The sequence below is a fragment of the Oryza glaberrima genome, chromosome 5, assembly GCF_000147395.1.
Source record: "Oryza glaberrima chromosome 5, OglaRS2, whole genome shotgun sequence".
NCBI lineage: Eukaryota > Viridiplantae > Streptophyta > Magnoliopsida > Poales > Poaceae > Oryza > Oryza glaberrima.
This window is the reverse complement of record NC_068330.1, coordinates 21,162,641-21,229,842: the sequence shown is the minus strand read 5'-3', so window position 1 is coordinate 21,229,842 and position 67,202 is coordinate 21,162,641. Positions and strand designations below refer to the sequence as shown.

The 67,202-nt window shown below is 41.2% G+C and overlaps 12 protein-coding genes across 27 annotated transcripts in view; all 12 read left to right on the top strand.

The window, feature by feature from the left end:
* Window positions 1–799, top strand: part of LOC127774751 (myb family transcription factor PHL7-like) — a 3,958-nt gene extending 3,159 nt beyond the window's left edge. For all 4 annotated transcript variants that reach the window (XM_052301044.1, XM_052301042.1, XM_052301043.1 and 1 more), the window contains one exon: window positions 146–799. In XM_052301044.1, the coding sequence (XP_052157004.1) occupies window positions 146–463 (318 nt within the window). In that variant the 3' untranslated portion in view covers window positions 464–799. The remainder of the gene's footprint in view (window positions 1–145) is intronic.
* Window positions 800–3,412: 2,613 nt separating this feature from the next.
* LOC127774725 (leucine-rich repeat protein 1-like) lies at window positions 3,413–5,655 on the top strand. The gene is made up of 6 exons (XM_052301008.1): window positions 3,413–3,673; window positions 4,124–4,195; window positions 4,431–4,574; window positions 4,784–4,855; window positions 4,974–5,045; window positions 5,290–5,655. The coding sequence occupies exons 1-6, from the start codon at window positions 3,444–3,446 to the stop codon at window positions 5,348–5,350; spliced, it is 651 nt and encodes a 216-aa protein (XP_052156968.1). The 5' UTR covers window positions 3,413–3,443; the 3' UTR covers window positions 5,351–5,655.
* A 9,343-nt stretch (window positions 5,656–14,998) lies between these two features.
* Window positions 14,999–18,139, top strand: LOC127775147 (SNF1-related protein kinase regulatory subunit beta-1-like). Of its 4 annotated transcripts, none has more exons than XM_052301463.1 (4): window positions 14,999–15,425; window positions 17,108–17,193; window positions 17,291–17,450; window positions 17,576–18,139. In XM_052301463.1, exons 1-4 carry the CDS (start codon window positions 15,252–15,254, stop codon window positions 17,924–17,926), a joined length of 771 nt encoding a protein of 256 aa, XP_052157423.1. In that variant the 5' UTR covers window positions 14,999–15,251; the 3' UTR covers window positions 17,927–18,139. The 4 variants fall into 4 exon arrangements, with proteins under 4 accessions (XP_052157423.1, XP_052157421.1, XP_052157422.1 ...); XM_052301461.1 differs by having other exon boundaries at window positions 15,000–15,425; window positions 17,009–17,193; XM_052301462.1 differs by having other exon boundaries at window positions 15,001–15,425; window positions 17,288–17,450.
* A 2,861-nt stretch (window positions 18,140–21,000) lies between these two features.
* LOC127772733 (calmodulin-2) lies at window positions 21,001–23,302 on the top strand. Its single transcript, XM_052298694.1, has 2 exons — window positions 21,001–21,207; window positions 22,650–23,302. Exons 1-2 carry the CDS (start codon window positions 21,132–21,134, stop codon window positions 23,021–23,023), a joined length of 450 nt encoding a protein of 149 aa, XP_052154654.1. The 5' UTR covers window positions 21,001–21,131; the 3' UTR covers window positions 23,024–23,302.
* Window positions 23,303–24,539: 1,237 nt separating this feature from the next.
* LOC127772732 (probable calcium-binding protein CML9) lies at window positions 24,540–25,756 on the top strand. Of its 4 annotated transcripts, none has more exons than XM_052298693.1 (3): window positions 24,540–24,817; window positions 24,955–25,059; window positions 25,127–25,756. In XM_052298693.1, the coding sequence occupies exons 2-3, from the start codon at window positions 24,984–24,986 to the stop codon at window positions 25,516–25,518; spliced, it is 468 nt and encodes a 155-aa protein (XP_052154653.1). In that variant the 5' UTR covers window positions 24,540–24,817; window positions 24,955–24,983; the 3' UTR covers window positions 25,519–25,756. The 4 variants fall into 4 exon arrangements, with proteins under 4 accessions (XP_052154653.1, XP_052154652.1, XP_052154650.1 ...); XM_052298692.1 differs by having other exon boundaries at window positions 24,541–24,817; window positions 24,904–25,059; XM_052298691.1 differs by having other exon boundaries at window positions 24,543–24,817; window positions 24,948–25,059.
* Window positions 25,757–27,384: 1,628 nt separating this feature from the next.
* Window positions 27,385–28,516, top strand: LOC127772731 (uncharacterized). The gene is made up of 3 exons (XM_052298689.1): window positions 27,385–27,814; window positions 27,894–28,010; window positions 28,103–28,516. The coding sequence occupies exons 1-3, from the start codon at window positions 27,491–27,493 to the stop codon at window positions 28,178–28,180; spliced, it is 519 nt and encodes a 172-aa protein (XP_052154649.1). The 5' UTR covers window positions 27,385–27,490; the 3' UTR covers window positions 28,181–28,516.
* A 693-nt stretch (window positions 28,517–29,209) lies between these two features.
* On the top strand, window positions 29,210–33,420 carry LOC127772730 (proteasome subunit alpha type-3-like). Its single transcript, XM_052298688.1, has 11 exons — window positions 29,210–29,344; window positions 30,146–30,295; window positions 30,383–30,422; window positions 30,515–30,598; window positions 30,883–30,956; window positions 31,028–31,114; window positions 31,192–31,276; window positions 31,508–31,554; window positions 32,372–32,437; window positions 32,934–33,024; window positions 33,119–33,420. The coding sequence occupies exons 2-11, from the start codon at window positions 30,192–30,194 to the stop codon at window positions 33,188–33,190; spliced, it is 750 nt and encodes a 249-aa protein (XP_052154648.1). The 5' UTR covers window positions 29,210–29,344; window positions 30,146–30,191; the 3' UTR covers window positions 33,191–33,420.
* A 999-nt stretch (window positions 33,421–34,419) lies between these two features.
* On the top strand, window positions 34,420–40,529 carry LOC127773541 (histone-lysine N-methyltransferase, H3 lysine-9 specific SUVH1-like). Of its 2 annotated transcripts, none has more exons than XM_052299643.1 (3): window positions 34,420–34,645; window positions 37,151–39,240; window positions 40,048–40,529. In XM_052299643.1, exon 2 carries the CDS (start codon window positions 37,170–37,172, stop codon window positions 39,186–39,188), a length of 2,019 nt encoding a protein of 672 aa, XP_052155603.1. In that variant the 5' UTR covers window positions 34,420–34,645; window positions 37,151–37,169; the 3' UTR covers window positions 39,189–39,240; window positions 40,048–40,529. The 2 variants fall into 2 exon arrangements, with proteins under 2 accessions (XP_052155603.1, XP_052155602.1); XM_052299642.1 differs by having other exon boundaries at window positions 34,421–34,641.
* Window positions 40,530–41,237: 708 nt separating this feature from the next.
* LOC127773922 (transcription factor GAMYB-like) lies at window positions 41,238–45,122 on the top strand. Its single transcript, XM_052300163.1, has 6 exons — window positions 41,238–41,493; window positions 42,744–43,116; window positions 43,840–44,203; window positions 44,304–44,696; window positions 44,772–44,939; window positions 45,030–45,122. The coding sequence occupies exons 2-6, from the start codon at window positions 42,745–42,747 to the stop codon at window positions 45,035–45,037; spliced, it is 1,305 nt and encodes a 434-aa protein (XP_052156123.1). The 5' UTR covers window positions 41,238–41,493; window position 42,744; the 3' UTR covers window positions 45,038–45,122.
* An 807-nt stretch (window positions 45,123–45,929) lies between these two features.
* LOC127773915 (vacuolar protein sorting 38-like) lies at window positions 45,930–49,293 on the top strand. Of its 6 annotated transcripts, none has more exons than XM_052300152.1 (7): window positions 45,930–46,203; window positions 46,316–46,522; window positions 46,620–46,782; window positions 47,421–47,620; window positions 48,006–48,080; window positions 48,199–48,242; window positions 48,367–49,293. In XM_052300152.1, the coding sequence occupies exons 1-7, from the start codon at window positions 46,072–46,074 to the stop codon at window positions 48,392–48,394; spliced, it is 849 nt and encodes a 282-aa protein (XP_052156112.1). In that variant the 5' UTR covers window positions 45,930–46,071; the 3' UTR covers window positions 48,395–49,293. The 6 variants fall into 6 exon arrangements, with proteins under 6 accessions (XP_052156112.1, XP_052156114.1, XP_052156111.1 ...); XM_052300154.1 differs by having other exon boundaries at window positions 48,360–49,293; XM_052300151.1 differs by having other exon boundaries at window positions 48,196–48,242.
* Window positions 49,294–49,746: 453 nt separating this feature from the next.
* On the top strand, window positions 49,747–52,467 carry LOC127773912 (uncharacterized). The gene is made up of 2 exons (XM_052300146.1): window positions 49,747–49,961; window positions 50,308–52,467. The coding sequence occupies exon 2, from the start codon at window positions 50,341–50,343 to the stop codon at window positions 51,880–51,882; it is 1,542 nt and encodes a 513-aa protein (XP_052156106.1). The 5' UTR covers window positions 49,747–49,961; window positions 50,308–50,340; the 3' UTR covers window positions 51,883–52,467.
* Window positions 52,468–64,279: 11,812 nt separating this feature from the next.
* On the top strand, window positions 64,280–66,213 carry LOC127773914 (F-box protein At4g18380-like). Its single transcript, XM_052300148.1, has 2 exons — window positions 64,280–64,660; window positions 64,815–66,213. Exon 2 carries the CDS (start codon window positions 64,989–64,991, stop codon window positions 66,042–66,044), a length of 1,056 nt encoding a protein of 351 aa, XP_052156108.1. The 5' UTR covers window positions 64,280–64,660; window positions 64,815–64,988; the 3' UTR covers window positions 66,045–66,213.
* Window positions 66,214–67,202: the final 989 nt, after the last annotated feature.

Genomic DNA, 67,202 nt, shown 5'->3' with positions numbered 1-67,202 from the left:
TCATTTAACTTGTCGACAAACCAAAATTTCCTCTAGCAAATTGGAGTTACACCTTGAGTATTTTTCCAGTTTGTCTTTTTTTCCCTGTCAAGGTTAAGCCTTAAATCTCTTTCAGTTAATATGAGAACCATTGCAATTTCCTTAGGTGCAAAGGCAGCTGCAGCTGAGAATTGAAGCACAAGGGAAGTACTTGCAGATGATCATAGAGGAGCAGCAAAAGCTCAGTGGATCACTCAAAGCTTGTGAGGAGCAGAAGCTACCGCATTCGCCACCAAGCTTAGATGACTACCCAGATAGCATGCAGCCATCTCCAAAGAAACCCAAGATGGACAACCTGTCACCTGATTCGGTACGGGATGTGACACAGTCAGATTTTGAATCCCATTTGATTGGTCCTTGGGATCAAGAGGCTGCATTCCGAGTGGATGAATTTAAAGCTGACCCTGGTCTGAACAAATCATAAAGCAAAACCTCACTCATCGGAAATTCTTGATCCAAGATGTTAACCTCCACTGCGGGCCGATCGCATGTGAATATATATCCTCTTAACAACAGAGCGAGCCTTGTAAGGATCTTTGGATCCACATCTGATTCCTTCACCACGGCCAGGTGGTGTTGTCACTGTAGTATTCATCATCATCATACAGCTCTTGTAATTATCAGGATGTCCTAAAAGCCCTAGCAAGCAATTTTCCTTCTTTTGAAGGGAAATTGCCCTGAGTTGAATCATGTAGCCAGAAAGAGTACACATTTACACGCAATACATTTGCTGTGAAGAGGGTGTGCCTCCCTGAAGTTATATGTGAATGATTTGTGTTAGATTCATAGTTAGAATTTGGCCTTCTCTCTTCTACTGCTAAGTGCTGCTCAGAATCAAGAAAAAGGAGTAATGATTAAAATGAAGGGTTAGGTTCTAGCTTTTGTTTTGACGTTTGACAAAGTAAGGTCTGGTTTGGTTTACGATCAATGTAAAACCTTACCAAAACATTTGTATGCTAAATCGGGGTACTGACAAAATTTTGGCGAAGTCAGTTATTGGTTTGCTGCCAACATTTTGCTAGGCTGTCTGGGTTATAGTTTGGTTTGAAGACAACTGAAGTTCCAAGTCCCAACCATATGCTCTGCAAAAATTTAGCAATGGATGAGTTGTCACTACTAAAAATTAGTACAGCAAATTAAATGGTAGTCAAGTTTATTGGTGTTACTAAAATTTTAGTGCAGTTGATTTATGCATTGACCCAGGCAAGCCCCAAGAAACCATACTCCCTCCGTTGACACCATGGGATGAAATCGGTAAGAGGTAATCGCGTAATTACAAGGTAGCATGTGTCCATTTTTCAATAATGAAATTAGACGAGTCCCTATCTGGCTAGCTACCTCTGCACCCAAGAGTGTTTAGTGTTAATAACAAGAAGAATTTATGTTCATAGCATTTAAATATTTACAGTATGTGCTACTTACATTAACATATTCTAATTCACACACATTATTTGTGGTTGAAAAATCTATTTTGCTCCGATTTTAATTCTAATCCAACCAAAACACATTTTTGGTCATAATCAGTCGTCATGCATGACGAGCGACTACTGCTACAGCCCGTTTAGTCCCAAGCCCAACTTAGAGCCCCCGCACTCTTAGTTTTAGGACTAAGTGGAGAAAATGTGATAGACTTTACAAACCAAATGTATACTCCCTCCGCCCCTTAAAGTTTTATAGTTTTAGCTAGTGATAGGCATATTAAGCATAAGGTTAAAAAACTACTGTGACACATTAACGCAGAAAGAAGGAGAAGAAAGAGTGAGTACTACTGGTTGGACGACAAAAATGAGAAATAGAAGATTAAGTTGTTCTAAAAAGAGATTTAGTGTATCCCACTATAAAAATATAGTCTTCATGGGATAAAATTTTAGGCTAAAATATAGCTTTTCAGGAACAGGTTGGGTACAAAATGATACCTGAGTGGTGAAGTGATCGTAACTTAACTGTTTAATATTCTTTTGGTGGATCTTGCTCACTCACCATATTCAAGTACTACACTTAGGTTATGTTTTGAAGAGCTTAAGATGCTGAGAAACTACTAATTGGTAGCTAGCTTATGAGAATCTAAAAAGATTGGGTTTCCGAGCTTTTGTATTCTAGCTCATTTCTTAAATTCTCTAACTACATAACTTTCAGAATCCGAGTGAGAATCTGTACTTTTTGGAGCCGGAGATTTTAAGAGAAGTTATAGCTGCTAGAAACTCCCTTAAACAGAGCCTTAATATATGGTCGTATTTATGGCTAATTATTTTTTCAGTAATAGACGATGTACGCATCGACAGTGGGATACCCATGGTAACTTCATAAATGTTAAGATATATTGATTCAGTTTTTCGAATGTCCTCATAAGGATATGGTGTGCGTGTATGTAAGTGAGTGCACGCTCTATGAGTAGATGCGTTTGTATTGTGGTTTTTAAAAAAGAGTACTGCTACACGCCCTAAATTTTTCTTATGAAACTCTTACTAACAAATTTCTCAACCATTTGATTTAACTAGATGGAATTATAGAAATCTATATTTACTCACAGCTTGCCACGTCAAATTTGTAAGCATTTGGTAAAAATTTTGTGTATATACTTTTCCTTAAAAAATGCAATACAAAAGTGCGTGGCCCTTTGTCAGTGACATAGAAAATGAACCATATAACTTTACTCCAGTACGCGTAGCAATTGTGCTTTTAGGGCCCCGTTAGTTGTCTAAGGTTGTGTTCGTTGCTGTGCGTTGGGAACACATTTCCAGCGCACGGAGAATAGAGCGGTTCATTAGCATATGGTTAATTAAGTAGTACTAGCTTTTTTTAAGAAAAAGATTAATATATTCTTTTAAGCAACTTTCGTATATAAACTTTTTTTAAAACCACATCGTTTAGCAGTTTGAAAAGCATACGCACGAAACATGAGAGAGGTGAGTTGGGAAAGTTAAGGAAATACTTCAGCCTAAGGGTGTGTTTAGTTCACGCCAAAATTAAAAGTTTGGTTGAAATTAGAACGATGTGACAGAAAAGTTGGAAGTTTATGTGTGTAGGAAAGTTTTAATGTGATGGGAAAATTGGAAGTTTGAAGAAAAATTTTGGAACTAAACTCGGCCTAAGTTAAGAGAGGTATTTGTTGTGCACGTAAAACGGGGAAACTCATTAGTACATAATTAATTAAATATTATTTATTATAAAATTTTGAAAAATAGATTAACTTAATTTTTTTAAACAATTTCTATATACAAACTTTCTATAAAAAAACTGAAAAGAGTGCTAATGAAAAAGGAGAAAACTAAAGTTTGAAGTAGAGTGGTAACTGAAGCGTCACCCCCACTATAAAACCACCCCTAAAACCTCACGGTTTCAGAGCATGCACTCCACTCCACGTCTCCACCACCACCGCAGCGAAGCAGTTGCCGCCGCAAACCATGGCGCCCACGGCGGCCGGAAACCTAGCCCCCGCCACCGCCATCCTCGTCGTGGTGGTGGCGGAGGTCCTGGCGGCGGCGGCGGCGAGCCAGGACGGCGACGCGCTGACGGAGTTCAGGAAGGGGATGAGCGACCCCGACGGCGCGCTGGCGAGCTGGGACCCCGACCTGGTGAACCCCTGCACCTGGTTCCGCGTCACCTGCAACGCCGACAACCGCGTCATCCGCCTGTGAGCCCTCTATCCTCCTCCCTCCTGTTGCTGCAGAAAGCTCGCCGGTTTCGCATCGTTTCGCGTTGGATTTCGCAGAGAGTTTAGCGGGGATCAAATCCTTTTCCGAGGTAAAGGTGGCCGTCAATGGCGGTGAGCGCGAGGAGTCGCAAGGAGGAAGACGAAAGAGCTTTTTGAGTTTTTTGTTTGACTCGCGTGGTTTTTGGCGTGAATCTCGGAGCAAATCCATCGGTCGGAAAATCGTGGGACACAGGATTGTTTGGGCCTATTCGTTGGCCCGATCCAAACCTCTTGGGCTGGGCCTTCTCGGCCCCAAATGTTGTCACGTTGATTCACGGCTATAAGAAGAACATAATCAATGGGATTTTTTATGATTTTCAAAGGGTGAGATACTCTTCAAATTCATCTGATTCTTTGCCTGATTTTGGTTTCCATTTTTTGCTTTAACAGAGATCTTGAGGAGATGAACCTGTCCGGCCATCTGTCGGCCGATCTTGCGCGACTGGACCAGCTACAATTTATGTAAGCTCTTGTAATCAATCATGCAAATTAAAGTTGTGTTTTTTTTTGTTTGTTATTGTTGTCAAGAAAGAAATGAAAAGGCACATTTAGCAGACTAATGTCAATGTAGTTTAATTTGCTAGTGCTTCTCTTTGTAGAGAGTTGCAAGCCCATCAGTTTTTTTTTTTGAATGCCAAGCCCATCAGTTACATGGAGTTTTTATTGACTCTTTCTGTCTTTTGCTATCTTGGGTTAGGGAAATCGCTTCGAACAATATTGAAGGACCAATTCCGCCAGAGTTTGGTAATCTGGAGAATTTGATTAGCCTAGACTTGTGCAACAACACCATTTCTGGGCCGATGCCTCCGTCGCTTGGGAAACTCAAGTCCTTAAAATTCATGTAAGTTCTCGTTGTCCATTTGTTATCATCCCTCACCTGACCTTTTCCACTCAAGTAATTAATGCCCGGATTATCTGTAATTAATGTAAGTTCATGTGCACAAGTCTTAAAAAAAAACTTATATCTGAAATCAGAAAGTACTGTTCAGCTATGCAAAATGTACTTTGATATTTATGTTTGAGTTTTTGTTTTTTCTTTACTCTTGGCAGGAGAATTGATCACAACCTTTTAACTGGGCCAATCCCAAACGAGCTGGCTGGGCTGTCAAACCTCATGATCCTGTAAGAATTCACAACTCAGCTCGATCCAACTTTTGTTGCCGTAATTTACATTTACAATTATCCTTCACCCTCATGATACTTAAAATTATCCCCTGTCCTTGCTCTTAATTTCATTCAGAAATGTATCCAACAACGATCTCTGTGGGACAATCCCGACGTCCGGGCCGTTCGATCACTTCCCTCCGAGCAGGTATAGTAGCAGGCGTGAATAATTCTACTTGCCTTGTTCTTCTCCATGGCACATTATCAAATCTGCAGTTTAATTTTTATCTGATGAACACTGCAAGAACATGCATGATAAGCAGTTTAATTTTGCTCTGATGGATACTGCAAGAACATGCATGATAGGTTTTTCGCTAATGCTAATGCTGATGCTGATACCGATCAATGTTAAGTTGCGCTAATTTGTTAATTTGTGTCTTATGTATATGAAGCTTTGCCAACAACCCGCGGCTGAGGTACCCCGGGATGGACGACGATGACACCGGCCGCTAGATCATGGCAGCATGAATTAACGAATAAAAAGAAGAGGACGGCGGCGGCGTCAGGTTCTTCACCGGAAGCAAGCCTCGTCGGCGTCGATCGGTGCAGACTCTGTCGACCAGGAGCTTCTTAGCATTAGAGTGGCTTGGCCGTAATGGTAATGCTAATGAGTAATGACAATGATTATTATCTCAGCATTACGTACTTCTGTTTACTGGCATAGCATATGAAATCGATCGTCTTAGCTCAGTTGCTTGGTGTTTTGCCTCCCTAGCTATGTTACTTATCTATGTTATTCGAGAACTAAATTAACCATCGATCGCCTATGCCTATCTGATAATCGGCCCCATTGTTTCACTAAACGGCATATTTTCAAACGAAAAATAATTTATGAATAAAACTTTTACATATGTGTTCTTAGTGATCTAAAAGCAAAAACTGAATTGATGAAAAAAAAATCCCGAAATCAAGTTTAAATTTATAAGATTGGAAATTCAAATTTTGGCTCATAAGCATAAGCATAAGCGAAAAGATGAGACTGAATAATTCGCCCTTCAGCCTAGTTATTTCATTTATACCTATGCTCATCTCTACTATTATAAAAATAGAAAATGTTACCCTCAAAATTTTGGTGAATCTTTAAATTGATTATAACTCGTCTGTATCTAATTCGACGTGAGTCTAAAATAACTATTATATACTCCCCTAGTCCAATCCAACAGGCCTACACAATCTCGCAGCCCCGTCCCGTGCGTTTTCACTATGCGTCGCGCGTACCCCTTCACCCGTCAACGTCTTTTTACCTTTCCTTTTTTGCTTTTCTTTTCTCCGGATCATCCTCTTCTGGTCTTATCTCTTCTCCTTTTCTCTATTCTCTTTCTTCTTCTCTTCCAATTTCTCTCATAGATATTTGCTTTTTAAAATTATCATCGTTTAAGATGTGTATGTGGTAAGTTTGTTACTTTGCAAATGCTCTCTATCTACGTTAAAAATAACTTTCGCTAATTGAATAATCAAAATTTCAATCTTTGATCCATGATGTATAACAAAATACACATGCGTTAACTTATGGAATAGCCACTCGATCGATTTGTGAGGCTATGGAAAGATGTACCAAAGATTCTTCGTGTGATGACGCATGAAACGAGCGTAACCAGGCTCAATGCTATATATGATTTCTAACTTTGTTTTGGCATTGTTTTGTTTTTCTTGTTTCGGTTTGTCATTTAAATTGGCGGAGTTTTTATCAATCGTGAAAATTGTCTTCATTTATTGCAACGCACAGATATTTTTGCTAGTAAATCAAAATTTAAATTTTAAAACTTACTTATAAAATTGGTTTTGTGGTTTTTTTTATCGTGGTTTATTTTATAACATTTGCTTTTGAATCATTAAGGACTTGTATAAAAGTATTACTTACAATTTCTTAGCTAACAAATGATACGGTTAAACTCATAAACATATGTATAAGCTTAATAATAGTGGACATTTTGTCTCCTCGACGAAAATGTGGAGGGAGCAGTGAGAGAATGGAGGATAAGCACGGCACAAACGAGGACCATGAATAGGAGCAGGTGGTGGTCTGTGCCTGTCTGTCACGCTTGACTCCGTCTCTCTCTTGTCGCCGCGCAGGTCTCGCCATCGTCGCCATCGACGAATCAAGTCCACCTTATCCACGCAGATAGAGTGTTCCTTTGCGTCGCAACTGCATATCACATTGTTCTTCGTTACTCGGCTTCGGTATATGCACACAGCTTTATACTATCTCCATCTACTATATATCGTATTGCTAAAATCTCTTGTAGATTGAAGGTAGTACTCAATAAGTTAGAGGTTGTTTACATTATAGTCAAAATAAATCTATTGTCAAAATTTTGGTAAGTTGATAATATTGTGAAAATTTTCACAGGATTTATTATGTATTTATTAAAATTTGGCAAGAAACTAAATATATGCACATCATTAGCAACTTTACCCTAAAATGGTATGGTTTGAAATATCATCGATCGTTGAAAATCGATAATAACAAGTAGGAATACAAGTATTTGGTTTTTGCGGTTATCTGTTATCTCGTGCCGGTTTACACGGGAAAAATGTTTTAAAATTTGAGCTCAAATTCGAAAGTGTTTTTAAATCAAAGCTATTTGAATTTCACTACTGCCACCGTTTAAAAATAAGTTAATCTTCCCTAAAAAATAAGTTAATCTAACATGAGATGTGGCATATCTTAGTACTGCGAATCTAGATATATGCATATTTAGATTCGTATGATATGTCACATCCCATACTGGAATTAACTATATTAAAAAAGGAAAAAATTAACTGCTGCTTAAAGGTCCGATGCTGACGCGGTAGGATAGCGTGTTGTGATATGCACAGTAGTACAATGTGTCAAGAGAAAGCCTCACAACTTACAAGACCATACTCTCCCGTCAAAAAAAAAACCAACCTAAAAGGAATGTGATTTTTTTAGTAGAATAATTGGTTTTCTTTTACGGAAAGAGTATGTTCTTAAGAAAAAACTCACAAGACCATTTGATCATTGATCTCTGCAACGGTGGATCGCGTGGCTCTTTTGCTCTTACCCCAGGGGAAAATGTCGCTTCGGTTGCAAGTTACTACTAATCATACTAAAATCACTGTCTTTTTTCTTGTGGACTTCGTGCGGATCATAATTGTAAAGGAGCTGCAGCTTTTCATCGAGATCTACCGGTTGCATGCTTGAAACAAGTTCTTCTTTTCTTTCTTTTTGTAAGGATTTGTGATGGTCTCTGCTCTGTTCCTTAGCAGGGTTAATCCCTATAGAAGGAATGGGGCTTTTCTTCACTTCAGCACTTCCCCTCGCAGTGGATTCCACTAGGTTCTTAACATCTTCCCAATTCTTAAACTAAAACCAGCGATGTCTAATTCAAGTCGGCACCTAACCAGCTTGTCAGCATCGTAAGTTTGCCTCAACATTCCCCCTAGAAATAGAATAAGAATGTAAATCTACTTTCATTTATTTATTAGGGATGAGACTTTCTTATATATTTTTATAATAAGTATGCTTTGGAGTAAAAAGGTGGAATGTCCGAAGAAATTTTTCATTGCTCCATTCCTGTCTGTGTCTTTCTCGATCTCAAAGTTTTCGCTGTGATCGAAACAAAGCAAGTATAGTCGTTCTTGTATTTTGAATCATACTTAGTTTTCCACTCTGAAGCATACCTTTTTCCTGCGTTTTCTCCTGTGTTTTTCATCCCTCTTCCAAGAGCCTAAGACATCTTACTGGTTATACCTAGAGATGTGGAGAGAATTTGAGGATATCCCCTCATATACCTTTTTCTCTCAAATTCAACATAAATGGTTATGAAAAATTCTTTAAAAAAATTAGCAGTGTAGAGTATACTAACATGTACCACTCCACAAAAAATCATATAAAATCCAATCTACACAGTAAGAAACGAAAAGGATAAATTCATATATGAATAATACCAATACTCTTCATATGTAGAGTTTGTCCTTTTATATTTATTAATGTGTGAGTTGGGTTTTGAATATTTTATATTGTATATTGTATAAATGTGGTCAATATTTTTTTAAAGAATTTTGAACAACTATTTGGATGATGTTTGAACAAACGAGGGAACATCTCCTCAAGAGTCTAAAAAACTTCCCCCCTAGAGCTGTCTCATGAATTTCACTAAAAAAAAAACCTCTTTTAGGATATTGGCAAATTAAATGATTTACCACATTTCCCTTAAAAACACACAATTTCAACTGGTGTTGCTAGTGTTTTTTTTTCCTCTTTTTTCCTTTATCCAAGACTTTGAGCACACATCAATGAGTATTATCATAGGGCTATTTATATTATACAAGGGGGATGTCTGTACAATAGTCATTCCCTCTATTTATGAATAAATCATTCATCTATTTTGTCTTGGTTGCTATGAAGTGACTTGTTGCTTTTAGAATAGATGGTTTGGCCCCTCATCGTACTCCTCGCCACTGATCTTACGTGGCATTCGTTAAGAGAAGGTTGAGTTCGATGGTTGCAACTAAATAAAAACAAGAAAAAAAATATTGAGGCTGGCTAGCTAAACTGATCTCCCAATTTTGATGACACAAGCTGTTGAGGGTTGCTTTCATCACAAGCAATTTTTGTCTTACAAACCAAATTATTTGTAATAAAATAAGCAGCAGCCTAACATACCTTCCAATCAGCCAATCAGACTACCTAGTAAATAAGAAGAAATGTTGAGGTTAGCTTTCTATTTGATATTTAGCCTAAATTCACAACAGAACAGACCAACTAATTTGAGATCGATTTCACAAGTTGTTAGGGATTGCTTTCAAATGTATTTTTGGCTTTCAAACCAGATTGGTTAGAATAAAATAAATCATCACATCTCAAATATATTCCAATGGGGCCATACCTGTGTAAAGTGTAAAGGAGGCAATATTATTGAAGCTAGCTTCATATTTCATTTTCAACCCAGATTAAGGGTGTGTTCGCAGTTGGTTGTTCCCAACCGGGAAAATAGTACTCACAGAAAACGGAGCGGTCCATTAGCACGTGATTAATTAAGTATTAGCTTTTTTTTCAAAATGGATTAATTTGATTTTTTTAAGCAATTTTTGTATAGAAACTTTTTGCAAAAGACACACCGTTTAGCAGTTTGAAAAGCATGCGCGTGGAAAACGAGGAAGAGGGGTTGGAAAAAGGGGCATCTGAACACACCCTTAAAAAAAACAGGCTAGCTAATCTGATCATCTTCATTTTGATGTCACAAGTTGTTGGGAATTGCTTCCAAAAGTAATTTTGGCTTTCAAACGAAATAGGTTACAACAAAATAAGTCACGATCCTAAACTATCTTACAATTAGGCATGTACCTATAAGGCTATAAAGGGAGCAATATTATTGAGGCTAACATTATATTTAGTTTCCAACCAATTTTTTATTTAAAAAACCATGCTAATACTAATTTGACCATCCAGATTCTGAATACAGAAGCTGTTTGTGGGGTTGATTTCACGTGTAATTTTGGCTTTCGAGCCAAATATGTTGGAATAAATGGTCACACATAGCAAATTCTACTCGGCCTATTCCCTAAAATAATACTAGAAAATTTGACAATTTGTGTCTTGTTCTTTTGAACCTCCTACGACCTAGTGGAGTAGTAATAAATTATCGTGGGACGCTGAATTCTTTTTAAGTAGAAGTTCTTCTTTTAAAAATCAAATAAACTTATTATTCAACTTTGTAATAATTAATGCACTGATAAAATGTTTTCTACACTCAATATGACATTTGATTAGTCTTAGGCACTGTCCTGTTAGGCCACTCCCACATTTTGTATGACTGATAAATGATGCATTTCATATTAAAAACTTTCAAATTTCTTTAAAATCTAAATAAATTTATTTTTTGATTTTATAACATTTGATACTTAGTTAATCATGCACTTGTAACCAGGGTTTACCAAACAGTTTGGGGGTGGGTTTACCGATGTAACCATGTGGTTATCATGAAAACTGCACGGCACGGTTACCATATATCATGATTCTGAAAAACTGAAAACGTGATAACTGCGCAGTTTGTAAACCTGGTAACTCGTGTAGTTTTCTGAACCGAACACACAAAAGTCACACTCGCCGAACAGCGCAGAAAATCCACGGTATCCCCAAGCAAAAAGAGATCAGTCAGTGTGTGTAAAGTGGATAAGCACGGCCCTACCTATCCAATCCGTCCTCCTGCTGCCCCCTCCCTCCGGTTATTATCATCATCGTCCTTCGTTACTGCTAATAATGGTCGCCAAACTGCCCCCATTTATTTATCTCTCAGTTGTGTATATTTTGTCCAAAGCACAAGGTTATTTTCCGTTCTTAAATCATACTCCCTCCAGTTTAAAATTAGTTGACGTTTTAGCTCTTAAAACATTGTGTGATATTTCTTGACGTTTTAGCTTTTTTCTTTTTGCATCTTGGACCTGCTTGCCCCTGCATGCATGCAGCCGACCATTACTACTTTCATTATTGAGATACCGATGACATATCTCAAACTTTACAAAATTATAATGGCATGGTTCTAATTTACCCTATTTTAATATGGTGGTAAAACAAACATGCAAAGACCAATAAACCTTGTAAACTTCATGAGCAAGGGAAGTACTACTACCACAAAGGTCCCACAGATTCTTTCAACACAAGGGCAGGCCAATAAATTCCTTACCCTACTGAGGAAGATTTGAAAAATTAATACTCCCTCCAGTTCCTAATTTGTTGATGTTTTATACAGGATTACACATACCAATGAGTGATTAATTAGTGTGCCTACTTCCTATTTTACCCCTAATAAATACGATTTTGAGGCATACCAAATCATAACCTGCTCTTGGTTTGAGTGGCCATCTCATGCAAAAGTGAAGCTACCAGTACTGAGTTCGATTCTTGGTGGCATGCATACACTTTTTTCAGGTGTTCACGCGCGCAGTCACCGGGAAAGATTTTTCACTCGCGCGCTGCTAACAAAATTTTGCCAGGTGCGTTTGCCGCCAATAACTCAAATTTTGGCGCTGGTTTGCAGCAGAATCCCCTTTGCCATCTCCATCTATTTATGTTGTGCAATACTAGCTAGTTTAACGCTCCAACTTCCTACATACTCCATCTGTTTAACATGAACTTGAACATGGAGCCATAACCTGCTCCATGGCGAAAATGGCGAAAGTAGTACAAGGAGGCGAGTAGAAGGCAAAGAGCCAACAAGCAGGCATAGAAGAAGGAAATTACTCAGCACGTGGGAGAGCAATGGTTGAACAGGAAATGAGAAGGCAAAGCATGCATGACGTTGTAAAATATTAACAATACTAAAATTTGGATAAATTTGATAGAGCCAATTTTCTTATAACTTATGTGTGTTATTGGTGTATTTTGGTAGCAAATCAAACACTATAAATGTTAATAATTAATGTGCCAACAATTTGATAAGGCACAATTTAGCTTCAAATCAAAATAGTCCTTAGTACCCCCTCTATCTATTTTTGATAATCATATTTTATCCTGGCACAATGTAATTCTACTTAGGACACCCACAATGGTTATCTATAGGCTATCTACAAGAGATCCATGTCAGTATATTTTTCTACTTGGAAGAGATTAAATGAAGAGAGAGAGCAAAGCTATCTACTAACCTGGAGATAGTCTATAGAGAAAAACGAGGCAATGGATTGGAGAGCTATAGATACCCATGTAGACATACTATTGAGGTGGTTTACTATTAATCTAGTCTATTGCTGAGATGTACATGTTTTATAGAGAGCACTTTACTTTATCATTGTGGGTGCTCTTATCATCTATTTAAACAAGCTACTAGTTATCCCTCGTATACAAGTGATTCATTAATATTTACATTTCTCGATGTCCATGTAGTCAATCTTGTGTGGAAGAATGAAGATCACGCATTAAATCCGAGAAGGTCATTAGTAAGAAGATATGTGGTTGGATTGAAATATGCCTATCAAAAGTAAATTTTTCAGATTTAAAAATATGTCTATCAAAAGCAGATGGAGGGAGTACTAGATTGAGTAGAAACAATGATGATAATTGACACAAACTGTGTTGATTTTTCTGTTATTTTTATAGAATCAAAGTATACCCTTGAATCCTCATTTTCATTGAGCTAAGCGGGTCATAACTAAGTTTCTAGTGGGTTACAAGGTGCACGGTTTTTTCCCTACAGTTAAGCACGCAAGCTTTATTCTTTATACTCCCTCTGTCCCCATGATACAAGGGATAACTGTCATATCCACCCATTATTATTTATATTATGGGACTGAGGGAGTAGTAAATATTATGATCCAAATGTCTCATATTTTTCATTTATACTTATGCTTATAAGCTAAAAATTAAATTTTAAAAGTTAGTTTTGAATTTCAAAAATTTCAACATAATTTATTTTACAATATTTACTTTAAGTCACAAAGGACATGTATATAAAATTTTATTTACAAAAGGTTTTTTATTTGATAACATGTGATTCGGATAAGAATATAAATAAACGAAACAATGACTCAAATGTATAATCCTGGACTGATCTAGGCATGCACGGTCAATCAAGCAGACTTTTGAGTTTAGTAAAGAAAATTACATGAATAATTTACACCGAAATTGAACCAATTATAAGCCTTCCGAGTAGGTCCTTCACAAAATCTCTCCATGATATTTATTACGATATTCTTTCCCGGCTTCATATTTAGAGCATCCATATTTATTTTCGGTCGTGTCATTTATTAAGCATACTAGTTCAACTCTACTAAAGTTTACACCTCCAAGTATTAACAGTGATGGCTTAATGTCCACTTGTAACCTATAGTTGGACGAAAATTAAGAGCATATAAAATAAGAAAACAAATAACATATAATTAATTTAAGTTTCAATTATTACAAACTCAAAAGATACCTTTATTTGATATTTTAGAGAAATTTCTATATAGAAAACTTTTGTACGAAACATATCGTTTAATAATTTAAAACATGCTAACAAAAACCAAAATACAATCTACATCTTAAGACTTAAAATACAATCTAAACAAACTAAGACTTAAGTTGATTAAAAGCTGTTCTTTTTTTTAAAAGAGAAAAAGAAAAATCATTCCATGAATGTCATCATTCACTGTGCTTAGAGCAAGTATAATAGAGGGCTATAAGAAGTCTGAATGCTGAGGTGGATGAGAGAGGAGAGGAGAGAGATGAGAAGCGGGCTGTAAGTTTACAGTCAGCTTAGGCATAGGAATCAAGAAAATCTGTGAGACAGACAGATGTACCATATATTTATAGGGAAAAGTTAACCACTATATGAGTGAGCTGATAAATAGAGTACAAGTAAGCAGTTGGCTTTATTATTATACGGAGTAGTAGACTAGTAGTACATGACCTCTCTCGGAAGGACTGCAACAAATCAGAGAAAAGCAAGCCCTATCCAGAAGTAGTACTGCTGAAATGCGAAATTCCCACATCTATAAGGTAGTACTAGTATTGTTTTCTCGCCGTCTCTATCCAAATCTTTGAAAAATAATATTCTCATCGCAAAGCCAAAAATTTTGACTAAATTGAATAGCTATCCCCGCAAACACACCAACTAAAAGCATCATCCTAATCCAGACTACTAATTACTTCATTCGTAAAAACACTCAATCTAGAAGAAGATGCTAATACTAAGACAACGAATTAAAGGATAGCTCCATTTTTCACCTCTCATGTTAATCTCGAAATAACTTTATTTCTACTCCCCATCCTAAAATACAAGTATTTTGGTAGGAATATAAATATACGAGGAGTGTTAAAGTAGAAAATAATTACAACTACAATTTAATAACGTGAAAGTATTCTAGTTCTTTTGTCGCTTATTGCAACGGGTGGGATACGTGTGAAAAATAAACTTTTTTTTGGAACGGAGCACACCTAGCTGTAGACCACCAGGAGGGCAACCCCGTAATTGTACCCACGACCACCGCATGCACGGGTGACACGTGGACGGCGGACACGGCCCGGGCCCGGCCGATCCAACGGCGGGGGAAATCCGCCGGAAATTAAAGCCGGCGCCGCGAGCGTGCGGGCGTGGCGCGGCGTGCGAGTCACGTGACCCACGTGCCAAACTGCCTCTTATATCACCTCCTCCTCCTCCCCTGCCTCCGGCGAAGCGGCCGGCGGCTGAGGCGAGATTCGCGGCGACCACGCCGGCGAGGAGCGCGAGAGTGGGGGCACTCCTCCTGTCCGCCGTCCGCATTCTCGTCGTGTCTGGTTTGAGCTGCTGGTGGTGGTGGTGGTGGTGGGAGTTGGGCTGCTTGCTTGCTTGGTTTGATTGGTGGAGGTGGGAGGAGTACTGGAGTAGGCGAGTAGCTGTGGGTTGGGGTCGGCGAGGGATCCGGGCGGCGGGGTATGGGGAACGCGAGCGGCAAGGAAGGGGAGGAGAACGGCCACGTGGCGGCGGGGGCCGCCGCCGGAGTGGCTGGCTCGGCGGGGGCAGCGGCCCGGGCTCCGCCGCCGCTTATGCCGCCGGACGCCGTGATGCGGGAGCTGCCTCCCCCGGTGCCCTACGTCTTCACGCCGCAGGTGAGATGTGGTGATTAATTTTTATTAATTTTTACTTCCTTTTGATTTGATGTTCTTGGTGGCTTTTGCGTGGTAAAACCGTAAAAGAGTGTTTCCTCCTCGATTGTGCCTTGCTAAATTAGTCTCGCTCGATGATGTCGAGTTCTTGTTTTTTGTCGAGATTGTTTGATTAGCTTGGCAATTTAGCATTAGCACTGGTTGCGATTTGCGAGCTTGGTTGTGACGCACACACACAAAAGGGGGTGAATTTTCTATGAATCCTCTTCACTTCTTTCACTCATCAGAATTCAGCAAGATCCATCCAGTGTTGATAAACTTGAAATGGCAACTCACTTTGCTTCAAGCCTTCAACTGTAGGGTTAGTGGGTAGCAGAAGCTGAAGCTGAGGGCTAAAGCTTACAGATCTATAACTAATCCGCAACTTGTATCTCTTTCCGATATTCTCAAAGAGTGTGTTCTTGACTCCTTGTTGCTATATAAAAAAAACTTCACCGCAATAAAAGGCTCTGTCAAGAACTGTTGATAGATTTGGTGGCACCTGGATTCTCTGCAAACGGATTGGGTGGCTCTGAATCTTGGATTAGTTCCACACACTGTAGTGGGCAAGTTGGCCCTCTTACCCCTAGAGGGCACATATACCTTTTTTTTAATCATTATATGATAGAAATTGAGCTGTGGCGGCTGTATGTGGAGTACTACTATTCTAGATAATCTTGGTGCTGTTGATTCTTTCATTTCCCTCGTTAATTACAAAAGCATGGAGACCATGATCTAGTTTTGAGGGGTTTTGGTACTGATAAGATATGGTGGTACTGTGTGCTAAGGCTACAAGTTTTTAATGTGTCCATGTAGAGCGCATTGTTTACTCCTGATTCCGAGACAGCCCATGAATTTAGAAGACGTGTCATTGTAATCACTTGGTTCTTGGTTGGCCTTGCCTACAATTCACAAAGGTCAAATGGCTGGTTCTTGGAGTAATACTAGTTCATAATCCTGAAAACTGTGTTGTTCTGCATTTGGGCAATTTCTTTATTTTTAGCGTTGAAAGTTTCCAAGACTCCATGTTCCCTTATTTGCCACTGATATCTCACGTGAGCCCTGGACCAACATGTTAGTGAGATGATGAGTTGCAAGTAAATTAACAGGGAATACTTCAGTTACATATGAGGAATATATTCTAGTATTTTGATCTGTCTAATTACAAATGTTTGTACAACTTCAGTTATTATATATTACTCTTAGAGTCTTTAGTCCCAGTTAAAACTGCTCTCCCTTTTCCCTGTAGAATGAAGTCAGCGTCCAGTCTTCACACACTTTCTCATCAATTTCATTTTGACCTATGGAATGTTACACATCAATACATCATTAACTGTTTCAGTTCCTGTAATATTGGAAGAGATATGTCATGAGCTCATGCTTCAGTTTGCTATAACTGTGCCATAACAAGTTGGCAACTATTACCTTTTGCCATCTTTCATATTAAGAATGTTGCTAATCTGTATTTATTTGGGAGTGAGAATAACTCACATGTTTGAGTATTATTGCTAGTCCTGCTTGAACTGACAGGAAAGTGCACATTGCAGGTTCCAGTAGCCCCACTGCATATACCTACTGAATTTTCTCCTGTTTTCAACAATTCATGGATAAATGAATCGGATGAATCCACCAATAACCATCCCCAGGAGAAGGGAATTCCAACTTTGATCTCATGGAGTCAAGGAGGAAATGAGGTGTTTGTGGAAGGATCATGGGATAACTGGACATCAAGGTACATGCTATTTAACAATGAAATTTCATGTTCAGATTGTTTCCACATTTCAGAAATAAGATGCTAAAATACAAATCCGGCATTTTATTGTCAGGAGGGTGTTAGAGAAGTCTGGGAAAGACCATACCATATTGCTAGTTCTGCCATCAGGGGTATACCATTACAGGATCATCGTCGATGGGGAACCGAAATATGTCCCTGAACTACCTCATGTGGCTGATGAGGGAGGGCAGGTTGCCAACCTCCTTGATGTCCATGTCAGTAAGAATATGCTAATTATTGATTTTAGCAATCAAAATTGAGAGAACCTAAAACCGCAAAGGCAAAAAAAAATGTGCATTTCCCTCTTGGTTTTATCTGAAGACATCTTTGTTTTGAATAGGATTATATCCCAGAAAGCCTGGACAGCGTGGCAGGATTCGACGCTCCTCCGTCGCCTGAACACAGCTATGATCTCCAGCTCCCAGGTGATGAGGAGTTTGCCAAGGAGCCACCTATACTGCCACCTCAGCTTGTAATGTCTGTTCTTGGTGATACTGATAACTCTGAAGAACAAACTCTGAAGCCAAAGCATGTTGTCCTCAACCACCTGTATATCGAGAAAGGATGGGGATCGCAGTCGCTGCTTGCTCTTGGAGTCACTCACCGGTTTCAATCCAAGTATGTAAGCTTCGTGCTGTACAAGCCGCTGCGAAGGTCATCGACGGCGAAGCGAACAAAGAATGGTGGTTAAACTCATGGTAACTGACAATGTACAGAAGTGAAATGCAGGAGGTCTTGTTGTTTGATGCTGATCAAAGCAATCAACTTTTTTTTTAATTTCTTTCTCTTTGTTTCTTTAATAAGCTGTTGTTGTAGCATGATGTTTTAGAAGCCTGAACTCTATGAGAAAATGAGTCAAGAGAGGGCTGAAAAAAAAAGAGAATATCCCTCCATGCTTACCTAATGTCAGTGTGCAAATTTGTGTGGTCTGAGAGTAATGGTGCATGGAAATTTGAAAAAGCCTGTGAATTTATGCAAATATGTGTTCTCATTTTTCCTGTGATGCGGAGAAACTGGAAGAAAGAAGATGCTGAGACCAGCAGCTGCTGAAGAAGTCGTCTATATCATCTGGATAGAGTTGAAGTGTTGATTGGATAACCAAGACAAGAAGAAAAGGGTGATATGCATAGTGCACATGATCACACATCTGATGTGGATGTTGACAGAGGAACACCAGATTTAACTTCTTGCTGTCACAAGCTACCTGCATTTTGTCAAAAGGCTCAACAGTGACACTGAAAGCAATGGTCGGACTATATCTATGCAAGCATGGCGATGAATGATTGATCGGATGGTCCTAAAAAAAAAAAAGATTGATCGGATGAACATCTCTTCTTTTACTTGTCTTTTGGCACAGACAGAAGATCAGCTGGAATTACACGTCGCATGTGTGAGACTTTGACGCTAGTTAACTGAAAACCAAACCAAACCACAAACTCTGTTGTGATTTGCATTCGCAATTTCGCACGTAGTATTTCATTGAAATTTGTGATAGTACAAAAATGAGATACAAATACCCGGTGCCCTGGCTGGTGGTGACCGCGCGTCCTGATCGGATCGCCGCTGAAGCCCAGGTTTATGAGGCGTCACCACGACGTCGACGAAGACCTTCAGCCGCCGCCGCCGCCGGAGACAAATTCTCATGTCACCTTCTTAAGGTGTGTTCGGAACTACAGGTTGTCAATTTCTATTTACTTTGTTAAGCACACGTTTCTCGAACAGTTAATTGCTCGTAAAAATTTTCTATAGTTAATACTTAATTAATTATTATGCGTCAATGAGTAGATCGGAGCCATCGATTCAACTAGATTAGAGCCTGCTAAAGCCCAGCCCAGTCCAGCAGATCAACGAACAGATATCTTGCCGATGCCCAAATTGACACAAGTCACTGAGACGGCAGGATGGATGGCGACTCGAGCTTTCGAACATCTCCTTAATCTCCTTGCCGCCGCGTACGGACACATAGAGCTTTGAACGTGTAAAATAATTTACATGCATAGCTTTAATTTTTATCAATTGCGATTTAAAAGCCGATGTAAAATAAGCAGAATATGACAAAAAAAACTCAAAATTAGCCCTAAATTAAGTTTAAAAATTTACACTCTCTATTTGGTTGTGGTTAATGATAAGCTGTTGCAAGCGAACGATCGATGAGAGGGGTTTCTCTGTCTTAGGCCCACTCTTCTTCCGACGCTGCAACTAAAATATACAAAATAAAGTAATATAAAATATAACAATATAATAACGGTTGTGATACTATAAATATTGACAGAGAGCCTTAATATCGAAGCAGACATGATTAGAATTTTGGGTTTTGTTGGAGACAAAACTTAGACTAGTTGTGTTACTGCCGTGTAAGACAGGTTGGGGTAAAGAATAATTGTTTAAGATCAATTTGCAAAAAGGGCCATATTTCATAGGATCAATCTTGAATAAGTACTGTTGTTTGGGACAACTAGTTTAGCGCGGCTAGGTGTGGTTATTATTTATTAATAATGTTGTGATCGATATAGACGGAGTATATTGAACTAAACGTGCTGTAACCTGGAGTTGGGCTAACAGAGTCACGGTAATTTTAGATATTATATGATGTTTTTATGAAATTCACATAAGGATTACTAGGCCTACCTCGGTCCCTGGGGTGGATAAATGTATGCCAAACAATTAGATATAAAAAAAAGGGGATAGTTTATCGTTTGCACATGGTTGCTGATAAAAAAGAATATATCATAATATGGAGTAAACACTAAGAGTAACGTTCAAAACATATACAGGAAATAAGTTCAATAAACTCTAACATGTATGAGGAAAAAATGGTGTTCTCCAATACATTACCGAGTGACATAGTAAAAAATATAAAAAGGCAAAAGTAAGTAAGATATCGTTTCGTTTTGTATAATGATCACACTCTTAACGACCAAAATTTCTCTTTTTGAATTCTTCTACATGTTTTCCTTCGCGCCAATTTACTTATATCATATGTTGTGATGAAAACCACGTCGCAACCCTATGTCACAATGTTGGATGGGGACATATCCGGTGAAAACCATCAAATAAGTGAAAACCCGTGAAAACCATATCTAAAAGTTTTGTAAATTCATGAAAATGCACTATTCACTCTAAATTTGTCATTTTTGTTTCTCTCAAATGAAGTTTAGTTTGGACTTGAGATTTGGTATGAATGTACTTCATACCTTTACTTATCTCTAGTAATTTTTTCATGAATTTACAAAACTTTTAGATATGGTTTTCACGGGTTTTCACTTATTTGATGGTTTTCACTGGATATTCACCCATGTTGGATACACTAACTATTTCATCGGTTATCACCATCTTGATCTCTAATGTTACTTGACACATGTAACATTAATTTCTTGCTACTTTAGCAACTACCCATCAAATATTCCGCAGCTAGTTTGGTTAGTGAATTTAGCTATCCTCTCCTTGACTTCCCACGAAGATTAATCTATCCTTCAGTATCTTTATATATACCGACAATTATAACATATTGAACAACAAAAGTTACATATACATGTGAAACCCTGATAAAAAAAAAAGAATAAACTATTACCCATCTACACTCAACCTAAAGTTCCAAAAGAGCAAAAATGGAACATGGAATAAAGATTACCAAAAACCAAAGCAATTAAAAAAGAAAAAAAAAAGACAAAAGGTACCAAAAAAAAGAAAAAGAGAAAAAAAGGCAAAGAGAACCGGATACATAACCCCGTCATCTCGGCGATCCTCTCTCGTGGTCGCTGCCTATAAAGGCCCAGCCACAGCCATCTCTTCTCCACCCCCACCTCGCCACTCGTTCCCCTTCCTTCCTCTCCTCCTCTCGCGGAACCTTCTCGAAGCTTCCACACCCCCAACCTCGCCTCCACCACCAAGCCCCCATGGCGGACCAGCTCACCGACGAGCAGATCGCCGAGTTCAAGGAGGCGTTCAGCCTATTCGACAAGGACGGCGACGGTAACGCGCGCCACCCACCACTCCCCCCCCTCTCTCTCTCTCTTCTCCTCCTCTTCCTCCCCCCACGTTGGGGCACGCGCGCGGTCTCTGGGCGGCGCGGCCGGATCGGGCGACGCGGAGCTCGATCCGGGCGAATTGCGGTGTCGCGGTAGGGTTTCGTGTGTCCAGGGGCGCTAGATCCGGTTGATCCTGTGACAGGTTAGGTGTGGATTTGTGGTTCGGCGGTGATTCGGGATGATTTCGCCTCGTTTAGCTGTTTTTGCTGTGCAGCGGCTGTGTTTTCGTGGGGGGCGTGATCTTAGCGGATTTTGTGTGTTTCGATGTATGGTGTGTTTAGGATTTTTGCCGTGCTTTAGAGGAATGGATGATTTGGGATCAGCAACTAGGCCCTTTGAACTAGGGGCTAAGAGCGGCAGAGAGTTGTTTGATTTGGAGAGGAGGATCCGTACATCGAGTTTTGTGAAGCATGCCATTTGTTATTTAGCATGGCGTGAACATTGGTTTACATGATGATCTACCACGAGTGCTTGAGAATCTCTATGTGGAGTTAGGCCAATGATTCTGTGTGGTTTTGAAATTTGGGTGTGGAATATACCAAACTTTATGTAGAATTGAGGTGTGAATCTGGTTTTGCAATAGCAGTATGATGCCTATGGCTAGTTTGTTTAGGGGAAATTCTAGTGCTTCAGTTGATATTTGTCTTTGTACAACAATGTTGAAAGAACTGTGGGTTGTACACCAGTAGTGTTGAAAGAAGTGTTGGGTGATAGTATGTTGGTGTACCATCATTACACGAAGGAAAAATAGAGACATCAATGCAGTTCTTAGACCAACATTTAAGATGTAAAGTGCTCTTTTGTGGCCATAGTTTATTAAAACCTATGTTTTGAATTCTTCGGCGGCCTGTAGTTATTTCTTGCTCTTGCGCAAGAGAAGTTCATTTTTAGCAAGTCTTAGATGCAAGCTGGGCTGGTTTGTGATTTGTGCCACATCTAGTGTACACAATAATTATTGATGTAGGTTTATGAGTTGATCGTATGCTAGTGCGGTGGCGGGAAGCTACCTAAGTGGCTGTTAAACCTAGGCATCACATTCTTATCGTTTCATGATTCTCATCTGGCCTGTAGCATATAGTGGTCTGTGATTTGTATTATATGTTCAATGATTCTATCCAGCACTATCATTCTGTGAAATAGGTTCATAAATTGGCTGAAAGTGATAACGATACTGATGGTGGTTTTGTGATGTGTATGTACTCTGTTGTCAGGACTCAGGACAACTTTGATTTCTTGGTCTTAAAATTGTATTTTGTGGACATAAAACAATATTACAATATTGCAGCACTAAAGGACCATGTTGTGTTAATTTTATAAGCGTTGAACGAGATAATCGCATGTTCCATTTAGTACTCTCTTGTGCTGATCTCTGAATACATTGTGCAGGTTGCATCACTACTAAGGAGCTTGGAACCGTGATGCGGTCCCTTGGTCAGAACCCAACTGAGGCGGAGCTGCAGGACATGATCAACGAGGTTGATGCTGATGGCAATGGGACCATTGACTTCCCAGAGTTCCTGAACCTGATGGCGAAGAAGATGAAGGATACCGACTCTGAGGAGGAGCTCAAGGAGGCCTTCCGTGTGTTTGACAAGGACCAGAACGGTTTCATCTCGGCTGCTGAGCTCCGCCACGTCATGACCAACCTTGGTGAGAAGCTGACCGACGAGGAAGTTGACGAGATGATCCGTGAGGCTGACGTCGATGGCGATGGCCAGATCAACTACGAGGAGTTCGTTAAGGTCATGATGGCCAAGTGAGGAGGGTTCCCATTAAATAAGTTCTGTCTGAAGTGAACTAAAACTGTCAGGGCCTACAACAAAGCTGTACTTTGTGATGTTCCTTTTAAGTACCTATCTTTGCTGGTGGTAATGTTGAGTAGGGATCGGGTTAGGTGGTCTAGTCATGCGAAACAACATCAGATGCCTGGTTTCTTTTGATTGTGATGCTTATCTTGCGCCTGCCGGAGCATAGGATTTGTTGGGGTTTCATCATTTTTCTTGGATCGTTGTGCAGATATGCATTGCCTGGTTCCTTTCTATCATCATCTTTACTTCCCTGTTGCGTGCTGAATTGAATGGTTGCAGCCTTCCCCCGCATCCTGAGGCTACCCATGTGACCATGTTTTGATGATCGGTGATCCTGGTTGAATTTTAGCTGATGTCTGCAAAATTATCGCAACTATATTTTGTGCTCCTATGTTTCGAGGCATTCACAAATTAGTATGCCAAGGTGCATACATGATGCATACGAACTGAATGTGTAGTGTTAGCTTTCCTTTGATCAGGACTAGTCAAGTACTGATAGCCACTGTCAAGCCTTCATGTCTGCTTCTTTTGTCCCATAAAAGCAAATCTGGAATGCTATGTGACAACATTATAGTATTATGAATCTACACGTAATCTGTTCAGAGTTTTTTTTTTGTTTTTTTTTTGAGGGAGGTAGTAGGCTGGAACCAAACGAGGCAACGAAAAGTAGACCCTGACAGCGAATGCTTTTCATTGCTGGAATCTCAGTACATGCTCGCGCACAACCACTCATGGATACAAGTGGTGTACTGGTACGGGTCCAGGCTGTTGAGCTAAGCTGGATCAGGATTCAGGACTACCGGTTTGGTTTGTTGGCTCTTGGCTTTTGCTACCACCAGTGACGGAAACAGAAATTTAATCCAATCCTGTAAGATCAATTATTAGTTAGTTTGTATTGAAGTGTGATTATTTCTCTATATTTTATTAATTTATACATGAAAATCAAGGTTTGTAGGATGCTTTAAAAAAAGCCGCGGAGTCGGCCTACCCTACGAAATATGCCTAGATCCGTCACTAGCTACCACTTCAGGTGATAAGCATAAAATTACGAAATTTTTATGTCTTTTTGAACAGAGGTGGTAGCTCTAGTCTGTGTTCAACATTGTTTCAATGATTTGTCACACCTTTAAATTGACTCTTCTTATTTAGATTCTGTTTCATAGGTACTCCCTCCGTCCCATAATATAAGGGATTTTGAGTTTTTGCTTATAGTGTTTGACCACTCATCTTATTTAAAAAATTTATACAAATATAAAAAACGAAAAGTTATGTTTAAAGTACTTTGAATAATAAAGTAAGTCAAAAAAATAATAATTCTAATTTTTTTTAATAAGACGAGTGTTCAAACAGTGCAAGCAAAAAACTCAAAATCTCTTATATTATGGGACGAAGAGAGTATTATTTTTTATCTTTTAGGTACCGAGTCCTATCTTTTCCTCGTTACCTTTGAAATGAGTGTACCTAACAACATTACAAATGCGGAATCGAAATAAGAAAGGACAACAACTAATAAACGGTGTGACAAATCATCGAGTCCTATCTATCCATCTTTACAGCTAAACTGAATCGAACCAAAGTTGGACGAAACGTCGCTTTATGCCATTGAAGCACTATGATATGACCATGACCACTGTAGATGACCCGTCCTCCTCTTTTCCATCGTTCAACTTGTCCAATTCCCTTGTTTCAATCATACTAGCTCACTGATTTGTTATTTTTCATATGAAGAAAAAGTGAGTTGCAAAGGTAGGAATTTAATCAAATGAATTTGTTTTTAATTCTCTTTTGACCTGTCAAAAAGAAACGCCTTTGCTTCTTTTCAATTCCTCCAGAAATCTTCCATTCCAATTTGCTACCAGCTGACGCTTTGACACAGCAATTAGGCGAAATTCTTGATCTCTCTCTCTCATCCATGGCGGCCAAGCTGACCCAAGAACAGGTGGACGAGTGCCGAGAAATCTTCGACCTGTTCGACAGCGACGAGGACGGTAAGCCGCCACCAAGATTAGTTTCCCCGTCATCCAACCTGCCACTGATCGTCCTCATCATCCGCAGGTCGCATCGCCGCCGGCGAGCTCGTGACGGCGCTGCGGTCGCTGGGCCAGAACGTCGACGAGGCCGAGGCGCGGCGGTTCCTGGCGGACGCCACCGCCAGCGGCGGCGGCGGCGGAGGCGGCGGAGACATCGACTTCGCGGCGTTCCTGTCGGTGGCGGCGCGCAAGATGGGGCGCGGGGCGACGGAGAAGGAGCTCGCGGCGTGCTTGGACGTGTTCGACGACGCGCGGAGCGGGGTGATCCCGGCGGAGCAGCTCCGGCAGGCGATGGTGTCCCACGGCGACCGGCTGACGGAGGAGGAGGCCGACGAGATGGTGCGCAAGGCGGATCCCGCCGGCGAGGGCCGCGTCGAGTACAAGGAGTTCGTCAAGGTGTTGATGAACAACAAATAGCAGTAATACTACTAGCTGTTTTGTTTTGTTTTGTTTTTCTATGCTTAATTTGTTTGCGAAAGATATCCATGTGGTTAATCAACCTTGGTAATGGATGTGAAGAAGTATATGCGATATGATTCAAGCGAATCTTGTTTTGGGTTTGAAATGAGTCCAGAAGAGTGACAGTTTTATGAAACTTTGCGAATTTTGGTGGACTCTGTTTGAAATTTGACATAAACTAGTGATGCACTTTCAACTTATGAATCATGCGCGCGTGGCACAAAAGTGTGACTTTCCTAAAAGTACTTCTACATTACCATTGTTTAATGTTTTATATAGTTGTTCTATATTCCTTATATTTATTAAGTTTGTGATGTACTACCTCCGTACCAAAATGTTGCAATTTTAGGCCCTTTGAATCCATGATTGAAAAAACGGGAGAATAAGAAAAACACAGGATTCTGATAGGAATACAAGTGTAAAACAGATGATTGCAAAACACAAGAATAACTATTTGATTGGACCACAGGAAAAACGCATGAATCAGATGAGAGAGATAGACTCAAGGAAAGTTTTCCAAGAGATTAGAGTGGATGTTAACTTTCCTACGTTTTTCCTCTACAATCGTAGAAATAGGAAAGTTCCCTACGTTTTTCCTTTTCTAGTTCCTACGAATAAAATGTATGAATAGTGTAGGATTTCAATTCCTTTGTTTTCCCTCCATTTTCCCTCCAATTCAAAGGGAGCTAAAGTATGGAATTTGATCCATCCTAAGATTCATTGTCTTGACTCATCTTAGATTGTAACATTTTGCAATGGAGGAAGTATAATAATATTTGATTCATCTCTAACGGAAATAGGGCTTGTTCGGCAGAACTAGCCGCTGCAATTTTTGGCTACAACTACTGCAACAGCCAACCAGTAACTACATGTCTACAGCGGGACAAGCTTATTACAGTGTTGCTACAATGTCCATCTGCCGCAACACTTCAGCTATTCGGCTGTGGCTGTGTTGTACAGCCGAAAAAGTCACAAGTTGGCTTACTACACATGCCCATAGTTTGTAATATATCTAGTCATCCATAAAGAAAATAACCTAAGTGGTTTGTGGGATTTCTGAATTATGGATGACAAAATTTGATGAAAATCACACGATATCCGGATGAAATAGTGAACCTTCTGGGTTGCAAATTGCAATTCGCAAAGTGTTCATTGTTCACGGCAAATGAGAATTCCTGTGGTTATGTATTTTTTAGTTTTGTTCATCGTTCATATCTTGTCTCGACTGTATCTTCCATATATAAATAGTGATTGGCTATGTGTCTTGTGCGTCATTGTTACACATATGGAGATGAAGACAATATTCTTTAGAATAACAGTTCTTTGGCACACGCGCTCTCTCTCCCTCTCTCTACTTCACTGCTGGTCTATCTAGCATTAGTAAAGGGCTTGTAAGAGTTATGGACTTGTGGTTACGTGGGAGCAAACCTAGTTCGAGATCGAGGCATGAACTTACCGATGTCTTTTCAACGGTTCCACGGACTCATCCTTCAGGTCGGATGACTGCTGTGATCTTTAAAAGCCACAGTGCAATGATTCTTCATATTTTGTTCAGATCTCTGCCTATTCTTCTCTTCCACCGGCGACAAGATCGATAGGGATGTGGAAATATATTGGATGTGGTTTTAATTTGGTTTTAATATTCTTTTTAGACATAGTATGTTCTGTACTACCTCTTATTTTACATAATACAAGTCAGATATAAAATGTTCTAGGGTGTTTTTGTCCAAAAAAAAAGAAAATAAAGAAACAAAAACATATGGCCATATGTTATGTGACACACTGACACTGTTGAATTCGGCCCAACCCAAAAAGGTGAGGTGATGGGAAGTGGGGAACCCCGCGCCGCGCGCACGCCACCCGCGTCCTATCCATTCCACGGTTCGTTTCCACCGCGCGCGCCACGGCGAGCTCGCCAACCCAGCCAGCCATGGCGGCGGCCGTGTCCGCGTGCAGCTCGCGGTGCCTCCGCCTGATCCTGGGGCGCCCTCCTCGAGCCCGCCTCGCCTCGGTTGTGGAGGTCGTCGAGAAGAGGAGGAGGGGCGGACTGGTGGCCGTGGCGGCGACGGAGGGGTCGGCGAAGTCGTCGGGGGAGGCGGACGAGCAGGTCCCCTCGTGGGCGCGCCCGGGCTCCGACGAGCCGCCGCCGTGGGCACGCGAGGGCGGCGGCGGCGGGGGCCAGCAGGAGCCCGGCGCCGTCGAGCTCCCCTTCTTCGCCTACCTTCTCGCCTCCGCCATCACCGCCATCGCCGCCGTACGCCTCTCCACCCCTTCAACTCCTCTCCTCCTCCTCCTCCTCCTCTCGAATTCCAAACCCTAACCATGGCGCGCAGATCGGGTCCATCTTCGAGTACGCGAACCAGCGGCCGGTGTTCGGCGTGGTGAGCCCCGACAGCGCCCTGTACGCGCCGCTCCTAGGGTTCTTCGTCTTCACCGGGATACCCACCTCCGTACGCATCCTCTCGTTGCCAATCTCCATTGCGAGGACATGAATCCAAATTTTCCATGGATTTTGATTGCTTGTTTTAAAATTTTTTTGCAGGGATTCTTGTGGTTCAAGGCCGTGCAGACGGCGAACAAGGAGGCGGAGGAGCAGGATCGCCGGGACGGCTTCTCGTGACTGAATCAGCATATGAACATACGCATTTGCAGAGTAATTAAAGTTTGTGAATTACTGCTTGTGATTCGTGGTGTTAATTAAGTTGGTGACGCTGAAGAGGGGAGACGGATCTGCGTATTGACGCAATGAGGAGATGAATTAGCAAGGAAGAAATGGCGATGTTCAATTGTACATCACCGAAGGGAGCTAGCTGTTGAAGTGAAAGTGTAAACTCTGCCTTGTAGTTGAGAAATATTGAGTGTTTCGAGCGAGTATAATTACAGCGAATTATCTGAACACTGAATTATCGCCACGGATTATTTGGTCCATATGCATCTGAGAGAAACTGTTTTCTTAGACCCGCTATTCTAATCTACTTTCTCCATTTCACAATGTAAGTCATTCTAGTATTTCCCACATTCGTATTGATGTTAATGAATCTAGACATATACATCTATCTAGATTCATTACATCTATCTAGATTCATTAACATCAATATGAACGTGGAAAATGCTAGAATAACTTATATTGCGAAACGAAGGAAGTATCTATTAGTACTAAGTTTGTAATTTATACTCCCACCGTCTCAAAATAAATGCAGTTTTGCACTGCTCATGTATAACGTTCGACCGTTCGTCTTATTTAATTTTTTTGTGATTAGTATTTTTATTGTTATTAGATAATAAAATATGAATAATACTTTATGTGTGGCTAATTCTTTTTAACTTGTTCATAAATTTTTCAAATAAGACAGACGGCCAAACATTGGCCACGGATACCCACGAATACACTTATTTTGCAACGGAGGTAGTATACAAGGCAACTGGTTCAAAAAAAAAAAAAAAGTTTGTACAGGCAACACTCTATTCCAAATCCAGCCCAGGAACAAAAAAGCCCAGCCTCACCTCTCCGGCCCAACTGAAGGCCAGCCCACGGCCCGGCCCACCTTCCTGCCTCCGTCGCGTGATCGCGTCGAGTCGAGTCCCGGTTCGAGTCAGACGTGGGCCGCCTCCCTCCTCCCAACTTAAACCGCACCACGACTCGTCTCCTCCTCTCTCTTCTCCCCCAAGCCAAGACGACACACTCCCCCCACCTTCTTGCGCCACAAGCCGAAGCCGCCGGAATCCTCGACGAGACGCCCCGCCGCCGCCGGCGACGCCCCCCCCTCACCCCCCGCAGGCATCGGTAAGCGCCGCCCGCTTCCTCTCCCCCGTGTTAGGCTTGCAGGTCCCCCCGCGTTTCCTCTTCCGTACGTCGAGGGCGCGGCCGGGGGATCTAGGCGGCGGGCGCATTGTCGCCTCGCGCGCGGGCGGCACCGGCACGGCGTTGCGTAGATTGGGGAGCCCGAATACTTGCCGGTATCTTCGTTCCTAGTTAGTTAGCCGAGGCGCGAGGGTTCATGGCGTTGCGGGTGGGATCGAGGCGCTCCGCCGCCGCCTCCGCCTTCTGGTTTGTGGATTGCTGCGCAGCTGTTCCGTACTCATATTGGGTGGATTGCTTGCATTGCTTCCCGCGTGTCTCGGCTCTTAGCGGCCTTGTTTTAGTTTAAATCTTACGATTCGGGGATGACAGGACTAAGGCGCAAATCGATATCTGAATTGGCAGCAAAAAAGCCCCTTCTTGTCAATTTGTAGGATTCGTCCTTGTTTTACTGCCATTAGCAGTTAATCCTCGTTACAAAGTACCGGACAAAGGGATTTGTTAAAAGGTTTGGGCAGTCAGCTCCAGTTGTAAATCAATAACTCAAATCTTCACTTAGGATGTTATGTACTTATGTTATGAGGTTTAGTACACCACTTATCGTGTGATCCAGAGGCCCTTCCGTAACAATAACTTAGTGTATCTGCGGGATGAATTCATTTCACTGAATGTTCCATGGAACAACAGTAATTTAGTGTATCTGCGGGGTGAATTCATGTCACTGAATGTTCCATGGAGCTTATACTACTTATTCTGAAAAAGGTTTCTTCCACGTTTTGTTTTCAGGAGAAATATAATATAAATACAGTTAAGGGGTTGAAGCAACTTCACAATGAGTAGCATAGGGACTGGTTATGATCTTTCCGTCACCACCTTCTCCCCAGATGGCCGTGTCTTCCAGGTTGAGTATGCTGGCAAGGCCGTCGACAACAGCGGGTTCGATTTAGTTTCACCCTCCCCTCTGTTTTATTACCCTTTTTTGGGCTGTTCAACTTTATGCTGAAGTTCTGATGTTTTTTGCAGGACTGTTGTTGGCATCAAATGCAAAGATGGGATTGTCCTTGTAAGTGGTTATTACTGGATTTACTTGTGGTTAAAAGTAGTGTTACTTTGCGAGTTTGCGAGATAACCTTTTGTGGCTTCATTGTTCTGTAGGGTGTGGAGAAGCTGGTAACATCAAAGATGATTTTGAAGGGGTCGAATCGGAGACTCCACTCTGTGCACCGACACTCTGGCTTGGTAATTTGTTTTCCACCTCTTTGTTTCTTCAGATGAGCAACCAATCACAACAAATTATTTAGCTCTGAAATTTCCCAGCAGCTTCCAGCGTAATTTCATTTTTCTGGCAGTAGTTCTTTTTTTTTTCTTTTTGGTATTGTCACTTTCTTTTTGACATTGTCACTTTGTAATAATGGATATATGTGATAAAGCTTGGATTTTGTAAAGTGTTCCTTTTCTTTTCTTTTGTTCTGTTTTGTCATTGTTGTTCAAATTGTTTTGGCTTCTTATGTTCTCATTTTCAGGCTGTTGCTGGTTTAGCTGCGGATGGTAGGCAGATAGTCTCTAGGGCAAAGTCAGAGGCAGCCAGTTATGAAAAGTGAGAATTCTTGAATTTTTCCCCATAGCTACATTCTTTTAGGTGTTCTGCCTAACGCTGTACTGCACCAGGGTGTATGGAGAACCCATGCCTGTAAAGGAATTGGCTGATCGTGTAGCTAGCTATGTACATTTATGTACCCTCTACTGGTGGCTCAGGTAAGACGGTCAACATTTTTCTTCAATACAATCCCTGGTTAAGATGTTTGATGCAATTTATACTCCTCTTGTGTCAGGCCTTTTGGCTGTGGAGTTATTCTTGGAGGTTATGATAGGGATGGGCCACAACTCTACATGATCGAACCTTCGGGGCTCTCCTATGTAAATTTTTTACCCTAATACACTGTAGCACTTCTATCATACCTTTATTTGTTACAACTGAAGGACCAACTTGACCATTTTATGGTAGTGGCTGGGCTCATCCACTCATGTAATGAACATATTTGCACTTTTATGATAGATACCGTATTTCTTGCTTAGTATCATGTGCATTATTTCTTTGGGAAGCACTCTTTAATGTGGAAGAATGACTTTCTGAATCGAATTTGACAGAAATACTTCGGTGCTGCCCTGGGGAAAGGAAGACAGGCTGCAAAAACGTAAGCTATTAGGGTTTTGATACTTCCTCTGTTTCACAATGTAAATCATTCTTGCATTTCCCACATTCATATTAATGCTAATGAATCTAGATAGATATATATGTCTAGATTCATTAGCATCAATATGAATGTGGGAAATGCTAGAATGACTTACATTGTGAAACGGAGGGAGTACTATTTATTGTATGATTTCTGCATTAGTGCCCAACTTCTTTTTTGTTGCATATTACTAGGACGCAAATAGTGGTGGCTTATTCATCACTTGTTAAATTTGATGATCCATAATTATCTTTAGAACTTAGCATATTCTTTTGTATTTTTACTATATACATCAAGTTATCTCTTCACATCTTGCATATATAGTAGTCCTTAAGTAGTATTCCATCTTCAATGGTGGAAGATGTTGATCTAATCTTTGTTTCTTATATGCTTATTTTGGCATTAGCACTTCTAGAAAATGCCTTAGTTCAACCTATTTTATGAGTTTTAATCTGCAGTTCTTGCACTTCTGTCACCTTTTTGATATATTAACTAGACAATAGCCTCATTAATATATCACAGATATTCTAGAATTGGTGTTGGTTGTTGAATGACTGCCAAGGGAAAACTGACCCAAACTCTAGATTATAATTTGATGAACCATATATTAGCTTTTTCGTAGTTTTAATGCTTATCAAGGAATGGGTTGGCAATCATCAGATGTGTTTATGATGGTTCAAGAAAAGATGATTCAGCTTTTGAATATGTTGGCTGTCTATTTGTCATGACTCATGAACAATGGTTTGTAATTCTGATACATCTATTAAATGTTGTACAGGGAGATAGAGAAACTGAATCTTTCTGAGCTTACATGCAGAGAAGGCATTGTTGAGGTTGCAAAAATGTATGTCCTGAACCTTTTACTATAATCTGCAAATTCCCTCTTAGAGCTCACAAGTGAAAGTTTGTTTCATACTGTCATGGATGCCTTAAAATTTGCTATGCACTTATTTGTCGACTACCAGCAGCTAATGCAATTTTCCCCTCTAGAACAAATAAAAATCTATTGGATGATTTAAGTACAGAAGGTACTTTGTTCACATGAATAATCACTGTACCATGATCTATGAGCACCAGTTTTGGTTGCATTGCACTACAGATTGACAATAATATGTAGCTTTGAGATTTTTTTCTGAGCATAAATTGTTGTGCTATAGATTTGTCTTGTCAGTGGGACTGTTGGTACTCATGACTCATGAGTCATGCATGACTCATAATAGACCATCTACCATGTGAACAAATCAGAAAAACGTAAATAACTTCTACAAGGAAATGTTGACCAAGCTAATGAAGATCTGCATTCTTTTTCTCGCCTGTGACCTTTCTTTGTACCAATGCAGAATCTATGGAGTGCATGACGAAGCTAAAGACAAAGACTTTGAACTGGAGCTGAGCTGGGTATGCGATGAATCAAAGCGCCAGCATGAGAAGGTATATACAAGGGACAAACATGCCTTCTCCCTTGATAAATAGAACCTCCCTTATCATGTGAAATATGAACTCTGTTACCGGGCTGTCAATACAGGTTCCAGACGACCTCGTGGAGCAGGCGAAGGCAGCCGCCCAGGCAGCGCTCGAGGAGATGGACGCAGACTAGAAACCGCCGATCATGATGCTCTAGAATCATATCTCCATTACTCGATGCTAGACCGATCGATCATCTATAACCATATCACTACATTGTGTAACAGACTTGAGGCAGCTCGTCAGTTTCATTTCAACGTAGAACCACCTCAAGAAAAGAATGTTGTACTATGCAGCTCGATCGCTGTCACATATTGTTTGCTCCTGATTTATGACGAACCACACTCCTAGCTGTTTGCTCAACCTTTATACTTGATATAGATAGTTATATACTGCCCCCGTTCTCAAATAATCTGTGAGCGTTGATCATTACCGTCTCATCTTTGATAACCAATTTATATTTTAGTGGTTAAATTACGATGAATGAAAGTGAACTATAATTCTTAGATGGTTGGATCATGAGAAACGAAAATCCTATGATTATACTTAGTATTTAGGACACAGCACAGGTGACAAGTACTTTAAGAAATAGATAGCACAGGTGACAAGTACTTTAGGAAATAGATGTAGGCACGCGTGGTCGTGTTATCAATGGGATTTCAGTGAGACAAAATGTTTGTCGCTCCTGTTATGTAATCAGAAAAAAATAGATGGAACACTACACGAAGTGTGAGAATACTTTTTTTTTCTTAACGAAACGGCATAAGACAATTTTATTGTGTAAAGTAGTAGTAAAAGTGTTTACAAGGAATAAAAAAATAAAAATAAATATACAAGTGTTTTAAGGGATCTAGGATAACATTTCCGGGAAGTCTTTTCGCTCCTGCTCGTGTCCAGGTTCTCTTATTCCTTAATCTTAGCGACAAGAAGCTCGCAGTGATGAAAGATTTGTTGGTTTTCTCTCTTTCTTTCCAAATCTATTCCTTAATCTTAGCGACAAGAAGCAAGCTCGCTGTGATGAAAGATTTGTTGTTTCTTTCTTTCTTTCCAAATCTTGCGGGACGTTGAGGATGTCATGTGTGCTGTGTCACTGTGTGCGCTGCACGCTGGCACGGCCACCTCAGGTGCACACCGTATGCATGTTTTCGCTGTAACTCGCGCGCGTGTGGCGTGGTCCACGTCCTTTTCCCCCCAAAGACATCGGCTCTCGGCCCCTTTTGCGGCCCAACCCCGAGCCCGCATCCATCCCGTGGCTGGCTCACCTCCCACCGCTCCACGCGGGACAGACAGGCAGACACTCGTCACCGCCACCTAAGCCCAACCCTAGTCACTCTCTCACCTCTCGGCACGGTCGCACTCGCACCCGCACCCCCACCCCCACCCCGCGACGCCGACGACTCCCCTCCCCTCTTCCCCTTCCCCTTCCTCCCAGATCGCGCGCTTGTCTGTCGGGGAGAGTAGAAGCGGGGACGTTGGGGGGCGCGGAGGCGGAGGACGATGGCGCTGCTCTAGGGTTTCCACCACCTCTCCACTCGCCCCGCCGGGTGCTTCCGTCCGTTCCTCCGTTGGGGCTCCTTTGCTCAGGTAGGTAGGGTTTCCTCTCGCTCTCCCGTTGGACGTGCGTGCGTGCGTGTGGGTGATTCTCCCCCCGATTCGGGCGATTTTTTTTTCTTTTCGTTGGTCAACGGCCCGCGTGCCGTTGCGAGTGCGGCCTCGCAGAATCTCGGCCTTCGTGTGTGATTTAGGGAGGGGGGTTCCAATTCCTAGGGTTTCTTCAATAGTAATTTTTTTGGGTTTGGCGTGTTGGGTTCGAATCATGGTGGTTTAGTTTGGTGTTGGGGGGCTCCAATCCTAGGGTTTGTCCATCAGTTCATTTCGTATTTTAGTTAATTGTGTTGTCGAATCGTGCTGTAGTTTGGGTTTGTTCGAGGTTATCTGTTCCGCGGTAGGGGGGGGGGGGGGTTACTCGCCTATAATCCCAACTTGATGTTTAAGCATCAGGCTTAATGTCAAAATAAGGCTGCTATGAGTTGGGAATGCTTGAAAAGGTAGCCTTTTTTCAACACCAAAAGGTAGCACTTTACAATACCATTGATGCATGATCCTGGATGCGTGTTAGATCGGTTGCTTTACCGCGAACATTTGTGAGGTGAGTATTTCTGGTGGAGAGCTGCATCAAAATGCTGCCTGCCCGTTTCTGACACTCCGGTAGGTGTCTGAACTTCCCTGGTCTGCCTGCCCTCCTTGTTGTCTGTTGCAATGGGTGAAACGAGCAGGATGACTTTGGATGGCGGCATGCATGCATGATAGAGCAAACGACAACTAGGGGTTTATCTTCCCTCTTATGTATTGATCAATCTGGTTTTGGCATAATTGTCTCAGTACTGACCTTATAGTGGATAACGGTAAGTTGTAAATATAGTTGAAACCGCTATACGAATTCAGGCAACTTTGACGTGAAATGTGGATTCAAGTCAAGTTTGCTACTCCCTCCATTGAATTACTTGTCATCTTGGGCCAAACACACAGGCTAGGGTGATGTTCAATTGTGTTACTTGAGACTGTCTTACCCCTAATTAATATACTTTATTTCTACTGAGCTGTCCACATTACTATGCTAGTCCAGCTTGTTCAATTTCATCACAAGTAGACATGGTGCGTGGCTGAACAGGATTGTGCTAGTGGTCGTGTTACAGCCAAGCCAAGCTCTAGACGAAATATGCTAGTGGTTAGAAATAAATGAGTTCATTGGAGCAATATACCTACTACTTTTATTAGGGGTAATTTGGGAACATAATACCTACAAAACATAAAAAGCTATTCAAAAACAAAACCAATACCCTAAAACATCATCTAAATAAGGATGGAGGGGGGTACATCTCATGCTTGGCACCCAAGAAACTTGATACTCCCTCTGTTCCATATTATAAATCGCTTTGACTTTTTTCATAATCAAACTTCTTTACATCTGACCAAGTTTATAGGAAAATGTAGCAGCATCTACAACACCAAATTAGTTTATTAAATGTAACATTGAATATATTTTGATAATATGTTTGCTTTTGTGTTGGAAATGTTGCTATATTTTTCTACAAACTTGGTCAAACTTTAAAAAAGTTTGACAAAGGAAAAAGTCAAAGCGACTTATAATATGAAATGGAAGGAGTATTTAATACTCCCTCCATCTACTTTTGATAGTCATATTTCATCTTGGCACACAGACCAAGGATAAGTAATTCTACTTATCATCTATTTAAACATGCTACTAGTCATTCCTCGTAAACAAGCGATTCATTAATATTTACATTTTTTGATACCCATGCAGCCCAATCTTGTGTGGAAGAATGGAGAGTCATGCATTAAATCCGAGAAAGTTATTAAGATGATAGGTTGTTGGATAAATTTTTCAGATTTGGAAATATGACTATCAAAAGTAGATGGAGGGAGTAATTTTGTGGGAGAAATAGTTTTTTTTTTTTTTTAGTCTGACTATATGATTTGGATGTACATCACTGCCAATTAATAAGATGGTACCATATGCATATGTTCTATCTGGTACCAGTGAAACTTTTTTAATGCTTGAGGAAATGTTTCATCTCAACATGGGGGAAGGTCCGATCTTTTGAGTTGCATGCACTAGCTAGTTGAACTAAAAGCTTAATCTGATGGAGTAGGGCACCAGGCAATTTACTCTTTACTTCAACACTCCCCCTCATGTCTAGATTCGAAATCAAGACCTTTGGCCTTGATACCATGCTATGAATTGCGCTTGTATTCATTACAGCCCAATGGTGCAGTATATATAAATATGGTGTATACACAATAAAACCCCTAATCCCCCCATACAAAGAGGAAAACACAAGTACTAATTATGTTAAATACAATCCAGGTGCCATAGACAATGGGGAATGACAGTCCAATTTAGCTCTTGGGTAGGTGTATGCTATTTTTGATTTATGTTGTTTGTGAAAAGAGTAAAAAAAAAAAACAGTTTCATATTAGATCCCTCTCTGTGCTTAATGTTTTACCAAGCCTTGCTTTCTCCAAGTTTTCTTCTATCAAGTACACACTAAGATTCTTCTTTCTTGTGCAGGATTTTTGATACATTTGAGATGGATAGGGCGTCGAATTTCATACCTGGTCCTTATCAAGAACTCGTGGATGCCAAACCAATTAGATCGTTAGCTCCTATGTTCCCTGCACCCTTGGGAATCAATGTCAACCAGTCAAGCACCCCGCCTTTGGTATGTGTCACTCCGGTTGGCCAATTTCCTGTCGGTTTTGGTTCTGGAATCCTTCCTACCTTTGGTTCAACTACTGCCTTCACTACCACAGCAAATGGGGTTTCTTATACAGGCTACACCAATAATGGAGCTATTGATGCCACTCCTATCTCGGCATATAAGACCAGACCAGGCATTGTATCACTTGATGGCGATGAACCTTACTCAGGTTCAGCATCTGGACGGAAGTCCAAGAGATCATCTGGTTCAGCTGCTGATGGTTCAAATGGAGTTAAGTTCAAGCGCCCTAAGCCAGTTTACAAGAATTTTGTTGCTGGCAAGGAGCTTGCCTTTTTACCACCTTCATCCAGTGATCCCAGGGAGGTTGTGGAAGCAGTCCACATGACCTTTGAAGCACTTAGGCGTAGACATCTGCAACTGGATGAAATACAAGAGACTAGCAAACGGGCTGACCTGAAGGCTGGCGCCATCATGATGGCAAGCAATATCAGGGCTAATGTGGGAAAAAGGGTAGGACTTGTTCCTGGAGTTGAAATAGGGGATATTTTCTATTTCCGGATGGAGCTATGTATCATCGGGTTGCATGCTCCTAGTATGGGTGGCATTGATTATATGAGTGCTAAATTTGGAAGCGATGAGGATTCTGTGGCAATATGTATTGTTGCAGCAGGTGGCTATGAGAATGTGGATGATGACACAGATACACTGGTGTACAGTGGTTCAGGTGGCAATAGTAGGAACAGTGAGGAGAGGCATGATCAAAAGCTTGAGAGAGGTAACCTTGCTCTGGAGAGGAGCCTGCATAGGAAGAACGAGATCAGGGTTGTGCGGGGCTTCAGGGATCCATTTTGCCTGACTGGAAAAATCTACATATATGATGGCCTCTATAAGATTCAGGAGTCCTGGAAGGAGAGAACAAAGTCTGGTATCAATTGCTTCAAGTACAAACTGCTGCGTGAGCCTGGACAGCCTGATGGAGCTGCATTGTGGAAGATGACTCAAGGATGGATAGACAATCCAGCAAGCAGAGGCAGGGTTATATTACCTGATCTATCATCTGCGGCTGAAGCTCTCCCAGTTTGCCTTGTCAATGAGGTAGACCATGAGAAAGGACCTGGGCATTTCACCTATGCCAGTCAAGTCAAATACTTGAGGCCCCTCAGTTCTATGAAACCCTTACAGGGTTGCGGATGCCAGAGTGTTTGCCTGCCTGGTGATCCCAACTGTGCTTGTGGACAACATAACGGAGGTGACTTACCTTACAGCTCATCAGGACTTTTGGCGTGCCGCAAGCCAATAATTTATGAATGCGGTGATGCTTGCCATTGTACTACGAATTGCCGGAACAGAGTGACCCAAAAAGGGGTCAGATTTCACTTTGAGGTCTTCCGGACTGCAAATCGAGGCTGGGGTCTTCGCTGCTGGGATCCCATTCGTGCTGGTGCATTTATCTGTGAGTATACTGGTGAGGTCATTGATGAGCTCAAAGTTAATCTGGATGACAGTGAAGATGATTACATTTTTCAGACTGTATGTCCTGGTGAGAAGACATTAAAATTCAACTTTGGTCCTGAATTGATTGGTGAGGAGAGTACATATGTATCAGCTGATGAATTTGAGCCACTGCCCATCAAGATTAGTGCAAAAAAGATGGGAAATGTCTCACGTTTCATGAACCATAGTTGTTCCCCGAATGTTTTCTGGCAGCCAGTTCAGCATGACCATGGAGATGACAGCCACCCACATATCATGTTCTTCGCACTGAAGCACATTCCTCCCATGACAGAACTGACTTTTGACTATGGTGTTGCTGGATCTGAGTCTTCAGGTTCTCGTAGAACTAAGAACTGCTTTTGTGGATCATCAAACTGCCGGGGAGTATTTTAATTGATGGATGTATCTTCATTGTGTTGGATCAACACACAAACCTATTTGCCAGGTAAATTCCTTTGACAAAATTGGTTCTCTTTATATTGCCAAACTGCACTGTTTACTTAGGTGAAATGGTGAATACTTACTACTTATGTGATGCACTACACTTTATTGTTTTATATCATATAATTGTGCATCTACGTCTCCTACAATATACACTCCTTTTGTAATGCACTTCTGGACCGCAAATGTTGTGGGATGACAAGGTTAAGTGCAGTACTTCTGTGTTTGAGAGAAGAGGGAAAGAGAAGATTGAGAAGATACGCAAAACGAGATGAGCTTTTAGTACATAATTAATTAATAAGTATTACTCCCTCCGTTTCACAATGTAAGTCATTCTAGCATTTCCCACATTCATATAGATGTTAATGAATTTATATAGATATACATGTCTAGATTCATTAACATCAATATGAATGTAGGAAATGCTAGAATGACTTACATTGTGAAACGGAGGAAGTAATTATTTTAAACTTGAAAAAATGATTAATATAATCTTTAAAGTAACTTTTCTATAAAAAGTTTTTGTAAAAAATGCATCGTTTAGCAATTCAGGAAGCATGCGTGCGAAAAACGAGTCTCTTTTCTTCTCTTTGTGCACCTCTCAGACGCAGCGGAAAGAAGGGGCAAATATGTTCGTCTCCTAGCGCAATAATGCAGTGGATAACAATGCCAGAAAGGCTTCACTTTCTGCATACAAAGTAGTGCACATATGCTATTTGAATCTACCTCGGAGCATCACATACTTTTGTCTCTTCTATTTGTGTTTTTCAGATATCTGCTTGATATATTATTTGTGTTGTTACATCTGCAGAACTTCCTGCCTGTACCCCCAGATTCGAGCTCTGGTATTATTCCCTGAGAATGACGATGGGTTTCAACATGAACTGTGAAGAGACAGTAAATTACCGTCGATTTGAACTGCATAGACAGTTAAATTATGGTTAAACTCTGTTGTGTTGATGCCGCACTTGGTAACTTGGTGGCCTCTGTACACCACCTTTTGTTCCATATTTTGTGGGGGCATGTATTTGATATTATTGCTGCAAATCGTCTGTAATCCATCTGCACCCATCCTTTGTAGGCTAGCGTCAGTTTTAACTGGAACTCTAGCAATTAGTTGTGACCTGTCAGATGCAGTCATGTACAATGTGCCGGTTTAGGATCACCTTGCATTTTCGCTCTACTTCATTTCTTCCTTGGCTGTAGCTTTGCTGTGTGCGTTGATCTATGGCTGGCTTGTTTGGATGGATGGGATCACCTTGCATTTTCGCTCTACTTCATTTCTTCCTTGGCTATAGCTTTGCTGTGTGCGTTGATCTATGGCTGGCTTGTTTGGATGGATGGATTTTAGATTCATTCTCTGGTAGATGTAGATTATGGATTCAAATCTATTCTGGTAAAGCGATGAGTATTTACTTTGCGTCAGGAATACAGCAACTAGAATTTAAAATATGTTGGATTTTGCAGTGAAGAAACAAGGCAAATCGTTCTACGTATTACACTTTTATCCTTGATATGAAAACAAGCCTTTAAACCGCTAATAATATAAACGATATATTAAAAGTGCAACAAATTAAATTCTTACACAAACTATATATGTAAATAGTGCATTTATCCTATGGTGATATACACTTTGTATACGATACCTTCATCCTAGTATGATCCGCTAAACATCAAATCGAATGCAACAAATAAAAGGTGTAAGTCATAAAAAGAGTCAAGATGTGACGTATCTCAGTGAATCTGGACATAATGATTTGTTGTATTAGGAGTACTCCCCAGTCAAATCTCGGTTGGTACGATTATACGAACAGAGAGTACGGCTTCCGGTTCAGGTGGGCATCCGAGGCTCCGAAGCCGTCTGATTCGCTAGGTCAAGAGGAGAGAAACGGACGGCCTGGATTAAAAATAAAATTCGTTCCTTTCTTTACTTAAAAAAAAAAGAAAAATCATTTGGACTGAGATAGACTTGGAATGGAACCACCGCTCAGCCGACGCGACGTTGCCGCACATATACTCGTGCTCGCGCTCACGCCACCGCCCCCGAAACTCCCCGCTCCGCCATTGCCGGGGGAGGCGATCTCCCATCTCCATCTCCCATCTCGCCTCAGCGAACTCCCCTTCACATCGCGTCTCTTCCGTCGCAGAGAGTGGCGGCCGGTGACCATTTCCGGTGGGAGGGCGGAGGTTTTGTCCCGGCTCCGGCGACACTCGACACTCGACAGCCCACCGCTCCGTCACCTGCGTTTTTGGTCAGGTAAAAAATGGACCGGTGGCGTTGCTTATTCTTTTCTTGGGGGGTCATGTTTAGTGGTTTGATCGGTGAATTGTTGGGAATAGTCCTAAGAGATTTTAGTGGATCTGTTTCTTGCGTGATATGTTGTGTAATCTACTAATCTGTGCTCGTTTCAATCTACTTCACTGAAATTACCAATCTCAGTTGAGATTGGAACTGTGAGTGCATCTCATTATTTTTTTTATAGAGTAAAATGCATGGAGGATCATCTAACTTATTTAGGTGTATCATATAGGTCACTTTTCTTTCAAAATCAAAATGCACATGTAGGTCACTAATGTGAGTTAAGTGAGTTATTGACACAATTAACTATAAATATGAGCATAGCCACATATGATTGAAAATTTGCTTCTGCACATAAATAACCCCATACTTAATTAATTTAATCGAATCATTTCACTTATGGCTGTTTTGACGAATAATCTCCATAATGCAGAAAAACCCTCTATATTGTGATTTTGTTTAAGTCCTACCGTACATCATTAGCCAATCCCGGAATTAGCGCACAACGTGTTAGCAACAAGCAATCTTCATGGCTACGATACCTGTATAAATAGTACATATAGCTTCCAGGAATTGATCGATGTGAGTTGATATATATTGTGAATTCCGTGTATTGGCAAGGGGTAGTGTTAGGAGAAGGGAAATAAAACAGGGTTTTTTTTTTTTGCACATATCTAGAAGCAAATTTTCAATCCTAGATGGCATGTCATGTGTAAAAAAGTGTGATCATTTGGATAGTTAAATGAGCTAATGACTTACTTAACTCATACTTCCTCCGTTTCACAATGTAAATTATTCTAGCATTTTCCACATTTATATTGATGTTAATGAATCTAGATAGATATATATGTTTAGATTCATTAACATCAATATGAATGTGGGAAATGCTAGAATGACTTACATTGTGAAACGGAGGAAGTATTAGTGACTTAATGTGCATTTTGAAAGTAGAGTGACCTACACGACACATCTGAACAAGTTATATGACCGTCCATGCATTTTACTCTTTTTTATAAGTAGGCGTCACTCCATTTCTTGATTTTAGAAATTAAGTGTTGTATCCGTTTTTTTTATACCTTGCGATTTTTGTAAAAGTTTTATATGGGTATAAATTTGTTAATCTCTGCTAGCCGTGGCCATTGACCTAACATTTTCATGTACACATATTTCTGTTTTATTTTTGATAGTTCAACTCGTGTTTGTGACAGGATGCACGAGAGCGACAGCGATCCTGATTCTGACAGGACACACTGGTATATGAGCAATAGCGATGACGAGTCATTTGTTGATAAAGATAAAGATTGCAGAAGGAGCACCGTAGCCCCGCTGTTGAAGAAAGGTCCATGGACATCTTGGGAGGACTCCATCTTAGAGAAGTACATCAAGAAGCATGGTGAAAGGAATTGGAAGCTTGTGCAGAAGAACACTGGCCTCTTGAGGTGTGGCAAGAGTTGCCGTCTCCGGTGGATGAACCATCTAAGGCCTAACCTAAAGAAGGGGGCTTTCAGCAAGGAAGAAGAGAATAAAATTATTAATCTTCATTGTAAAATGGGGAATAAGTGGTCTCGGATGGCTGCTGATGTAAGTTCACCTTGTAGTTCATTTTTTTTTCTTTTGCTCTCAAAATATATATCTCTTGAAACCATTTATAAAAGTGTTGTTCTTTAATAGTTTTTGCATCACAAGTATGTTTGGTGGCCTTTACATGGAGGGGAGGTACGGGGATATTAATATTTGTAGTTCATCCATTGGTAAAGTTATTCAATTTAAAGTTGGGTAGTTTTTTTTTTCCAGTTGCATTACAAATATGTTTTGCAACCTTTACATGGAGGTATGGGTATTATTAATATTTGTAGTTCAAATGTTGGTGAAGTTATTTTCTTCAACTAAACAAATGTTATCCATTTCATTTATTTCAATTAATATTTGGTAGTTTTTGCATTACAAGTTTATCCTAAAATATGATTATCATCACAAATCAGATCAACCCTAATCAGCAGATATAAATATTGTCAAAGTCCCATCCTTGAAATTATCTTAGAAATGTAGCCTATTTTTGCTTGTATGGCTTAGGGGTTGCTATTTAAAGTAAACTGCTAGTATCTTTTCATTGCACTTGCAATCATTGGCCTGGTTTAGTTCTACTGAAAATAAGGAGCCGTGGGACAAGCTAAAAGTTAAAGTGAAACTTGGGGTCTAGCTTTATGCATATAACTATCTTAGTTGTTGTTTTAGAACATTGTTACTGTTATATGCATTGTTCTATCTATTATCATTGTTATTAACTTGACCACATGTTCTCAGTTGCCAGGGCGTACTGATAATGAAATAAAGAACTACTGGAACACTCGAATAAAGAAATGCAAGAACAATCGTTCGCCTTTGTATCCTGCTAATGTATGCAACGATGCTTTGAATGAAGATCAACATGAGTCTGCTGACCCCAATGTTAGGGAGAAGTTGACCAATAATCAGCTAGAAGATACTACTAGTATGTATTCTGCACCCCAGTTTTCAGATGCTTCCATCAGTAATATACTTGATAGGAGACTTGCATCAAAAGATTATGACTCCATAGAAGATCAAAGAAACCAAATAGAAGTTGCAGCAAAATATGAGATTCCACTTCCTGTGTTGAAAACAACAAACAATGACATATTTCCATCAGGTGAGCTATCCCCTAAACCACTCTACACATAAGCTTTTGGTATTGACTTCGTATCACTTTGTGACTAACTCTAATGATAAGACCATGCCATCTTTTGCAGCCTCTATCTTTGCCAACCATGGTATTTCAAATGGCAATCTCTCTGCTTTGTCCACAACTAATGCTTTGCAGATGGAGCTCCCTTTAATCCAATTTGATCCAAACAACCAGTTCGTTTACTCAAGGGCTTATGCGACGCACCTAACAAACTTTGCTTTATTAAATGATCAATCAGAAGAATTACTAAATGATACTGATGTATTGAACTATGTGGTGATGAAAGAAGAGCTTTCTGGAGGGAGTTTGAGTCCCACTATTAATATGCCATGTGAAGGTATGGCAGATTCTTCAGAACTCCCTTTATGCAAGGGATATCGGGAACAAGATCTTGATTTTTACACACACAATAGTCCAGTATCGTCGGAAGAGCTTCATAACTTTGAACTTTCTTTCGGTTCGTATAGTTTACTTATTTCATCTTTTACTTATATAGTAATTTAGCTGTTGATTTGTTGATATCTTTTTGAAGCACATAACTCCATGGCTGCCTCCAATGAGCTGGTAGTGCCACGATATGAAGGAGATGCTCCACCTCTTCAAGATGATTTCACATCATATTTCTATTTGAATGATACTAATCTATCCATATTCGAAGACACAAATGAATTGTTTTTGGAAAACAAGTTGGATACTAAAGGTGAACTTGTGATGGCATGTTATGTTTCATAGAACTTGCTTATGGTTGAAATCATCCTTTTTCTAAAAATATTTGTTCTTGCAATTCCAGGTAACTGACGCCAGATTGTCATGAGTTGCTGCTCTCTTGGACAAACTCATCATGAAACCAAGAATTTTATTCCATGAAGCTCGTGAATGAGCCAGTCGTTGCTATCTCTCTTATTAGGATTTCCAGTTTGGATATTGCCGTACTCCTTTACTTTTCTTCATGTCGAAATTACCATGCGTGCTACGTTGAATTTCATCTGCTATTGTGTGTGTTAAACTGTCGAATTCAAAAGATTTTGCTGCAACACGTTGCAATGTTGTGCCATTGAATGCAGAAACCGTTCTGTTTCATGTTGCGTATAATGTTGATTTGGTTGCATTTGCATATGGTTGGTGTTTCTCTGACGGCTTGCCTCGTTTGACATATTGTCAGATGTTTAATTAAGTTTTAATTATTTTAAAATTGAAACATAAATTTATATTTAAAGTAACTTTTATATATACAAAATTATCATTAAAAAATTGTATCGTTTAACTGTTTAAGAAACAGAGTTAACTGATGAAACCTACTTCCTCCGTTCCACATTAAGTTCACCTGTAGCTCTTTCCATTTGTCTCAAAATAAGTTCATTTTTAAAGCAATCATTGCATCGGAATTTGTAAAATTAGAGAATAATTATATTACGAGTAGATAAAATGAGAAATAATTATATTGGGATTTGATAAAGGAAGATTGTTATAGACTTATAGTTCTTTTTCCTTTGTATTGGTATCTATAAAATAGATGCTAAATAGATTTATTTTGAGGAGGTAGTGGCATCACTGTCTCGCCGGAGTCATCGTGGCTTTGAAAACGTCACTAGCCTTGACGTGGTCGCGGACTCGCTGAAACTCTGTGAAAGCGAATCGACCAGACGAACCAACTCCAAAACCAAAACCCGCACCCTCCCCTTGCGTAAGCGCCGCGCCACCTCATCACCCCACCCACCCCGCTCTCCTCTTTGCTTCCGCTCCCCCGCAACGCATCCCGCTTCACGCAGATTCGATTCGATTCCATTTCGATACCATTCCATGGCCGCCGCCGCGGGTGGCCCGCGGCCGCGATGAGCCCCGACGCGGCCGGGGCGGGCCCACCGTCGTCGGAGCTCGCCCGCGTCGGCAGCCTCGGGGGGAGGCTCGTGGCCGCCGACGAGGCCCGCGCGTGCCTCGCCCGCCGCCTCCACGCCGCGCTCCAGGTGCGCCGTGCGCGCGTTGCGTGCCCGCGCCCGATTGCTTTGCTAGGGCGGCGTGTGGATTGGCGTGAGTGGGGGGCTGATCGGTCGGCCATTTGATTCGGTGTGTGTGCAGGTGAGGGAGGAGTCGCGGCGGCAGGGCGCGGCGCTGGACGAGATGCGGGCGCGGGTGGAGCTCCGGCGGGCGCGGGTGGGGGAGTTGCTGGTCGCCAGGAGGGACGCGGTCCGGGGCGTCGACCGCCGCAGGGAGCAGCTCCAGGCGCAGATCGACCGCGTGCTGCGCCTCTCCGGCGCCGTCGCCGCCGCGAGCCGGCGGCTGCAGGTAATCGACACAAATGCCGCGTGCATTGAGAATTGAGAGTACCTATGTGTGTTCCTGTTCCTGCGTTTACAGGGAGATTTTTCGATGTTGATTGCAGGATGCGAAAGAAGCGTTGTCTGGAGAGAAGGCGCGGCTTGGGGATTTGCAGAGGCTGTTAAGGATGAGGCAGCAGAGTATGATTGGCCAGGTTGCTGCATTGTACCCTGTGAAGGTATTCCATGATCTGCCGCATGGGCGAAACCTCAATTCCAATACTAATGGTGAGAATCCAATAATCTCATGTCTTGAACAATGACACTCCAAGGATATGCATGGTTCTAATACATATGTATGTTTATTCTGATGAGAAGTATGGAGCTTTAAACATTGCTAACCAGCAGAGTGATGCCTTAGGTTTATGCTCTAGGAATATATCATAGGTTGGTTTGCCATGCCCTTTTATTCAATGGCTTCTTTTCCGGTAGATTGGTAAAGACTACAAGAGACCAAGATATCTTCTGGATGTTGTATCTATTGTTATTTTCCAGGTGTGTTTATATACATGTGTGTTCACTGAATCACTCCTTGAGTTAATGTTGAATCTACCCATCTCTGTACTTATTGCTCTGCCCTCATCCTTATGGCGTGCATCGTCTATGTCTAAGTTGGCGAAGGTGTTCCACATGCTATTCTGTTTGGAGATATTGTTGTCTGCAAACAAGGAGAGTTTGGAGTGTACTGCTTAAAAATGTTTAAACATAGGCATACTACATTGCATTATTGCATACAGCATATGAGTGACATAAGAATTACACCGGTTAACCTGTCAGATAGTGCACATTTTTCTAATGAGGATTGATGAACAGTGGCAGAAAATTTCTTTCCTAATTCGTTCTGTTAAACTACAAAACACTTTCAGGAGCACATAGGTCTCTTTCCGAAGAAAATGGAACACTTCCAGAAGAGAATGGAACACATCTACTCAATGTTATCAAACTACCACAAATACATGCTTTGACATTTTTGGGTTGGCAAATTGGTAAGCAAAGAAGAAAACAAAATGATATCTGTGAGAAGGATCTTCAGCGGTCCGCAGCTGTTCTGGGATATGCAGCGCATGTAAGTCTTCACAGCACTCCTGTCCTGTACTATAAAACATCAATGTCAGTTACTTGATGTAGCATTGCCCTTAAAAAGATTACTTGATAGCATGGATGCTCCAACCTAGCTATGCTCATTTTCATGCTCAAATTAGGCAATGAACACAATTAACATTGTAGATGGCCTTAAGATACATCCTTCTATTCTTTTTGAAACACAAAATTAATAAGCCAATGCATGCTTTTCAAAATTTGTGGTCATTACAGTGTTGAACATTTGTAAGGAAGGAATGATGGCAGATGTTCAAATTCATCTTCCTGCATGCACATACTGGATCACTGCTTGTTTTTTTCTCAAGGGTTATAGAGTTACTAGTTGCCAATTTTTTTATATTTTTTTGTAGGCAATTTTGCTCATAGCCTCCTATCTTCATCTTCCCCTCCGATACCCTTTGCACTTTGGAGGATCGCGATCTTATGTGAGTGATTGTTTGCCTTCAGCTGAAACAGCATCCATTGCTTCAGCAGAGCGTACATGTATCAACATGACCGACCCAAAACTGACAGTTTACCCCCTTTTCGTGGAATGTCAAGAAGATGACCCCACTAAGGCATCCTATGCAATCTACTTGTTGCACAAGGTATGTTTTCCCCCTTAATGTTGTATTCTGGCTGCTTATTTGTTGTAATGTTTGTTTAATCTATTTTCCCCATAAACTAAGATCGTTATCATGATCATTTCCTTGCTGGGTGGTTAGGATACAGAGCAGCTTTTGAACTACATTGGAGCTGAGAGCTCTGGAAGGCGCGTATTTGATAATCTGCAAGAGCTTATTAGGATCATACAATCGGATGAGTATGTATACAGTTGATCTATTCTGCGGTAACTGTATTCTTGGAGTCTTTGCGATGTAGAGATTGTGTTCATACACATGTAAAAATAGGGTTTCTTTGTGTTCTTTTATTGTGATTCTTGCCTTCTTTCGGTGTGCCGAGTTTTTGTATGCACAGGAAAGAGGTGCATTGGGTGTTTTTTTGCTAGATGAAAATGAATGAAATGATATTTACATATGTGGTATGAGCCTCTAGAAGCACACACTTTTTAAGTTTCTTCATGGTAGCACCCTTAGCTAATCAGATCTGGAGTACTCCATATTATATAAAGATTCGTCTTTCCCCAACCAAATGTGCTGTCTGGGACAAATGGATTGAATTATCCCCTTTGAGACTTTGTCCCAAGCACATTTACTCATGACTGGTTCACCACATGCCCATTATTCCAAAGAAACCAAAAAAAGCGCGTTGCAACGGGTGAAGATTATTTTAATCTTGTAATTGTTATCCGGTTTAGCTAGGGTGAAATTTACCGTGGAAATTCGCTTGGATATTTTAGTTTAGAAAATCATGAGATGTAGTTAGGAGTCTGACTTTTATCTCAAGTTAGCATGCAAGTTTTTTTAAAGAGATTTCTTATACGACTCATTTTGTATTTTCAAAAGCAAACGAACTTAAAATCTGACTCAAATACGGATATGTATTTCTAAAAGCGAACAGATTTAAAAAACCGACCTAAACACGGATGACACACCAAAATACCGATAAAAAAATAATAGTAGAGATTATCATGTGAAATGTGAACAATCAAAATAAACATGATCTCATTGTCCTCCCTCCTAAGAAAAGAAAAGGCACAATTTTCGGTGTTACTAAACACAGATCCCTTTCATCTGTTAACATCATCATGAGCAGCACTGCATTGACGGAGAACCACAGAATTAATAGCCGCTAAAAAGAGAGCCTTTTCGGCACCGTCCATGATCCATCCTCACCCCCAAAAAAAAGGCCACAGAAAGAAAGAGAGAGAGAGAGAGAGAGAGCTAGAGATCAGAATTCAGAAAGAAAGCAAACGGAATCCAGATCTCACCCACCCCACCCCACCCACACGACGAGAGACCAAAACACGCGGGAAAACGCTCCCGCGCCGCGCCAAACCTGGCCTCGCGTGAACCGGCGGCGGGCCCACCGCCGGCGTGCGCACACGTGCCACCGCCACCGGCGTCCAGCCGGACCGACGACGACGAGGGCGACGACGACGTCACGGTGTTGGTACAGTGCCAGCCGACGCTGACCAGCCGGGCCCACCCACCACCTGCCCCCACCACCGTGCTGCTTGCCTGCCTCTTTCTTGTCTCGCTTTCTTGAGCTCGTCTCCTCGTGCTCTCTCTCTCTCCTCGCTGCGACCTTTGCCTTCGATCCGACGACGACGACGGCCGCCATTGCCGATTGCTTCCCGGCGCGCTGAAGGAAAGAAGCCTCAGGGACCAAGATCTCGCCGTCGGATCGCCGGCTGCCGCCTGAAGGTAAACAATCTTTCTTTCGTGCGCCATCGATCAGTCGCAGTTGTAATGTCGTAGCAGAGATGGTGATGATCAGGATGCTGCTGCTGAACTCGCTTTTTGGTTCTAGGAGATTTAAGATTATACGGACTGCATCTTTGTTCTTCAAGTTTTCGATTTCAGCTATTGCTTACCACTACTGCACTACCTGAATTGATCTCTTGTAATTCTGTAGTATATATAGCATGGAATTATTTAGCATGAGAGTTTCAGAATTATGGACTGAACATTTTCTCTCTTTGCTTCATTCATTGCTAGTAGATCCTTATTTTGGCTGAACTATTGCCTTTTTCGTTTGTTTCTTTGCTAGATTTGTGCTGTCAAGTTGATAGAGGACAAGGCCATGGGTGTCGAGGCAGATCATGGTACGCCATGTATAAGGACGATCTTGAGGTGTTCAATCAGGATGAGCTACAGATATGCTTCTGAAAACTGGGTTCTCCTCTTCCCGGTCCTGCTGCTCTACCTGCTATTCAGATCTTCGCCGGGTTTCTTCGCTTTCCTTCTGTCCCACTCTCCTGTAATCATATGTGCCGCTCTTATCCTTGGTGTGCTGATAAGCCATGGCAGCACAAACGTTGCTGAGATCAAGGAAGAACGGAAATCTGTCGCCGAGGTTTCGGATCCCAAGTATGCAGATTTGTCCAGGAATATCCATTTGGAAGCAAACAAGGGATTTTCGGCAAAAGAGAACACGGCGAGCTTAAATGACGGTGAAATCAAAGATGGCTTGAATTCTTCCAGAGAAGATGCTATCGAAGTTGTTGAGATGGTGGGCAAGATAAGTCATGATAGAGGATCAACAGATTCACAGAGTGATGAGATGAAAGTAGATTCAGAAGATAAACCGGCTGGTACTTGTAAATGGGGCCGTGCCTTTTCTGTTCGTCGCAGGAAGAAGCTTTCTGATATTAAGGTAGAGCCTATCAATGCTGCTGTGGACAGTCCATTAGACTCATCTTTGGATTCACCATTTGGTAGAGTTGGCTGCCATGATGGTTCACCAGGTTTTGATCATGATCAGGCAGAGGGTACCACTCCTGGTACTCCTAGAACACGCATTGCTTCTGTCCTGGACGAGATTGACCCTCTTTCCAGTGCTGATTCCCCCCATCCTGATCCCATCCAAAATGATGACTCGGACAACCACATGTCCCTTCAGGATTCTAGAACTGTGAGTGATAATAATTATGAATCTGACAAGAGCAAGGCCAACAAAAACGATGACAAGATTGTCAGCACTGATCCTGCATTTCTTGGAACCGTAGATGATGATAAGAATGTCATGGATCTTGGGTACTCTGAGGTGGAAAGGCATCGTAGGTTAGAGATCTTGATGGTTAAGAGAAGATCAAGGAAGAACATAGTATTTGATCCTGACAGTAACTTAGACATCGATAATGATAAGGTTTGCAAGAGAAACCTATCTGATATTCTTTCTTGTTCTGATGAGACAGAATTTCCTGGCTCAGCTCCATCCGTTCTGCATACACGGAGGAATCCGTTTGATCATCCTTTTGAGCAATCAGATGAAAGTGATCTACATGAACATGTCGCAATACCCCACCAGGACATGTTCTTCACAAGGCATGAAAGCTTCAGCATTGGCAGCCAGGGGAGACGTCCCTCAAGATTTAAGCCACCTTTTATCATCGAAGCAATGGACATTGATGAGCCAACTTCAAGTGATTTCCAGAGACAATTCAGTGACAAAAGTGCGTCTACATTGAGTACAGTTACTGAATCTGATATCATTTCTTCAGTTGCTGATCAAGAGGACATAAGTAACAGCATAAAAAATGACTCTAGTAGAGAGTATGAATCACCAGAGCTACCTACAATACCTACAATGGGAAGTGATATTATATGTGTTGGAGGCACATGATCAGATGGGATAAATTTCTTGAACAATGGAACTCTGAATGCTATCACTAATGGGGCCACAACAGAATCATGTACCTCTATGCCCATTTTGACGAATCCGTGATACCTCCCCGAAGCATTCGAAAATCTCTCTGATGCCATTGCCAAGAATGTTGATGTTTTAGCGAAGATGAACTGCACTAAAGTGTGCATAGCAGACATACTGAAGCCTTTGTCAGTTTGGGACAGCGAAGAGTTTGTCATGAAAGAACAGAGGAGCCTCATCCGAGCTTGTATAGCCTTTTGCTTGTGATGTAAACGTTTTCTTTATTCTTGTTTTCATGTGATGAAAGATTTGCATTCTTCAGATCAATTTGCATAGTTCGGAACACAAGGTTTTGCTATGCATTGTTGTTGTGTATGTAACTGGATGATATATTACACTATTACTGCACATATCATTCTTTTGAACATAAATCTTCAGTGTAAGTAAGTATGAAAGGCATATTCCATTTCCATCCAAGAGGTTAGAATATTGAACAGTTGTGACAAATGTGAATTCCAGCACTTGATTTCTCCTTGTTTGTACTCTCTCCATTCCCAAATATAAGTATTCCTGACTATACACCTGCACATATCTGCCGTATTGTTTCAGGTGCATAGCCAGAAACGCTTTTATTTAGGAACGGAGGGAGTATATCGTTCTTCCAACTCTGTCGCAATCTAGAACTCTGAAGTCAGTCCTGGAACTGTGACCAGCTACAATAAGAGAAAGTTGGGACTTGAGAATCAATTGTCCTGTGCCAAGATTCTTCTCCTCAGCTGGAAGCATAGCATGGTATCAACAAAGACACTAGCCTTCCATGTGAGCTGCTACAGTATACTGTACTCTGTACACTACACTACACTTGCTTCAATGGCATCAAATCTTCCCCTCTTTGGGTCACACAATTCAAGGAGAAACAGAACAAAGTCCCCCACAATCATGCATGCAGAGTTGCAGATATGGTTGCATTTTGTTGCTTGTGAAATGTGCTAAGTCCAAAAGAATTCTTCTGAATGATCAGATTCTTCTGAACTTTCTTTGATCAGAAGCTCGCCGTCCATAAAATGTGTGTCTTCTCACATCTTATCAGGTCGTTGATGCCACATCTTCCCAAAGACATCCTTGATTTCTCTACAAGCAACTTGGTACAAAAGTGACCTAACTGACTGAATGATCATGAAACAAAATGGAGAAAAATAATTGCTATGATAATACGCTGATCACTGTTTGAGATTGATCATCTCCTGGTCCAATCGCTACCACAAATCTGACTTCACAAGAGCCCATAAGGTATGTGATGTTCAGTCGAAATCATTGAGTTATACGCATCAACCAATTTATTAGAGCTTAAGTATACACTTTAATTGGACACATGAGGGTACCTGCTACTGACATTGGCTTCTCCTCTCAAAAAGGGAAGAAATATTGGATTTCCACAAATATGTTGTCAAAATCCCTTTAATCTTTTTTTGAGATAAAAATCCTTTTAATTAGGATGATAAGAGTTATGTGGTTGTTCAACAATTTATGCCGGCAAACTTTGAATATTAATATGCTTAAAAGCTACATGGTTGGTTGTATGAAAATTATTTCATTAGATTTGTCGCTGAAACTTTCATTACATTTTAGTTTTACTGAAATATCTTGATGTAATCATAAGATGGAAATGCCGAATTTGCATATCAGAGAATATGGAAAACATAAAAAGTGACAGATAAAAAGAATAAGAATAATTCTCCATTATCTCATTAGAGAACGTGCTTGTAGTGATGGTAAGTCCATGAGGCTATCAACCAGGGCTTAAGCCTTGGATGAAAAAACAATAATAATAATTTGTTGTGTGTTTTGCCTAAAATACAGGTTAAGACATAGCCTATGATAACGGTGTGTTCCCCTGTAGGTAAGAGAATGCTTTACTATCTTCTCGACCTCAAATGCAATGTCTTCAGGATAGTTCTTCCATAGAATAGAACCAAGTTTTTTTTTCCTATTATTATCTCATTGAAGAAAATTGTGGCCAATTTGCACCTAATTCTCTACGTACTAGTATCCGATAAGAACAAAGTTTTGTTTTTTTTTCCTTCCATCAACCACATGCCATGTGAGTGATCAATCATCAGGATGTCCAGATGTGTGCTTGTGTTAGGACAGGGTCGACGTCAAGGCTTGTCCATACCTACGAAGAAACGAACGAAACTGAACACGAATGGATGATTGGATCCATCATGTATGCGTGATTAGTTATACATTTTATGAATTCATATGAATGTTGATGGTCCTCAATCTCGCCTTTATAATTAGTAAAAGGTCGTTTGAATATGTGAGCTCTCCAGGGATTGGAGAGGATTTATGTATCCCTTGATCTACTAGTTCAATTTTCTTTATTGCAAGTGAAAGAGAATACATTTTATATTTTAAGAATAGAACCATGAAAACCGTCATATTCTACTGTTTTTTCAAAGTTTTTTGGGAAACCAAAAGGCATCAAATTATCTGTATAATTGCCAGTTAAGTAGGGATCGCTGTGCCAGGAATTAGATAAGACTGGGTCAGTCAAGGCTCAATGTCAGTATTCAGGAACTGACACAAAACACATAAACCATCACATCTCTGAGATGTCTCTGGCCAAAATGTACAAATTGCTTAAGGACATTGCTAACGAGAATCTTAAGCAAAAAACACACATGCTGCCACCTTGGTCCAAGAAACATACCCACTGGGTAGAGCAGAGAGGATGATGATAGCACGTGGCAGCAGTCTGCTCATGTCTCTCTCTAATGACTAATCGGTGTGTCATGTGAATCATGGTGTCCTTGTATATAATGCTTACTTTACCAACAATCTCAAATACTTTCTGCGTCAGGGGCGGAGCTAGAACAAATTAAAGAAAGGTACCACTCACTTGCTTTACTGTACTTTAGATAGATTTAGGCTGATACGAATGTTTGAGTTTGGATTGAGAGGTACATATATGACAAAAATATATGAACTATAGCTTAAAAAAAAAATTCTTGACCGGATTTCTGGGCACCCCCTTCTCCTATGTAGCTCCGCCCTTGCTCTTCGTCCATTATATTTAGATTCATACTTGATTTTTTTAGATAAAAAGAGTAGGTAATGCCATGCAGTTAAATCTTAAAATCTTGTCATTGATAGAAAAATAATATTATGATCAAATACGTGAAAAATAATATTAGAAGATTTATCATGAAGAACACTTTCATTTAGCTATAGTTTTTACAAATATATAGTTATAAAAGAAAATAAAGAGGCATATATATTAGAGACTCTATTAAATTATCCAAAACATCGAGTCCCAAACATCCCATTTGATTAATAAGTTTTTATATGTTCTGTTACTTTCATGTGTAATATGTTCCTTCATCTTATCTTTCACATTTAAGACATGCAAACAATTCTTTATTAAGGCTAGGAAACCAAATATTCAGTATGGGCACTCAAATTCGAACATAGTGGATGAGACATATACTCACAACTCCACCAAATATTCAAAAATCATCTCCTCGTTTTGCCTCTAAAACCCAATAACTTAAACAATCCATGCGAGTATATAAGTTATATTACTCTTAAAAAAAATAAACCCTAGCTACGAACCTGAACACGAATATGTCCAGGTTGGTAAGTAGGATTGTTTTTTTTTCTTTTTTACATAGGGGGTACGATATTTCACATTCAAAGCTCATGGTAAAAGACAGCTGTTCTTTTTAACTTGCAATATCAGGCAAATGACTTACATCAATGACACAGCAAATGCACACAACAACCATCCCCATGGTGGGCCCCCAATGTCAGCCACAAATGCTCACAAATATCTACCCCAACCACAGGGCCCACACCCCAGAACAAAGCCTGCACACATCATGTACCACTCCTGACACAGGCCCTACTGTGGTATGGTAGCCATCCCCATGTAAAAATATCAATGTGATCCCTCATCTCTGATCACCAGACTTTCACAGCAACAGTGAAATCAAATCTTCAGGTGGTGTTTGGTTGGAGGGACTAAAGTGGGGCTAAACTTTAGTCCCTCTCACAAAAATATAAGTCTAATAGGGACTTATATTTTTGTGAGAGGGACTAAATTTAGTCCCTAGTTTCCAAACACCCCCTCAGTCATCCATCCAGGACCCAGAAAGCCCCATCTTTGCTGCTCATCTCTCTGCATGGCAAGAATTGAAACCTGCATAATTGCACTGCATATTTGCAGGCACCAAACCTGGAAACATGCACAAGATGAGCTCAGCTCAGTGACACAAGTCACATGGTGACACAAACAAGAGGTGTGAAGTACCAACAGTAAGTAGAATATACTCCCTCCGTCCAAAAAAACAAAAAGTAAACCCTAGATTTCCGTGTCTAATTTTGACTGTACTTCTTATATGAAATTTTTTTATAATTCGTATTTTTATTGTTGTTAGATAATAAAACATAATTAATACTTTGTGCGTGACTTGTCTTTTTAATTTTTTTCATAATTTTTTCAAATAAGACGGACGGTCAAACGTTGAGCACGGAAATTAGGGTTTGTCTTTTTTGGGACGAAGGGAGTACTTTTTTCGTCAGAATATAGCAACTTCTACCATTTAAAATTTATCACATAATATAACAACTTCTATACTTATCAACTTATCTCGACTATTTATAATACCTTTTAATTTAATTTTACATTCTGGGATGAAGAAAGTACCCACATGAAATCTGAAATCCGAATCTCTTCCTCTCTCAGAATTCTGAATATAACAGTACTGCCTGTTTCACGCAGCTCACAAAACTGTGCCGACATTGACACGCCCCCACAAAGCTTCCCAAATTTGTAAGGTGAGTGACGCCAAGGCAATGCATTTTTTGTTACTCACTCATGCGTGTCTTGATCATTAAGATTAGATTAGCCTAACTGTAGATTACTGCTACTGCTTAACACACACATACTAGCTGTGATGCATTAGCTAGGTTTGGTCCTACTAATCAGCAGCAGGAACAGTGATCAGTTGTCGGCACACTAGAGGTTCAGAGAAAAGTCTGCGTCAGGTGGCTGTTTCTTGGCAGATTCTGATGAGCATTTGCAGGGCGAAAACGAAAAAACTGTGGGCTCTCTGCTCTGAAATTTCCTCAATTCTGCAACAGGTTTTGCAGTTTGATGGTTAAGTAGAAGTAGTTAGTAGTACAAGTAGGTTGTGATTTTTGAGAAGGCATGAGAGTGTAGGTGAGACATGTGTTTTGTCACGGTTTTAACTGAAGATTGCAGGTGAAAGTTAAGACGATCCTGTCGCAAGCAGGTCGTACCGTCTTATGCCGTCATGTCCATTTCAATCCTGAGGACTACAGTGTAATGCACCACTTGGGTTAGATTTTTTTAAAAATAAAACAAAATCAAGTAGACCACCACAAGATTCACATTCTGATATGGTTAAGTACAGGTGAGGATCTACTAATATAATATCAATATAACGAAAAACCATTATAATAGATGTAATGATAATACCATTACGATAGAGAACGTGAACCGGTTAAGGACTCCTATCTAACTTGAAAAAGAAAAACGTTGATATCCTATCCAATCCATCGGTGTATGGTCGTGCCTACCGACAACACATCTATATATATAGTACCTATGTATAATAAAATAAGTAATTTCACAAGCGGATAGTTTTTTATTTTTCAAGTAGGTATCACAAGATTACATTATGATATGGTTAAGTATCTTAGTGAAAAAAAAACATATTTCTAATACTATGTTTTTCTTATACGTTTTAAACAAGTTTCTCCATTGTTTCTATGTTTTTCACATGTATTTATCTCATACCAGTATTTTTATCATCCCATTACTATCTATCCTTGAGTCCTTGTAAAAGGGAGTAGTGGTGCCACCACCCCAATGCCAACTCCCATCTTTTAACAAAAAAAAAAAAGACATGTAGGGTTAGAGTGCTCATATATCAACTACTCTCACCAACTCTTACTTTTGTGGGAAGGAAAAAAAATATAGATTTAATAAGGTTCACATGTACAATGATTACGAGATGATAATAACATGTTAATAATAAATTTATTTAATTAAAATCCCTTTGTAACGGGCAATATGCTAGTATTCCTAATATTGACAAAGAAATCAACAAGTGGTCCTTGCAACGAGACCGTTAATTTTATATTGTTATTATGTAGTAAATCAGATAACACTTTCAGAGCTGATTATTTTCTCTCTTTTTTGCAAGGTTAGGCATCTCCTTGCTAGATTTGTTATCACGCAAAAAACAAATCCCAAATCGGCAGTGGAAAATGATGCGATTGAGACGGCACGTTGGTTGGTGCCCGTAGCCGTTCATGTCGGCCTCAATCAGTATGAACACACAATTATGCCCTGTACATGGTAATTAAGATCTTAATCCATTTTCTGTATCGTCATTATCATTAGCAAAACAATTAAAAACAGGACACCTACCTCTCCTTTTATCTTTGATCTCGTGCAATAATTTTCTCGTGCTGATACAAGCATCTCTCGCCATTTTTGACCAGAGACCAGAGAATTTTTTTCTCTCCGGTATTTTTTTTTTTTTGCGGGGACTCTCCGGTATTATTCGTTGATGGTGTTAATGTTCGTGTTGTTTAGATTAGTTATTTAACTGCCTTTTGTTACTATTTTGCCCTCTAATGAATTCGATGTGTCCAAAATCAAATGTGTGTAAAAGATAATGAGACCAATTGTTGGTACAATTAAGTGTGATTATTTGTTTCATTTGTAAGATGTTTTATTGTTGCTTAAACATTACTATTTGAGATATAAACTGCGGGTGACACGGGAGGCGCCCAGCTCGTTATCGCCCACAGCTCCCTCCCTCCTCCTCCATCTCGACGCTGCCCGAGCGGCCATGGGCAAAGCCACGCGGCCACAAGGACGGTGGCGGCGGAGCTTCGCTCCGTCTCACTGCACAAGGGCAGGGGGGACTGCCCAGCATCGGGAGGCGGAAACCGCCCAGATCCGCGCCGACTGGCCGGATCTGGCGGGGAGGTAGCCGGCGGCGGGGTAGTGTGTTCGAGCAGTGGCGTTTGGCGAGGGTGGTGACGAAGTTTAGAGGCGCTGCGGAGGACGAGGCCACCAGATCTGCGCCGGATCTGGCGGGGAGGCATCCGACGGCGCCCGGCGCCGGCGGGAAGGATGTCGGTGTCTGTTGTGGGACGGCGACGGCAACGGCAGCACCGATGCCATGGCGGCCGGATCTGGTGGTGGTGGAGCCAAACGACGACTGCTAACCGCACCCTCCGTCACCGACGCTCTGTTAACAGTGAAATTTGGTAAGCCCAAAATTACCATCGGCTTAGAGTCAGTATCGACTTCAAAGTTTTAGAATCAGCCGATGGGAGTCAAGTCGCCGCGATGTCGTGTTCTTGGTGGAGTCGGATCAATCAGAGGAATCTTATCCAGAAGAGACTGAGTTCAAAGAGAATGCAGCATGGCAAGTTATCTATTAATTAGGAATAGTTTGTTAGTTTCCTTTTATCTTTAGGAAAGTGTGTTTAGTGTCCTATAAGGACTTTATCTTTTCCTTCTATCTTTAAGAAAGTTTCTTTCTTGTCCGACAAGGACTTGTATCAACCCATGGGTATAAATATGTACACCCGGGGTCTATGTAATCTATCCTCACGATCAATACAATTCGGCGCATCGCCACCTTTTACCTTTTCTACTTTATTTTATCGATCGGCAGGACTTGGCACCTGACGCGGGGCTAAATCGGTGTTCGATCTCCGGCGAAGGGGTAAGTCCAATGTTCCGTCGGTCCAGGCAATTGTATCGTCTACGTCGGTGTTGTTCAAGGCTGCATCAGGGCATTCAACCTGTTGGATTGCTCTGATTTGGATGATATATTTGCCTACCTATTTATCATATGTCTCTGTTAATCTAGTCTTAGCATATCAATTTAGCTCTATCGGCTGCTTCTCGTTTTAGGGTTTCTGCCGGTATCGGCTAAATCACGTTGCTAGATTAGATTAGCTTAGACATCTACCACCCTGAAAACTCAGTCAATGGCTTGATTGTCTAGATATTATGTTTCTTTTCATACTTAGTGCTGCATCAGTTAAGTTTGATCTACCAAGTCGTGCTTAGAACCATAATCTCTAGCCTGCTCTTTGACTGCCAATAAGGGTTTCATCGGGGTTTCAGCTGGTGAGTTATCTGGACGTTGCATCGGCTCATAAGGATTGCATATAAATATAAGTTGGATTTAGCCGATGACAACAAAGGTTTCACTGTTTAATCTAATCTTGTGGATTTCATGACATCAGACCTCCAGCCGATGTATGCTTTAACCATCGGATTAGTGCTTTTTTATCATATCAATGCTAGCCAATTGGTTTATACTGGATTATATTATTATTTTATTACATCATCATCAGCCGATTGCCTTTATATCATTATCTACATTGGACATATAGCCGATTGCTTAAACCATATCGCTATCGGCTAGTATCGGCATCGGCTATTAGTAGCTATCGGCTGGAACTACTCCATCGGCATGTCAGCCGATCGGATGTTTTGATCTACTATTTGCATACTTGTCAGTTGCAGGATCAAACTGACTGGCACGTCCGCATCTCATCAAGATTTGGACCTGCACAGGAGCTAAGCAGATCTCCCAGGCCAGTGTGTTCGATTTTTTAGCTCCTGTGCAGTTCCAAATCTTGATGAGATGTGGGCGTGCCAGTCAGTTTGATCCTGCAACTAACAAGATATGCAAATTGTAGATCAAAACAGCAGATCGGCTGACAAGCCGACGGAGTAGTTTCAGCCGATAGCCGATAATAGCCGATGCTGATACCATCCGATAGCGATAAGGTTTAAGCAATCGGCTATATGTCCAATGTAGATAATGATATAAAGGCAACTGGCTTATGATGATATAATATAGAAATATAATCCAGTAGAAACCAATCGGCTAGCAATGATATGATAAATAAGCATCGATCTGAAGGTTAAAGCACACATCGGCTGGAGGTCCGATGTCATGAAATCCACAAGATTAGATTAAACAGTGAAACCTTTGTTGTCATCGGCTAAATCCAACTTATATGTATATGCAATCCTTATGAGCCGATGCAACGTTCAGATAACTCACCGGCTGAAACCCCGATGAAACCCTTATTGGCAATCAAGAAGCAGGCTATAGATTATGGTTCTAAACACGACTTAGTAGATCAAACTTAACTGATGCAACACTACGTATGAAAAGAAAAATAATATCTAGACAATCAAGCCGTTGATTGAGTTTTCAGTGTGGTAGATGTCTAAGCTAATCTAATATAGCAATGCGATTTAGCCGATACCGGCAGAAACCCTAAAACGAGAAGCAGCCGATAGAGCTAAATTGATATGCTAAGACTAGATTAACATAGACATATGATAAATAGGTAGGCAAATATATCATCCAAACCAGAGCAATCCAAGAGGTCGAATGTACTGATGCAGCCTTGAACGACGCCGATGTAGATGAGACAATTGCCTGGGCCGACAGAACATTGCACTTATCCCTTCGCTGGAGATCGAACAACGATGTAGCCCCGCGTCAGGTGCCAAGTCCCGCCGGTCGATAAAATAAAGTAGAAAAGGTAAAAGGTGGCGATGCACCGAATTGTATTGATCGTGAGGATAGATTACATAGACCTGGGTGTACATATTTATACCTATCGATTGATACAAGTCCTTGTCGAACAAGAAAGAAACTTTCTTAAAGATAGAAGGAAAAGATAAAGTCCTTATAGGACACTAAACACACTTTCCTAAAGATAAAAGGAAACTAACAAACTATTCCTAATTAATAGATAACTTGCCATGCTGCATTCTCTTTGAACTCAGTCTCTTCTGGATAAGATTCCTCTGATTGATCCGACTCCACCAAGAACACGACATCGCGGCGACTTGACTCCCATCGGCTGATTCTAAAACTTTGAAGCCGATACTGACTCTAAGCCGATAGTAAATTTGGGCTTACCAAATTTCACTATTAACAGGGCGTCGGTGACGGAGGGTGCGGCTAGCAGCGGCAGGCGCGACAGCGCGGAGGTGCTGGAGATGGAGGTGCGGAGGCCGTGACGGCGGTGGAGGGGCAGGAGGCCGCGCCTGCGGCAGAGGGCAACGACGAGGGCCGGGGGCTGTGGCTAGCCGATGCCGGCAGAGTGTTGTGGCCGGTAGCCTTGCAGTGTGGCCGGCGGCGTCAAGGACGACTGGCGCACGATGGATGCGCAACGGGAGGCGAAGCCAATGGAGGTGGAGCCCAACGAGGTAGCTGCATGTGGAGACTGGCCGGCGGGGGGCACCGGTGCGGTGTGCCCACGCGGCGGCGGAGGTTTAGTTGGCAGTGGAGCAATGGTGCATCTGTGGTATATTGGTAGGTGGTGGATGGCCGGTGAAAACCTAGCCCGGCCTTGGCCAGACCGATAACGATGACGCTCGAGTGTCATTTCCCCTCTTGAGGGCGTTGTCGTGCCATCTTACCCCTCAAGGGCGGTTGCTGAGCGAAAGCCTAGTATCGGCTCTCTTGAGTCCTTGACGGACGGCGGCGGCGGTGTTCCGTCGCTCCTCTCCTTGGAGACGTCGTCTAGGCATCCCCTTGCCGAAACCATCCGAGCTTTTGGTGCAAGCACACTCTAGATTCTCATCCTCTTGTGGAGGTGGCCTAGTTTCTACAAATTGGCCATGTCAAAGGGCCTAGGGGGAGAGGTGTTCCATCTTCTCTCTCACCCCCTCTCCCTAAATCCTGAAGACGTGGGTAGAGTCGGGCTTTGCGTTGGTTGTAAGGGTCGTGTTTTTGGGCGATCTCGGATGTGTTCCATTGTTGGCCTAGCGACGGTCGATCACGCTGAGTGGTGGCCGGTCCGGTGCTAGACTTCTCCTGGGCCTGTGTTTGGCGCAGTTAGTGTGTGGGTGGTGGTATAATTTTTTTATTTTCTTGGTTACGACTTTCTAGGGTTGTAATCTTGTATTTTTTTTCTACTCTATCAATAGAACTTCGCACTGTTTCGTGCGAGTTGTTAAAAAAAAACTATTTGAGATATAAACTGATCAAGGATACCGTATCTATTTGTGACCAATATTGATGGACCGGTGGTTCTATCTTATCCAATGTGAATAAATTAATTGCCTTAACAACTAAGAACATCATGTCCCTTTTATAGTGATTAATTAAGCCGATGCTGCCTGCCATGTCACCTTCCTTTTGCCACTTCATCCAAATTAACTCATCTGTACACATTTCGTTCTCAATCTCAATGACGTGGCGGTTAGTTGGCAAAAATCAGATTACGCAGTAATCATGTTGAGATAACAAGCACTGAAGCTGCTCTCAAACGGTGAAAGCTCACAGCCACACACTGGAAAAATCAGGGTTAAATAATAAAAAGTAGTTACGGAAGAGGGTGAAATAATAATACTTTTTAAGGAAAATAATAGAAATCTTAGTTGTTCGTTTGTTGTTAACAACATACCTAACTCCATAGTTCGTCTTTTAGCTTATAAGCCGCTATTAAAATTTAAACTTTAAATTTAATTTTTAGTTTTAAGTTGATTTTGGATATTATTTTATCATAATTTATTTTTTTATTAACTTTTAAATAGTATATATAAAAAATTTACCCACATTTTTTTAATAAGCAATTACAGGTTATAACCGGCATATGACAAATGATTAGCATATGACAAACGATGAGGCTAACAATATATAAATATTTAGTGATAAAACATCAGTGGTGTAACGGTGATGTCCTGGATACATGACTCGATTTCAAATTCTGATATCAACGAACATTATTCATATGTGGGTGTGCTTTTTCGTGGGCTGAGCGTCTGAGACGGAGACCTAATGGAAATTTGTAGGAATTGTATTTCTATAGGATTTTTTTCCATATAGCCATTTAAAATAAATAAATGAACCCTATAAAATTCCTATAGAATATGTCTCATTCCATGTAACTTTTAGAGGAAATTTAACATGAGGAAAAACCTCATGAAAAGTTTTATTTGAGTCTCTGTCTCTCCTTAAAATTCATGTGTCTTTTATACGGTCATTTTTGTGTTTTCTTTTGTTTTGCAATCATATGTTTTAAAGAGGCATTCCTTACATAATTCTATATTTTTCATGCTTCTTCGGTTTTTTCATTTCTGTGATTTATACGGTCCCGAGAGTAGGATGTTGCATGTATGGTGGTGAACGTGCAGTTAAGTGAAAAATTTACTGAACGCTTGTTCGCATCTACTGCTGACGTGGAACTGACGGCGCCGGAGGCCGTCACCTTAACGGCGTCTCCAGCGCCGTCAAAAAGGGCGAGACGATATTAAAGGAGAGCCGCGTCGAGTGGTGTGACGAGAAAAAAAAAAAAAAGAGAAGAAAGAGAAGCACTTCGCCCAGGGCAACTCTTTTCTTCTTCTTCGCGAAAACGAAAGAAAAGGAGAGGCAAGAACAAGAACATCTCATCCCCAATTCCCCTCTCCCTAAACCCTAATCCCGTCCGATTCGCCCCCACCGGCCTCCAAGATCGAAGCTCTTTCGGCATCTCCGGCTGGTCGGAGAGGAGCTGCGCGTGGAGGGGGGGACTCTCGATTCCGGTGAGAAAACGGCGCGACCCTTCTCCCGATTTCGCGATTTCGGTACCGTACGGTTGCTCGTCGGCGTCGGATCCGGACGCGTGTGGGCGGCGAAAGGTTGGCCCTCGCGGTTGATTTGGTGGTGGCGCGGTGTCTGAGGTAGGTTCTCTCTTTGGATTCGTCGTCTTCTCGGTTTCTTGATTTGAGTTTCTTTCGAGTTTTTCTTTTCTTTTTTTTATGCATGCTGCGCGGCATTCAATTCTCTCCCATCTTTTTCGCCTAATCCGGTGTGCTTATTCTTGTTCTGTTTCAGATGGTTGCGTGAGCCATTCGGAGAGGACAAGGTCGAGGAGGAGCAGCAGCTTCTGTTCGTGGCATTTCTGTTGCAAAGATTAGTGCTCCATTTCTCTGCAACCTCGCGCGGGGGGGAGGGGGGGGGGGGGGAGGGAGGGCGTTTGATCCATTTCTCCATTTCGGGTGGTTTCCAATGGCTCGAATCCATGCCGACCCGGTGCTGGAGGCCGACCAATTCGACCGGCTGCCGGACTCGCTTGTGCTGGTGATCCTCAACAATGTCGAGGATGTGCGCTCGCTCGGCCGGTGCTCCGCCGTGTCGAAGCGGTTCTACGGGCTCGTGCCCCTCGTCCATGATGTCTATGTCAAGATCGACCGCGTCGTGACGGTCGACGGCGAAGCTGAGGACGCGCTTAACCTGTCCTCGCCGAAGCCGAGGAACATCCTCTCGCATTTCCTCAAGATGATGCTGTTCACGATCATCAAGCCGTTCCACAGCATGCGCGGCCCGAACGGCGCGGGGCGGCCACTGTTCCCGCAGCTCGCGCAGCACTCGCCGGCGCAGGTGCTCCGGAACTTCACGCACATCCGGAATCTGCGGGTGGAGCTGCCCTCGGGGGATGTGGGGACTGAGGAGGGAGTTCTCCTGAAATGGCGAGCGGAGTATGGGAGTACGCTTCAGAATTGTGTGATTCTTGGGGGTACTCAGGTCGACCGCAAGCCTGTTGGTGCAGAGCATGAGCTGTATTCGGAGGACAATGGAAGCATGCCGGAATCCTTCTATACCAATGGAGGGTTGAAACTCCGCGTCGTGTGGACAATCAGCTCTCTGATTGCGGCATCAACGAGACATTATCTTCTTCGGTCAATTATCAAGGATCATCCCACTCTTACAAGCTTGGTACTGACCGATGCTGATGGCCAGGGCACATTGTCCATGGGAGCGGAGCAGCTTAAGGAATTTAGGGAGAACCAGTTGTCGGCCTCAGCATGTTCTAACAGGACTCAGGTTCCAGCATGCAACATGAAGCTCAAATACGCTCCATATCTTGAGCTTCCTGGCGGCATTGCGTTGCAAGGTGCAACGTTGGTCGCTATCAAGCCCTCACCTGAGGGAAGCAATGGCGGTCATACTAGCCGCAAGGAAACGGATGCATTTGTCTCCGGAGCATTTGATGGACCATTCAAGTTTGCTGTGAAGGCGCTGATGAAGAGGCGAACTTACCTTCTGGAGATGAATGGCTTCTAGATATCTTGTGCTGTTACTGGGTACCTAGCTTGTTGGTCCAGGCAGTCATCTAGTTACTTTTAACTTCTGGTCTATGTAATAGGTTGTGCTTTGCTCTCTGTTGTATTAGCTCTCTGTACAGTGGTGACATTCTGTTGGTTATATGGAAATCATATCAAGTTAGTGTATCTTTCTCATTGCTCTCCCAATGCCATGTCATGATTTTATGCAACTAACATCATGCAAGCTGATTGTTTGCTCTTTTTGTCCCTCTATATGACTCACTAGTCTTTATTTTATTTCTGCGAAGGATGATGCCTGAAATGGCAATTCTTAACTATTATAACATCAATAAATACTATACATATGAGATATCCATTTTTTCTCAGTGTCCTCTTGCCAATGAGTCTTGTGTTTATCCTCTTGGATCTGCATGTTGAGACAGAGATGTTGCATTGCACTCAAAATGCTCCGCGTATATGTTCTTACCACTTTATGGATAAAATAAACTAATTCATTTACAACTTATTCTTGCGCTGCCAGGAAAATGGTTGGAAGAAGTTCCATAGACGGAGGTTGCTGTTAGCCTTGAAAAAGAGACGGCCAGATTCTTCTTCCAGGTACATGACATTCATTTTGGGATTGTGAAATGAAAACGACCAATCTGATGCTGACAATTTCTGCAGGATATCAGCTGCCATTATATTTTTGATTTGCGTGTTCATTTTGGTGTGTTTAATACTTTAATATATGCTGATTCCTGTTACAGTTGTGAGGTTTCTTTTCTGAAGTTGACTTTGCCAGTGGATTAGCACTATACTTAGTGCCAATCTTATCTCTTTTGGCTACATGGGCAGATATTCTCTAATATTTTTATCTATCTTACCGCCTTGTTAAAATTACAGTTCAGGATTAATCCTTGATGTTAAGGGCAAGATATAGATCCAGTCCTATCTCCATGAGATTTGGGCCATGATAGGTTCTTGTAAACTAGAAACACACACACACACACAAAAAAAAAAAAAAAAAAAAAAGGAACTGGCAATTCTTACAAGAAGGCTTCAGAAGACGTCAACTTAGGACATCCATTATTGGACACAACAGCAACAATTTGCTCATTCTTGCTATGAATAATTAAGAGATTTTAAAGTTTCAGATCTTTCATAGGGTCACTCATAA

Bases quoted from the DNA above. Each gene is read 5' to 3' on its own strand.
- LOC127773922 (XM_052300163.1), top strand. From the start codon at position 42,745: ATGCACGAGAGCGACAGCGATCCTGATTCTGACAGGACACACTGGTAT. The intron at 43,117-43,839 runs GTAAGTTCACCT...ACATGTTCTCAG, and splicing joins GGTCTCGGATGGCTGCTGAT to TTGCCAGGGCGTACTGATAA. The intron at 44,697-44,771 runs GTTCGTATAGTT...ATCTTTTTGAAG, and splicing joins TAACTTTGAACTTTCTTTCG to CACATAACTCCATGGCTGCC.
- LOC127774725 (XM_052301008.1), top strand. From the start codon at position 3,444: ATGGCGCCCACGGCGGCCGGAAACCTAGCCCCCGCCACCGCCATCCTC. The intron at 4,196-4,430 runs GTAAGCTCTTGT...ATCTTGGGTTAG, and splicing joins CTGGACCAGCTACAATTTAT to GGAAATCGCTTCGAACAATA. The intron at 4,856-4,973 runs GTAAGAATTCAC...AATTTCATTCAG, and splicing joins CTGTCAAACCTCATGATCCT to AAATGTATCCAACAACGATC.
- LOC127772730 (XM_052298688.1), top strand. From the start codon at position 30,192: ATGAGTAGCATAGGGACTGGTTATGATCTTTCCGTCACCACCTTCTCC. The intron at 30,296-30,382 runs GTTCGATTTAGT...TGTTTTTTGCAG, and splicing joins AAGGCCGTCGACAACAGCGG to GACTGTTGTTGGCATCAAAT. The intron at 32,438-32,933 runs GTATGTCCTGAA...GTACCAATGCAG, and splicing joins ATTGTTGAGGTTGCAAAAAT to AATCTATGGAGTGCATGACG.
- LOC127773912 (XM_052300146.1), top strand. From the start codon at position 50,341: ATGGGTGTCGAGGCAGATCATGGTACGCCATGTATAAGGACGATCTTG.
- LOC127773915 (XM_052300149.1), top strand. From the start codon at position 46,072: ATGAGCCCCGACGCGGCCGGGGCGGGCCCACCGTCGTCGGAGCTCGCC. The intron at 46,523-46,619 runs GTAATCGACACA...TGTTGATTGCAG, and splicing joins CCGCGAGCCGGCGGCTGCAG to GATGCGAAAGAAGCGTTGTC. The intron at 46,783-47,420 runs GTGAGAATCCAA...AAACACTTTCAG, and splicing joins CCTCAATTCCAATACTAATG to GAGCACATAGGTCTCTTTCC.
- LOC127772733 (XM_052298694.1), top strand. From the start codon at position 21,132: ATGGCGGACCAGCTCACCGACGAGCAGATCGCCGAGTTCAAGGAGGCG. The intron at 21,208-22,649 runs GTAACGCGCGCC...TACATTGTGCAG, and splicing joins ATTCGACAAGGACGGCGACG to GTTGCATCACTACTAAGGAG.
- LOC127772731 (XM_052298689.1), top strand. From the start codon at position 27,491: ATGGCGGCGGCCGTGTCCGCGTGCAGCTCGCGGTGCCTCCGCCTGATC. The intron at 27,815-27,893 runs GTACGCCTCTCC...CATGGCGCGCAG, and splicing joins CCATCACCGCCATCGCCGCC to ATCGGGTCCATCTTCGAGTA. The intron at 28,011-28,102 runs GTACGCATCCTC...ATTTTTTTGCAG, and splicing joins TCACCGGGATACCCACCTCC to GGATTCTTGTGGTTCAAGGC.
- LOC127773541 (XM_052299643.1), top strand. From the start codon at position 37,170: ATGGATAGGGCGTCGAATTTCATACCTGGTCCTTATCAAGAACTCGTG.
- LOC127772732 (XM_052298693.1), top strand. From the start codon at position 24,984: ATGGCGGCCAAGCTGACCCAAGAACAGGTGGACGAGTGCCGAGAAATC. The intron at 25,060-25,126 runs GTAAGCCGCCAC...CATCATCCGCAG, and splicing joins GTTCGACAGCGACGAGGACG to GTCGCATCGCCGCCGGCGAG.
- LOC127775147 (XM_052301460.1), top strand. From the start codon at position 15,252: ATGGGGAACGCGAGCGGCAAGGAAGGGGAGGAGAACGGCCACGTGGCG. The intron at 17,194-17,287 runs GTACATGCTATT...TTTTATTGTCAG, and splicing joins TGGGATAACTGGACATCAAG to GAGGGTGTTAGAGAAGTCTG. The intron at 17,451-17,575 runs GTCAGTAAGAAT...TGTTTTGAATAG, and splicing joins CCAACCTCCTTGATGTCCAT to GATTATATCCCAGAAAGCCT.
- LOC127773914 (XM_052300148.1), top strand. From the start codon at position 64,989: ATGGCTCGAATCCATGCCGACCCGGTGCTGGAGGCCGACCAATTCGAC.